This window comes from Panicum hallii, chromosome 9, assembly GCF_002211085.1.
Source record: "Panicum hallii strain FIL2 chromosome 9, PHallii_v3.1, whole genome shotgun sequence".
Classification (NCBI taxonomy): domain Eukaryota; kingdom Viridiplantae; phylum Streptophyta; class Magnoliopsida; order Poales; family Poaceae; genus Panicum; species Panicum hallii.
The window spans coordinates 9,639,526-9,699,648 of record NC_038050.1 but is presented as its reverse complement, the minus strand read 5'-3'; the positions used below and the strand labels follow the sequence as shown (position 1 = coordinate 9,699,648).

The 60,123-nt window shown below is 45.7% G+C and overlaps 5 protein-coding genes and 1 pseudogene across 5 annotated transcripts; 3 read left to right on the top strand and 3 right to left on the bottom strand.

The window, feature by feature from the left end:
- The first annotated feature begins 10,110 nt into the window (after positions 1-10,110).
- LOC112875817 (patatin-like protein 3) lies at positions 10,111-11,729 on the top strand. The gene has a single exon (XM_025939799.1). It carries the CDS (start codon positions 10,212-10,214, stop codon positions 11,550-11,552), a length of 1,341 nt encoding a protein of 446 aa, XP_025795584.1. The 5' UTR covers positions 10,111-10,211; the 3' UTR covers positions 11,553-11,729.
- Positions 11,730-13,403: 1,674 nt separating this feature from the next.
- Positions 13,404-17,575, bottom strand: LOC112873494 (26S proteasome regulatory subunit 6B homolog). The gene is made up of 6 exons (XM_025936452.1): positions 16,909-17,575; positions 15,758-15,988; positions 15,433-15,591; positions 14,964-15,116; positions 14,323-14,406; positions 13,404-13,867 (listed from the first exon to the last, which is right to left on the bottom strand). The coding sequence occupies exons 1-6, from the start codon at positions 17,401-17,403 to the stop codon at positions 13,733-13,735; spliced, it is 1,257 nt and encodes a 418-aa protein (XP_025792237.1). The 5' UTR covers positions 17,404-17,575; the 3' UTR covers positions 13,404-13,732.
- A 510-nt stretch (positions 17,576-18,085) lies between these two features.
- On the bottom strand, positions 18,086-19,426 carry LOC112878215 (patatin-like protein 3). Its single transcript, XM_025942647.1, has one exon. The coding sequence runs from the start codon at positions 19,424-19,426 to the stop codon at positions 18,086-18,088; it is 1,341 nt and encodes a 446-aa protein (XP_025798432.1).
- Positions 19,427-22,989: 3,563 nt separating this feature from the next.
- On the top strand, positions 22,990-26,888 carry LOC112877629. Its single transcript, XM_025941976.1, has 2 exons — positions 22,990-23,322; positions 26,314-26,888. Exons 1-2 carry the CDS (start codon positions 23,043-23,045, stop codon positions 26,535-26,537), a joined length of 504 nt encoding a protein of 167 aa, XP_025797761.1. The 5' UTR covers positions 22,990-23,042; the 3' UTR covers positions 26,538-26,888.
- A 1,944-nt stretch (positions 26,889-28,832) lies between these two features.
- Positions 28,833-38,936, top strand: LOC112872732 (annotated as a pseudogene).
- Positions 38,937-44,792: 5,856 nt separating this feature from the next.
- On the bottom strand, positions 44,793-51,263 carry LOC112877201 (histone-binding protein MSI1 homolog). The gene is made up of 6 exons (XM_025941422.1): positions 50,774-51,263; positions 47,159-47,485; positions 46,604-46,756; positions 45,782-45,906; positions 45,544-45,639; positions 44,793-45,267 (listed from the first exon to the last, which is right to left on the bottom strand). The coding sequence occupies exons 1-6, from the start codon at positions 51,131-51,133 to the stop codon at positions 45,036-45,038; spliced, it is 1,293 nt and encodes a 430-aa protein (XP_025797207.1). The 5' UTR covers positions 51,134-51,263; the 3' UTR covers positions 44,793-45,035.
- Positions 51,264-60,123: the final 8,860 nt, after the last annotated feature.

Genomic DNA, 60,123 nt, shown 5'->3' with positions numbered 1-60,123 from the left:
TTTATAACTTCTCATGTGACCTCCACAATAACGCGATATGTTTTAATATAACCACTACTTTCTTAAAAAATATCACGTCTATTATTTGCCTCATGCAAATACATTAAGTATTCGAGTAATTGTGCTCCACCCTCCCTATTAAATTATTTTACCCCTTCTTTCACCATAATAAATGCAACAACAAATGCCATACCTCCATTTCGATACCCAAAATAATATACTACTTAAATAATAGCATCATGACAATAGAATGCTCAAAATATATACCAAATGCAACAGCGGGCAGACCATGACACCTATGCGAAAATAACAAAACTATGGATTTATCTTAACTACGTTGCTTGATTTTTTTTTATATTTACCTATATACAACTACTATTACATGAATGAACTAAAGTCTGCATCAACTACAATACTACGACGCGAGATACGGGCTCCACGCAGCGTAGCTTTCGCTGCTGGCCTTTGTAGTTTGTTTCTTTTCTTATATTATTATCTAAGATGATGCACTGATAACGGATGATGCCTCTAGCGTTTTCTTCACAATTCAACTTGACCTTTTTATATTTTTAGCTTAAAATTATATAAGATTAGAACTTGACCCTTTTAGCATCCAGCTATACTAAAATTTAAGATCTTTTACCACCTCTATAGTACTCATTGACAACTGAACTTCAATTGTTGCCCATCTGTAATCGTACCATCTCCCTGCCATGTGCAGTTCTGCATTACCGATTCTCCGTCCATTGCAAATAGGATCGAGTATGTATGTCGATCCCTGTTGTCTAAAAGATATTACTTCCTCTATTTTTATTTACATGTTGTATTATGTTTGTTCTAAGTCAAACTAGTCCAACTTTGATCAAATTTATAGAAATAATAATAATATTTACAATACCAAATTTATTTCATTGAATCTACCATGAAGTATACATTAATAATGCATATGTTGGATAGTATAGTTGTTGCTATTTTGCTCTTCATCCATCTAGCTTATTCCGCTTTGCAAGCGTACACATTCCCCGACAAGATTAGGCACCTTTGGATAATATAGGGATTTAGGATAGGGTTACTCCCATAGAGGGATCGGAGTCATACTAGATAGGTCTAGTTAGGTATGCATGCCATTAAAATATTAAACTAGTATCTACTCTCTTTTTTAGTTAATTCCTTTAGTGTCAAAAAAACTCTAGCCTATACCTATACCTTCACTGCCATTAAATATTAGGAATTCCTCTCAGTCCCATCGAAATTTTTAATTTATACCTTCAATGCCATTCCGTTCATTTTTTCATCCATATGCTGTTAGCTGAGGTGCGGAGAGATGGATTTGCCCCTGGCCCCACATGTCAATGCCTCCCTTCCTCTCTCTTTTTTCTTCTATTCTTTCTTCGTCTGGCCCGCCGCGACGCTGACGTTCCGCCCCGGTTGGTAGCAGCGAGTGAGCGAAAAGGGAGGCGAGCCAGGGTCTCGGGGCTCGGCCTCCGCCAAGAGCTTCGCCCGGGCCTTGGCGCTGGCGCAGGACCTCGGGGTACGTGCGGCCGCAGCGGGAGGTGGAGCGGGTGCGTGGCGAATGCGGTGACGGCGGGGGCGGAAGGGTGGGGAGAAGAAGGACGTGGCGGCTGCGGACCAGTGCGGCGTCGGAACAGCGTGACGAATGCGGCAGAGGTGGGGGCGAAAGGGCGGGGAGAAGAAGGACGCGGCGGCGGCGGCGGCAGACCAGCATGGTGAATATGGCAGCGGCGGGGGCGGAAGGACTGCGAGAAGAAGGATGCGGTGGCGGCGAACCAGTGCGATGGTGGACCAACACGGCGCAGCGGCGTGGACAAAAGGGCGGGGAGAAGAAGGACGCGACGGCGACGAACCAGTGCGGCGGCGGCGGACCAGTGCGGAAACGGCGTCGAAGCACCGGCTCGGTCCGTCGGGGCGGGGAACGGCAATGCGCGGCGCTAGAAGAGCGGAGCGCGGCCACGGGGGAGGGGGCACGATGGCGCACGGTGCGGGGGCAGAGTCCACACGAGCGGGGGAGAGAGGCACTGACGTGTGGGGCTAGGGGCAAATCCGTCTTTCCACACCTTAGTTAACAGCACATGGATGGAAAAAAGTGATAGAATAGAACTCACGTATAAACCAAAATTTCTATGGCACTGAGGGAAATTTCTAAAATTTTATGGCAGTGAAAGAATAGTCTAGATTTTTTGTAGCACTGAAGGAATTAACATTTTTTCAGTGACTCTTTCACTGCAGCATCCTCTTGGTTTCTTCGATCTGCTGTTGGGTGCACGACTTGAGATACTAGGAAGGAAGGCGCGCTAACGGCGCGCTAGGAGAACAGAGCGTCTAAGATGGTGCGACACTATGCGCATCTAATTTGTTGATCTTTTCAGTGGCCAGTTCCTGTTTCATTCTAATCATGCAGTTTATTAGATACCACCGAAAATTATGCCTCAACCTTTTTGGTTGTGAGACTAACAATTTAAAGCAAAGGATCATATATATTTGTTATAATGATGTTGTACTAATGTAGTATATTAGCACATAGGAAAAGATCCAAAATGATGATGTACTGTCCTCGTTACACACAGAAAAAGAGAAAACAGATCGAAAAGAGAAGAAAAATAACATAAAAAGTTGTGACAATAGCAGTCCCCGACTAAAAATACTTGGCAGACTTCGAATGTAATTATAGAAGTAATACAATAAATTTTGATGGACACCTTTGTTTGTATGACCGCTACTTTTAACTGTATAGAGCACACACAAAAAATCTTGTATATCAAATACATCTAGAATAGCTAGTATGAGTAGCTGCTAGTCATGTTATACAACACATCAATCGATTTATAAATACATCTGCAAGAGCTTACCTTTTAACTTTGCCCTTACTCAAGTTCGAATCTATCAACAACGATCATGTCTGCATGCCCAATTACCCATATCAATCGATCTAAGCTAAATGCCTTGAAACTTGTAAGAGAAATGAGGTAGAAACCTGTCTACAATAGATCATATTCATAATTTTGAAATCGAATCCTATCACATATCCATATTTCATTACTTTACAGCCTATGTGTTGCCATATAACCGCAGACCTAAGTTCTCAGGAAAATTTATGAATGCCACATCTTACTGCTACTCTGAGAATATTTTTATTTGGTAGCTTGTGTACCATAACTATCAGGCAAGCATATAAATGACAATACAGTTATATGATTATTAACAATATAAAAATGACTGCAGTGGAAACCAATTTAGAACAAACCCATCAATCACGTGGTATGACACATTTGCCAATCTGATCCACTAATCAAAAATCATGTAACCATGGATATCATAGAACATGGGTCATGTATTTCAAGGGAGGGTAAAAAATGCACCAACATGTTATACTTTGCGCTATGAATAAGCTGGTAAGCCTAATCATATATACTTTCAATTTGGAAATAAAGTTTTCTCTACTAGTTTACTGATACCTTCAGAAATACAGATGTGCACTTCGTACTTCTATTTGTTATGCAGAAGTATAGGCACCTATTTGTAATAGCAATTAGAGGTCATGTCAGAAGGGAAATAAAATGCCCAAGTACTCTCCAGTTTGTAGTTGAAATAATTTGTAATGGCAGATCTGATCCTGCAAATAAAAGAAAAAAGGTATATTAAAATAGGAGCAGAAGTAATGGATAAAATAAGATAGCAACAAAAGTCGCTATTTGAAATTACTGTCGGTGAATTTGATAGAATTTGATAAAAGGTGGCTACTGCAGCCACACTCCGCCGGCAGCTATGAATATTAACTGCTGATTATAGCAATAATATCATGAGAACAAAGGCTCAAACATTACTCGGCAAAAGAGGTATAATAAGCAAATTATTTCTCACGAAGACACAATAGAAAACTCAAGCAGTAGCTCAATGCTTTACCACTTAATTGGCAAGCTACAGATTGTAATCATAATAGACACCAATGCTCAGCATGTCTCTGATACATGTACAGAGAGGTTCATTCATGTTCTTAGATTTGTTGAATATAGAGGCTTATACAGAATGCATATCATGTATTAATCAGCACAGACCTTATCAGCTCGCTACTTAAGTTCTCAGATGCACTGTAGAGCAAAGTTTATAAAAAAAATTGATAGTATAGTAAATATTAATCAGTAAGGACCTTAAGCTGCTTGTTTGGTATGATTGCTACATCTAAATGAAAGAACACATCTCAAGAAGTCAAGATAGTAGATGCTTGCAAATGGGCAAGATCTATGCCTTTATAGGAAATCTGCCCAAACTAATTTGTATAATAAAAACAGAGAGAGTATAAGAAAGGTATGTCTTAGCCTGCTGGAGAGAGAGAGATGTGCGTAGGCCAGCATCCCAACCGTCATCCAGCTTCCCTTGAATACGCCGACGCCGCATAAAAAAAACTGGATTTGATGTCGACATATGCGGCAGGGCAGAATAGGAGGAGGACGACAACGTGGGACTTAAGGTCAACGAAGACGACGGCTAAGGGGATGTTTTGTCGGAGTGGAGAGGTGAAAGGTGAGGGGGAGCATGCGTAGGAAGGACTGGATCTGAAGATGGGGTGTGCTGCTCAGCGGGGGCAGGAAGAAGCGCGGGCTCGCATCCAAGCGAGCGTGACTCCAATCATGCTCTAGCATCTTTTAACCTTCGCTCGTTGTTGCCGTCGTGTTCCCCTTGGTGACTCGTCGCCCCCTATTGTACAACTGCCGGCTCGACGAAGGCCAGCGGCAGCGCAGAGAGAGTGAGAGACGATGGTGCAGGAGGCGAGGCGAGCCAGGCGATGGCGATTTCTTTGACAAGTAACGACGACGCGTTGGCCTTTATCGTGACTCCTGAGTGGATTTTCCTTCGGCAGTGCTTAGCACGGACGCAATCTACCGATGGGCGCCATCGCGAACCACGTGCTCAGCAAGCATGCACCGAACGCTGGATGGTCACCCTTTCTTCAAGCGATATGGCGTCTGCCAGGCACTGCACTTTATTAATTTGATGGGATAGCGGATGGTAAAGATCAGTTGGTGTAGGGGTGAGCTACCTTAGGTAGTTAGGTGGCATGACGAAAGGCCGCGGAAAGTGCAGACGGCAACGGCCTAGGCACCGCACAGGCCGTACCAGGGCAGGGACACGATCCAAATTCAAAGCACGTGCAACTGATTTAGCAGAAGATTTTAGCCATCAATAGTTCAGATTTTATATAGAGTGACAATACGCGAGACCAACATGCATCAGAAGATTTGTTTTAAAAACTTGCTTCATTTAAGATAATATATATTTATAGACATGATTGGTCAAAACTATAAAAGATGAACTGATTCAGCACAAATCTTGATGAGCTTGTATCTGTTACAGAGAAATCACGCTTGAAGGCAGTTGTAGTAGGCAACGTAGGTACCGTGCTCATATGCACATTTAAAATCTCACCCAACCATCTCAGATCCAAGGGCACCCTGTCTTTTTTCCCTTCCCCCCTCCCACCTCCCCTCTGGCAGTGCAAATTCATTTGTACAAAACACCCCTCCCAATCGGACCCGACCCGGTAGCACATGGTTCGATCGTTTTTTCCTGGGATTGTGATTCCTCCGATCGTGACTTCCTCCGATCGGCAAAAGCCCTAGCACACCCCGACTCCCTCTGCTCGTCCTGCCGACAGCGCCCCTCCGCTCTTCCATGTGGACCGATGATGGGCAGGAGTTACAGGCCGGCGAGCTTGCTGCTCCTCCTGCCGCCGGCCATGATGTGCAGACTGATATCCCTGCCCTTCCTGCCGCCAACGATGGAGTACAGGCTGGCGATGTCCCTCATCTTCCTGCCGTCATCCCTGTAGTACAGGCCAGACAGGCCGATGAGGTCCCTAGCACACCCCGACTCCCTCTGCTCCTCCTGCCGCCAGCCACGACGGACACACAGCCAAGCTTACAGATCACCCTGCCGTCATCCATGGAGTATAGGCTGCGCGTCGCCTCTCGTTCAAGTCATGGTTGGATGATTCTACTACACCGGTTGGATCATCTTCCCATTGTTTCAGGACACCATCAAAAAATCCTTTCGTGCCTACAATGGTGATCTTTTCTTGGCTTTTACTTTTCTTAAGTACTTTGTACATAGAGTCAGCCCTTGTTCATATTTAATCGTACGTGCAATATTATATTGCAGTATTCATCATTCGTGCCTGCCTGCGTGGATGGAATGAAGCCTATTGCCGGAATGTCCTTTGATACTATAAGGACGTGGAAGAGTTTTACAAGGAATATGCACATGAAGGAGGGTTTTTAGTTCGTATTGGATCTTAGAATGTACTATTTGGTGAGATTGTGAATAAGAGGTTTCTGTGTTCAAGGAACGGTTTCAAGAAGAGGAAGGAGGAGACAGGTGATCCATCTAAAAAAGGAAAGAGTCAAGTGGAGACAACATGTGGTTGTGATGCGCATATATACGTGAAGCTGGGTACGGATAAGGAGTACCACATCTCTTCAATGGTTGAGCAACATAATCATGTACTATGCTCACCTAACAAGGCTCCCTTCCTCCGATCAAACCGTTCAGTCAGTCAGAGGGCCAAGAATACATTATTTACATGTCACAAAGCAAGTGTAGGTACCTCACAAGCTTATAGAATTCTACAAGGGATTCAACCATATAGGATACACGAAGCGGGACCTTCAGAACTACTATCGGGGGCTTAGAGAGAAAAAATAAAGAATGCAAATGCACATTTATTTGTTGCACAGCTAGAACGGAAGAAAGAGGTAAATTCTGTATTTTTTATGATTTTGTTGTGGATGAGAATGGAAAATTAGTCTCCATATTCTGGGCTGATGCTACAAGTAGAAAAAACTACAGTTATTTCGGTGATCTAGTATCTTTTGATGGAACATATAGCACAAATCAGTATAACATAAAATTTACACCATTCATCAGTGTCAACCATCATATGCAAAGTGTCTTTTTCGGGGCTGGATTTCTATTGAATGAGAAGATTGAGTCATATGAATGGTTGCTAAAGACATTCCTTGTGGCAATGGGAGGAAAAGCCCCGAGTCTTATTACGACTGATGAAGATGGAAGCATGAGATCTGCAATTGCCTCTGTTTTCCCAGATACAGTTCACAGGTTATGCATGTGGCATATAATGGAGAAAGTTCCAGAAAAGGTTGGTCCAGAAACAAGAACTGACAAATTATTTTGGGCTAGTTTGAATGCTTGTGTGTGGGGTTCAGAAACTGGAGATGAGTTTGAAACACAGTGGAATGCTCTCATAATTAAGTGCGGTCTCGAGGGGAATGCATGGCTGGCTAATAGGTATGATATTCGTGAATCATGGATTCCAGCATATTTTCAGAATATACCGCTTGCCGGGCTCCTTAGGACAACTTCAAGGTCTGAAAGTGCAAACTCGTTCTTTAATCGCTTTATCCACCGTAAATTATCTTTTGTTGAGTTTTGGCTTAGACTTGATACAACATTGGAATGCCAGCGGCAAGAGGAGTTAAAGGAAGACCATATGACTGTACATGCCACGCTGCAGCCAGGATGGTCCGTGGAAAAACAAGGTAGCATGCTATACACACGTAACGTGTTCAAAAAATTCCAAACAGAAGTGCAAGCTGCTAGAGACCACTGCAGAGTTGTTAGCATTACAGAGTTTGAGAGTGTAAAAATGGTGGTCATTAATGACGGGTCCATGAAGGACAGGGTGGTTTGATGGTGCACATCAGATATATTTGGGTGCTGCTCGTGCATGTTATTTGAGACAGTGGGGATTCCATGTCGCCATATCATTTTGGCAGCAAAAGGTGAAGAGCTTGAAGAACTACCTTTAGCTTACATTTTAAAAAGGTTCAAAATTCGATGCAAGAGGTAAAAGCCACCACAAGTATATTTTTCTAACATACTATATCATTTTTCTAAACATAATTTACTCTTTTTATACTTGTTTCCATAGAGAGCGAGTGTACGATGAAGAAGGAAACTTATTGGACGAGAAGCCCATAGATGCAAATGAAGTGGAAAACTGGAAAAAGATATCAACGGTGAGAAACAAGGTAGAAGATTTGATTCAACAAGCGAAGGGTTCAAAAGAAGGTATGGATTTTTTAGTTTCAAGTGTTATGAACATAGAAGCTTCTCTTGGTCACATTTTACCTACCGCAGTGCAAACTAGACGAGACGAGTATGAGGGTTTCATTGGTTGCCAAATTCCGGATCAAATTAATATACATGCACCAACTGATGTTCTATCGAAGGGAAAGAGTAAAGAATCAAGAAGTCTAAGGAGCTTCCTAAACCACGGAAGAGAAAGAATGCCAATCACGAGGCACCATCTCGGTAGTGTAGCTTTTGTGTCTTTTTGCTTTACGGACTGTTAGCATTTCAATTACATTCATTGATACTTTTTGTATGGAACTAGAGGCTATGTTTACTGAATATTTATCACCATCCAACAGCACAAGCAGACTGCTTCCGTCGGCCAGTACAACAGCATGCTGTTGTTGTGATTACGCTACAGACTTGCTTCACAATTGGCAACACCGACAGAAGCACTAGGGGCTCTGTCTACTGAATATTCATCACCATCCAACAACACAAGCAGACTTGCTTCACAGTTGGCAACACTGAATTTCATTTCACTGAATTGGCAACACTGAATTTTATTTCACTTAATTGGCAACACAATCACCAAGTGTACAACCTGAGTTGATAAAGAACAGACAAAATTACAACAAAATGACCGCTTCCACACTCTGTTTTGAAAAAAAAATGAGAACGTGGCTTGGGCGCGGCCACTCCTTTAGCACAGGGGCGCGGCATGTCCATCATGTCGGCGCGTCCTGACCTAAGGAGGAGGGGACGGCCACGGCTTGGAGGAGAAGCCGGCGCCGGCATGGAAGGTGGCGGCCGGTGGCTGCGCGTCCAACCCTAACAGGAGGCGCCGGCGCTTCGTCGCGTACGAGGCAGCGATGAAGTGCCTGGAGGAGGCCGCGGCGCAAGGTCCGTGAGGAGGCGGCGGCGCAAGCTCCGGTAGAAGGCGGCGGCGGAGTGCCTGATCTCGGCGGCGGAGCTTGCCTTATGGATCGGAGAAAGCCAGGAGAAGGAGAAAAACGATTCGGTGTTTGCTAGTGGGTCGGTCAGCTACCGGGTCGGGTCTGGGCGAGGGGGCAAAACGCAAGAAATCCAGAGCTACAGGAGGGGAGGTGGGAGAGGGGAAACGTAAAATTATCTGGTGCCTTTGGATCTGAGATGGTTGGGTGGGATTTTAAATGTGCATATAAGCACGGTACCTCCTTGAGCATACGTTGCCGTTGTAGTAAGCACGTAGGGGGTGGCGTTAGTGCGTGAGATCGAGAGTCCAAACCTGTAAGCACGTTTACAGAGCAGCTAAGCGTGTAAAATCCGTGGTGTTAGTATTACGCTAAGCCTCACGGACGCCAGCTACCAGGCTTTGCTGCCAAGTGGAGTGATGGACTGAAAATCCCAGCACACGAGCAGATGATTATCTTCTACCAACTCTACTCCCACTTGTACTGCGATCGGGTGCCTGTACAGTGAAGCACACGGACACGGAAGGGTCCGAGGTCGTACGCCATTACCTGCGGCGGACGACACCGCCGCCTCCGGCCGGCAGTGCCAGCGCACGCGATCGCCGCAGGTCCGCCGCTGTCCCGCCATCCCGATCGCGTCGGTGATCCGGCCCACCGGGCGTCTGATTCCGCCGATGACTGGTGGATGGCCGCTGGCCATATCAAGGTCGGTCGGGCCCATACGCCAGCGTCGCACTGCAGTCTGCAGGCCGCGCGGCTCGATCGGGCAGGAAGCTTCCTACTTCCCCGTCGGGTGCGCGTGCGCGCGGCGGCCCATCCGTCCAGCAAAGAGGAGTGGACGACGCTTCCTGCCACCTTCGCCTTCGGATGGCCCGCGATCGCGCCGTCGATCCCAAATCAGATGGCCACCGCGCGTCCGTACGCTAGCTGTCCGGCAAGGCTAGCGGGAGAGAGCGCGCGCCGCGGCCACGTCTGCACCCGGTGCTCAGCCCGCGCCGGCGGCCTCTATAAAAGACCCGGGGCTAGAGTGGACTAGGACGCGTCCACCATCGCGGTCTCACTCGGCATTCACGAGCTCCAGTTACTCCTGTGTCTCGCATTCTCGCTACACCACTTCTCGTGCGGTTTGCCTGCTAGCGTGCCACACAGCGAATGGAAGCCTACGCGGCAGCGGCGTCGCCACGGACGACGGCCATGGGCGTGGAGAAGCTCAGCTACCAGCTCTTCTCCCTGCTCGAGAGCAAGTTCCTCTTCGGCGCCGGCGCCGGGTGCCTGTCCTCCGGCCCCGGGACGCCGGCACGGGCGTTCCTCGACGGCGGGCGCGTGCGGGTGCTGGCCATCGACGGGTGCGGCGCGGGCGCCGAGGACGCGCTCCTGGCCGCCGCGGCGCTCGCGAGGCTCGAGACCAAGCTGCGGGAGCAAGCCGAGGACCCCGACGCGCGCGTGGCCGACTTCTTCGACGTGGCCGCGGGCGCAGGCGCGGGAGGCGTGCTGGCCACGATGCTGTTCCTGAGGGGCCCCGACGGGCGGCCGAGGTACTCAGCGCAGGACGCGCTCGCGTTCGTGGCCGGCAACGCCGGGAGGAAGGACTGGGGCGGCCGGCGCGGGCGGTGGGCGAAGATATTCCGCGGTTCCCGGAGCGGCGACCGCGTGTTCCAGCGCGTGTTCGGCGACGCGACGCTCCGGGACACCGTGGCCCCGCTGCTGGTGCCGTGCTACGACCTCGCCACGGCCGCGCCCTTCGTGTTCTCGCGCGCCGACGCCGTCGAGAGCGACACCTTCGACTTCCGCCTCCGCGACGTCTGCGCCGCCACCTGCGCCGTTGGCCGTGAGCCCGTCGCCATGAGGTCCGTCGACGGTCTCACGGCCATAGCCGCGGCGTCCGCGGGAGTGGCGGCCATGGGCAACCCGGCCGCCGCCGCCATCACGCACGTGCTCCACAACAAGCAGGAGTTCCCTCTCGCCACCAGCGTCGAGGACATCCTCGTCCTCTCCATCGGCGCCGGCGCCTCCGCTACAATTTACGACGGGTCGAGCACGCCGATGCCCACACGCTCGCCATCGCCGCGCGAGCTGGCGCGCGTCACGGCCCAGGGCGTCGCAGACATGGTCGACGAATCAGTGGCCATGGCGTTCGGGCACACGTGCGGAAGCAACTACGTACGCATTCAGGCCGGCAAGGCGCCGACCCCGCTCCACGCGGAGACGGCGGCCGCAGCCGCCGGAGCGATGCTGGCGCAGAGGAACGTTGAGTCGGTGCTGTTCCGCGGGCGGAGGCTGTCGGAGCATACCAACGCCGAGAAGGTCGACGCGCTGGCGGCGGAGCTGGTGAAGGAGCAGGAGCGGAGGCGGCGCAGCCCGCTCCCGAACGTGGCCATCAAGCAGGTCGGCACCCCGCGGCTGTCGTCGGCGACCACTTCGTCGTCGGGCACCGCGACGGCGAGGACAGCGTCGACGATGCCGTCGCCGGCGTCGTGGGATTCTCGCCGGTAGGCGTTGGGTTAATGAAATTTGTCACTGATGACGAGGATCCTGTGTAATGTGTACACTGCATGTCACTGACTAGGCTAGGCGTGACGTGTGTTCCTTTTTTCTTTGCAAGAATTAGGCACTAGCGTGCGGGTTGCAAAAGTTTGGGAATGAAATTTCTTTACCAGAATTCACCGAGCACGACTATTGTTCTCCAAAATGGTATCTTCTCCATCTTCAGTGGGTCAGAGATGATCAATGAGGCTAGCTAGACTAGACCTACCATTGTGAGACGTCCGGAGAGGCGGCACCCAAGCATGGCATGGACCATGGCTGTGGAGAGACCCACAGTGGTTAGTTCGAGACAGAGAGCGTTTAATCCGCGGCCTAACTAGATTAGCAAAGCAGCAATGGCGGAGCTTGTGCCTAAATGCATCCACGGGCTCCTACATGTATCTAGAGCAAGGGCTAATCTTTGATTGTTATCTCCAACACTAAAGAGCAGCAAAGGAAGGTCTCGGCTCCAATGGTGCGCACGAAAATGAGTCCCTCGCTATGCAAGGGATATTTTTTTTTTCATCCTTACAAGTGCATATTCTCTTATTGCAATCTTTACAAATGTCCCTACATATTTATCGCAGCAGAAAAAAAATCCTAATCTCTTACTGTCAGTACATCGACTGTCAGCGTGGAGGAAAGATGCGAAAATGATAAATTTTGTCAATCTCTTACGTTTTAGTGTGACACATATTTTGCTGACGTGGTTGTGATTTTCTCATGGCACCCGGCAAATTTCCTTATAGTTATGATCTCATTTCCTTACAGCGATTGTTGTTGAAGTTATGATCTCATTGCCACAAATAAGTAGATACACGTGGCAATGGAGGGAGTGCGCTGCAGCTGGTCCCTAGCATTCTAGCATTCAGATTCCGCCCAGCTGGAGCCCGTCGCCTAGCGACGACCCTCTGGTTTGACCAGCACGCGCGCACGGGTGCCCCGGTGGCGGCGGTGGGTGGGTGGGCTTGCGGGTGCGGCGGGCACCTCGCCTTGGCCCGTGATTTGCGCCGCGAGGGGAGGGCGAGGCGTGCATCGCCCGCCGCTGCCGGCGCCAAGGCGGCTGGCTACCGGCGGCGACCACCACACCACTTCGTCCGCACTTGTACGTGCCACATGGCAGGACGCGGCGCTTGTACGAGTACGACCACCACTCAAGTATACACTTGTACACGCGCCCAACCCACGGGCGTCGGTTGGGCTCGCGTACCGTCCGTCGCCTTTGCGTCCGCACGACCGCATGTTCCCCGGTTCCGATCCAATGATCGCCGCGCGCGGATGTGTCGGGGCATCCTTGTCGCTGCTGGGCTGAGCTCCAAATCTCCAATGATTCCCAGTCGGTGGCGGCCATGATTTCCCACTCATGGCTGCCTGCCACGGCTCTGGCCCGGCATTGTCGGGGCATCCTTTCGGCTTGATTGGTGCCCTGATGATTGGCAAGTTGATCATTATCTTATCTGGTCCTTCAACCATGTGTCCACAGACCACGATAGCCATTTTCTTAAGGGGAAAAAACTGATGACATATAACGGGATTGTCGAGATTTTCTTTTCTTGAGGGTTAAATTGCTGGGATTAGTACTGGCGTATTGCTACAATGTTCATGTTTATATACGTTTGACAAATTGATACTAGAAATAGGTACATTATGTAATCTTCAAGCTTGTTTCTCTCAACAACTGTAATCATTACAAAAAAAAGGCTCGAAAGAGCAAACTATCAAACTACACCCGAACAATCATTTGCTTCGTACCATACCACCAGCTAGCACTGAATTGCACGTACGTACACGCCAAAGGTTCGTGTCAAATGGACAGATTAATGCGAGCATAAAAAAAAAAGGGTGGCCACTTCAACTTTAGAGAGGGAGGACAAGTGCCAGACTCGATTATCAGAAAACTGCTGGTAGTACAAAATCCACACGACTGACCTATATATCATCTATGTAATCTAAGGTTCGGTGGATTTGTCACACCAGCAGGCGGCAGAAGGCATCAGGGCATCACGCCCGTTTGAATTGAAGTCATTGTCGCTTACTACTACCTAGTATGAGTCCGACATGGCATGTCCAAGCTTGTCAGTACAAATGGCAGAAGTCGTGTACTATGGAGCAATTAGTCAACGACTGCATTTCTAACATTCATGCTTTTTTCACTTATAAAAGTCAAAGTCCGTCTCAGGCTTCTTCACGTTGGTCCGGTAGCCCTTCTCAAGGTCCTTTTGGAGGATGACATACCGGTTCTTGCGGACAGCATGCATCCCAGCTTCTTGACATATAGCAGCGATCTAAAAAGGTATTGATAAAGCGTTAAAAAACATGTTAAATACCAAAGGTATGTCCAAATTACATTATTAGATGTATAACTTTCCAGCAGAACATTTCATATCTATGTGCATGGTATAAGGAGGAAAGTAGTATAGCATTGCATATCAAGAGTAAAAATTGAGAAGGTATTTGCATTAATTCAGCCATCAGCAGAAGTTTTCCACTCGTACTAAAAGATGAAAAGAGACATGCATAATTTGCAAATGGAAGTGCATGATAACTATAATTAATATGAGCAATAAATTAAAAAAAAATCAACATGCAAATTGCTGCATCTCGTCACACATAAGTATCCATTTGAAACATAGTTTTGCTCATGTAAGTGTAGTTCTCCAAAATTTACCGATTTAAAATTAAAAACACAACCATAGTACTTAATGATTAAATTGAGAAGTCCAAATGAAAGAAGCCTCACATCTGCAGCACTGATCTTATCCGGTCTGGAAATAAAATCTTCCAAATCAACCTCATCACTCAAGTTCATCTTGGCAGTACAGACCTGAAGTGAAAGAACAGTCAGTTACGACAGGGGGAAACAATCTAGCAATGGAGAAATTCCACACTGAATACTCTGGGGATGACAGATGGATATGAAAAGGAAAATTGCAACAAAGAAAAAAACTTTAACTGAAACCAATATGCAAACTATACCACAAACACATGACCTGTATATATTAACAGTTACTTTACGCGGTAAGGAATGAAGACAGCCTAAAGATGAGCATCTGCATCTGTGCAGCACAAGTTGGCAGTTGGCATGACATGATTCTAAAGGCTCATTGATCCCAAACGAAGAAAACCATGTGCGGTTTAATAGCTATCTGCACAAGTCTCTTAATTGAAATGCTCAGAATTGGTAGATATGTGTTGTGCTTTGCTCTGCTGAAGCAATCCATTTGAAGAGTGATAATGGCACCAAGTGAAAGAACAAGAATTGATATAATGGCACCAAGTGAAAGAACAAGAATTGATACAGCACTCGCTATAACATCCTTCAAACTAACATGCAAGCTGTGGCACTTCACATACTACAAGCTTTCAGAAAACAAAACTTACTTGGAACACAAGCCTCTTCTGCCGTCGGTCAGGAACAGGGAACTCAATTTTTCTGTCAAGTCTACCTGGACGCAGCAGAGCAGGATCTAGAGTATCTGCCCGGTTAGTTGCCATTATAACCTTCACATTTACTGTTTGATCAAATCCATCCATCTGAAACATGCACGGCCAGATTATTAGAAAAGAATTTGGAATTTGTATCTTAGCATTTTCCCAAGTTGGCTCTTAAAGATGACAAATAATTTCTGACATTATAGTTTTTCATTTTTCCTCTTTTATCAGACCATAGAAGAACTTCACAAATTAGAATGAAGATAACTGAGATTTTCAAATTTAACTTGATGCAACTTTCATAGATTTCTCAGTTGGAAAAGGTTTGCTTGTTGACCAATACGAGGTTTTCAAGATAACTGGACAAATCTACTCCAAATTTCTAAGATCACAATGATATCGTAACCGGAACATTTACCTGATTGAGTAGCTCCATAAGAATACGCTGAACTTCTCGATCAGCACCAGTCTGAGCATCAAAACGTGCAGTGGCTATTGCATCAACCTCATCAATGAATATGATAGCAGGGGCATTCTCCTTAGCCAAACGGAATACATCTCGAACCATCCTAGGGCCCTAAAAAAGAGTTAGAAGGAGAATACATCAGAACAGAAACGATAAATCTGGAACCATAAGAATATCTATGATCATCAAACATACACATACAACTTGAAAGAAGTTGCTACCAGTTATTTGGCAACAAATTGGAAGGGTAGTTCATATTATAATTGCCCCAACTTACCTCACCCAAGTACTTCTGTACAAATTCCGAACCAACTACTCTGATAAAAGCAGCAGTTGTGTGATGTGCCACAGCTTTGGCAAGCATGGTCTTGCCAGTACCGGGAGGACCAAACAATAGCACACCTCTTGGAGGATCAATACCAATTTGGTTGTACAATTCATGGTGTGTCAAGGGTAGCTCAACAGCTTCCCTGATCTCTTGCTTCTGGATATCACATCCTCCAATATCCTGAACAGAGTAAGAGAGCAGTGAGTTGTAAATATTCCATTTATAATAAGTGACAACACTACAGGTTCAAGAATATGTCATGTTTTACAACACCCAGCATGCAGGTCTCAGTCTCAAGATAAATTGAAATAAACAAGCAAAAATTAAGCTCTTAACTAATTTTAAGATGTGTCGTGTCTAATTTTTAATATTTTATCAAATACTCTTTTAGTAAGTTCTGACATGATGTAAATAGCTCGCTGTTAATCAATTGGTACAAGATAGAGAAAAAAAAAGTAGCAGCTCATTGAGAGTTTGTTCATATTAAAAGCATATAATATAAAAATTCAGCCCATCTTATCCAGTATTTTGATTATTTTTCGAATCATACGATTATGTGATTAATATCACTCTATTGGTGGTGCATCAAGTGGAAAAAAAGTAATACTATGTTTGGGGTAGCACTTTATGAACTAGAAAAGAATTGCTTCAGTAAGTACTCACTATTACAAATCTTAATTATTAGTTCTATCAGCAATAGAGTTCGAAGATTTATTCCAGCATCATAGACACACTACACACTATGCAGCAAGACAGTAAATAATTATCTATCTATCTGAAGCATCCAAAATATCGATGTTAAGTTGGTGTTTGGTTCATGTGCTTTTTCAAATACTCAAATCATGTTAGGAAAATTTGAGTAGTCCTGTGGCCACAAATAGGCTTGTCACACTTTGCAACAACTAGCCGATAAAAGTTGGCACTGAAACTACTACGAATTTTACCGCTATCAATGGCATCAACAAAGCCAGAGTCAAAACAGACTAATAATAATAGCAGGGCATGTCTAGGATTCCAAACAAACAGCAAAGCAGCCATAAATTCAACAAGGGTTTGAGGCAATCAGGCAGATGAGAGAAATTCCAGCAGCAGGAACTCACATTGTAGGTAACGTTGGGCTTCTCCGACGAGCCGAGCAGCGAAATGCTGGAATCAGCCTCGGGCGGCAGCACGTCGATGAGCGCGTGGGAGTGGCGGTCCAGCGCGACGGACGCCGAGGGCTTGAGCTCCTCGCGGTCGATGGTGCTGAGGACCCGCACGTAGTAGGTGCCGCTGCTGGTGGGCCCCACGATGCCGTGGTCGGCGTCGACCATCTCCATGAACTGGCCGATCTCGAGCGGCGTCGCGCGGCACCGCTTGACCTCCTCCTTCGCGTGCAGCTCCTCGCGCCGGAGGTTCCTGAGCTCGTCCTTGACGCAGTCCTCCTGGATCTCGATAAACTCCAGGGCGCGCTGGAGCGACTTGAGGCGGCCGTACAGGTCGTCGTCGTGGCCCTCGGCGGTCGCGGCGGCGGCGGGGGCGGCCGGGTACGACGGCGGGGGCGCCACCTGGAAGGCCGCGGCGGCAGGGGTCGGGGCGACGGCGGCGGCCGACATCGCGGGCGGGGGAGGCGAGGGTTAGGGTTTTCGTGTATCCCGACGCCGCCGGTGAGATCGCCCACGGTGGGAGCGACGGATTTCGTAACGCGAGTGGTGAGTCCAAAGAGGGGAACGCGGAGAGAATTTTATGGGGGAGATTTCGGAGTTCTAGTCCGTCACCAACTTGTGATGCAAGAACGTTGCAGCGCATCTAGGACCTAAACCCCCTCGAAGCCACATATGGGCCACGAAATCACCTAGTCAGGACTCAGGCGTCGTTACAAGGCCCTTTCAGCCCATAGAGGCACCAAGCCCAACCCAGTTGTTTTGATTCATCCTCTTTACCTTGGCGCCGCCGGAATCCTAACCATCTCCGAAACATACCATTGTTCTTTTTTTTTGCGAAGATGTTCATTAAAATCCTTTCAAAAAAGAAGAAGATGTTCATTAAATTTATGTGATTTTCCCCCAAAAAAAAGGTGTGTGACTTTTTTTAAAAAAAGGATTTGTGTCATTGTGTGGCTGAACCGAACAGTGTCTACACAGACCCATTCGTGTCCCAACTCCCAAACGAGTTCATTTCAAAACATGCGGCCCACGCGTCGGTGGCTCATTATCCAAAAGAACACACGTCACTGCTCTCTACCATGCCATGCATGTACACGAAGATCCTCATCGCATCACGACCTAATTAACTCAACTACCGGCGAGAATCCCACGATGCCGGCGACGGCATCGTCGACGCGGTCCTTGCCGTCGCGGTGCCCGACGATGCGGTGGTCGCCGACGACAGCCGCGCCGCGGCAACCTCCTTGATGGCAACGTTCGGGAGCGGGCTGCACCTCCGCCGCTCCTGCTCCTTCACCGGCTCCGTCGCCAGCGCGTCCACCTTCTCGGCGTTCGTCCGCTCCGACAGCCTCCGCCCGCGGAAAAGGACCGACTCCACGTTCCGCTGCGCCAGCATCGCTCCCGCGGCTGCGGCGACCGTGTCCACGTGGAGGGGTGTCGGCGCCTTACCGGCCTGGATGCGCACGTAGTTGCTTCCGCACGCGTGCCCGAACGCCATGGCCACTGATTCGTCCACCATGTCGGCAACGCCCTCGGCGGTGACGCAGGCCACCTCCCGCGGCGACGGCGAGCGTGTCGGCATCGGCGTTCTCGCCCCGTCGGAGGCGGTGGCAGAGGTGCCGGAGCCGATGGAGAGGACAAGGAGGTCCTCGGCGCCGGTGGCCAGGGGAAACTCCTGCTTGTTGTGGAGCACGTGCGTGATGGCCGACGCCGCCGGGTTGCTCATGGCCGCCACTCCCGCGAACGCCGCGGCGATGGCCGTGCGGCCGTCTACGGACCTCACGGCGACGGGCTCGCCGCCCGCGGCGCACGTGGCGGCGCAGACGTCGCGGAGGCGGAAGTCGAAGGTGTCGCTCTCGACGGCGTCGGCGCGCGAGAACACGAAGGGCGCGGCCGTGGCGAGGTCGTAGCACGGCACGAGCAGCGGCGCCACGGTGTCCCTGAGCGTCGCGTCGCCGAACACGCGCCGGAGCGTCCGCTCGCCGCTGCGGGAGCCGCGGAACAGCTTCGCCCACCGCCCGCGCCGGCTGCCCCAGCCCTTCCCCCCGACGCTGCCGGCGACGAACGCGAGCGCCTCCTGGGCCGAGTACCGCGGCCGCCCGTCGGGGCCCCTCAGGAACAGCATCGCGGCCAGCACGCCCCCAGCGCCGGCGCCCGCGGCCAAGTCGAAGAAGTCGGCAACGCGCGCGTCGGGGTCCCCGGCTTGCTCCCGCAGCCCGGCCTCGAGCCTCGCGAGCGCGGCGGCGGCCAGGAGCGCGTCCTCGGCGCCCGCGCCGCAGCCGTCGATGGCCAGCACCCGCACGCGCCCGCCGTCGAGGAACGCCCGCGCCGGAGTCCCGGGGCCGGAGAACAGGCACCCATTGGCGGGGCCGAAGAGGAACTTGCTCTCGAGCAGGGAGAAGATCTCGTAGCTGAGCTTGTCCACGGTCATGGCTTTGGTGGGCCGCGACGCCATCGCCGCGTACGCTTCCATCCCCGTGGCTCCCTCGGATGGAACAGGTACAAGCAGCAAGATGAGGGATAGAATGGCAGGGTCAGCTGGCGGATTATAAGACCGCCTTGTTCATGATGGCCGGCCACCGGCTCTGGCTTGCCCGATGGCTTGGTCCGTGCGACCGCGCCGGTGCCATCACAGCACCCCGTGTCGGCAGCCTCCTTTTGCAGTGTTGCCACCGGCTGCGCTTATACATGGCAGTGGTGCCGCCGGTGAGGCGAGCGCGACGGCCGCACCGAGCTTGGCGAGGACGCTGAGGAGTCCAGCGGCACCTAGGCCAGGTCAGAGGTCAGCTCAACCGTCAGACCCGGAAGGAACCGTCGCGATTTAGAGGTGGTTGGTTCCCGGCGTTTATTTTAAATCCCATCACATCGGATATTTGATGCTAATTAGAAGTATTAAATATAAACTAATGATAAAATAAATTTTAAAACCCTAGGCTCAATCACCAGACAAATCTATTAGGCTTAATTAATTCATGATTTGACAATTATTAGATTAATTATGCTTAATAGATTTATCTCGTGAATAAACCTAGACTTATACAGTTAGTTTTATTATTGAATTACATTTAATCTTCTAATTAGTATCGAAACATTTGATGCGACATAGCTTAAAATAAATTGCAGGAAACCAAATACCCACCTGACTCGGCCTTTCTTTTGCGGAGGCCTGTAGGCCGTAGCCATGGCCGGTGGCGCTGGACTCTGGATTACACTCTGCAAGCGCTCATGGCGCCATGGTGGCGGTGTTAAGCTCACTCAGTCGGACCGCATGCGGTTCAACACTTCAGCTGGTTCAGCGCCGGCTGCAGGATGTTATAGAGCACCCACCCGATAGCCGGCGCCACCACAAACAGTAGCAACTGGCTCTGGTTGTTGCTCTCGGCTTCCGATGCCAGCGCCAAGAAGGAGGCGCCCGCCATCGCCGCCGCCGTAGGGGACGATGACAATCGACAGGGCCAGTCCAGTTGCTGGCTATGGATCTAGCAGAGGTCTGCGGCGACGGCGGCTGCGAGACTCGCCGACTGCTCCGGCGCGCACCGCCGCTCTGAATCTAAATAGTGGTCGCTTGTAAAATGTCTGATTGTATATTTTCATGAGATCCCCTAGTTCGGATCGCGATTAATGAATCTAAATAGTGGTCGCTTGTAAAATGTGTGATTGTATATTTTCATGAGATCCCCTAGTTCAGATCACGATTAATGACCCCGATCCAAATCAGGGGCCCCATTGTAAAATTGGTTGTTGGATATTTTCAGTATATCCCTGATTTGGATCGTGATTAGTAATTGCGATCCAAATTAGGGGTCTATTTGTAAAGTTGTAGAACTCATACTTTCAATAAAACCCCTCAGATGGCTCCCCATCTCCATCTCCAGCCTGCCCAACGTCGCCCGCCACTGCCGTCCTCCCCCCATTTTTTTCCATTACAGGAGGAAGCTTCGCTCAGGCTCTTCCCAATCACGAGATCTCTACTTCGCTCCAGCACATCCATTGGTGCGCGCGACGGGTCTTGGCGGAGCGGCTGTTCACTTCACGACATCCAGGGCGCGTCGCCACGGAGGCGGCATGCATGAATTGGCCGAAGGGCACGCCGGCGGAGGATCTGTCCCGGCAGGGACATGGCGTGCAACGGCGCAAAGCTCAGGCAGTGCCGCTGGCAAACGCCAAACGGGGTGGAGTGGTGGACATTAGGGAGGCCGCCGAAGCCGCCCCGGAACGCGGCCACGTCGTCCATCGGTGGACGCCGCCGCGGGGATGAGCGCCCGTGAACGATCGGCTCTTCCTCGCGACGGCGCGGCCCTCCGCGACGCCGGCGGTGTTGCCTCCAGGGCTCCTTTTACAAAAGGGTCCTGCCGCACCCTGAGCACCATGATCGGCGCGTCCACCTTGGCCTGGTTCACCGCAACCTGCTGCGCCTTCTGGTCGAGATACGAGAAGTATTCCTGGCCAGGCACGTCGCCGCGCTGCTTGACGTTGGCCCGAACTGGTTGAGTTCCAGTTGCACGCTGTGAAGATGGTCTGCTTGAACGACTTGGTGTCCTGGAATATCTCCTGATCGGAGGCCGTGAGCGCGGGCGCGAGTGCACGAGGAACTTTGTGCGTAGAGCAGTAGCAGGCCAGCAGCGATGCCTTGTTGCTGTCGTCCTTGCTGATCTCGGAGTCGATGATGAAGACGCCGGGGAGGATGAAGGGGAGCTTCTCGGAGCTCATCCTGTGAACCTCGAACTCATTTTTTGACTAAAATTTTCCTCCTTTTTTCAGTTGATTTTTAAATATTTCCGGAGTGTTTGCCTTTGAAGTCCAATAGACCTATTAACTCAGCTAGTGAAGCACTGAAGCCTCGCCAATCACTCGCCCCGGACATGCTTAATATTATTTTTAAACTCGATTCAACAATTTATCAAACCTATATCAACATTTTGAATAGACTAAGCGAACATTTTCATTGGAATTAAAACTCCCATGGTCATGTTTGAACATCATTCATCCACGAGCCCCCCACCTGATACACACTTCATTATTTTTTTCAATAAACCTGGCCCAATGTTTGGATGGACTAATTCAAAATTTTGTATATGATTCGATTTCATCACTCCATCATCCCTAATAATGTAGGTTGGTTGGCTAGTTTTCGAACCTAAACAAATACATCTACTATAGCATAAATCTCAGACACTAGAAAAAAAATCGCGCAATTTGTATAGGATTTCATGTGCTTGAGAGCTAAGTTTTTTTCTTTTTGAGAGAGTAGGGTGCTCAAGTTTGTTACATTTTTTTTTGAGATACTCAAGTTTGTTACATAAAGTTGATAAATGCAACGCAGCCCGTTCGTGGCCCATAATGTAGGCCCATCTTCATCCAACATTACTCCCTAGTGGACCGTTGATCCATCAACATTCCTGATCCGCGAACATTTAGGGTTGATTACAGTTACAGTTAGAATTTTTTCCGCATAGACCAGTCAAACTGGTTTTATCTTCACCATAGTCCCTTTCATCCTGGATCAAACCCCGCCCAGTCCGTCGGCCGTATAGCTGTACTTTTGGACCAGGCCTAATGGGCCGGCCCACGGCCCGTAATTTTTGGAGCGGCCCAGGCACGGCACGGCCCCATTGTGGGCCGTGCTTGGGCTGCACTTCAAGCCCACAGGCCGGCCTGGCACGGCCCACATATCAAAGGCCCCCTAAAGCAAAAAAAAAGGCCCATTAAAGCCCACTAATCCTACCTCCTTATATATACACAGACTTCCAATCCCCTGACCCAAACCCTAACGTTCCATTCCCACCCCACCCGACCGCCCAGCCGCCAGCCCCCAATCCCCCACCCTGGCACCCCGCCCCCGGCCGCCGCCCGGCCCCCGCCCCCCCCACCCCCGGCCGCCGCACGCCGGCCCCACGCGGCTACGCCCCTGCCGCCGCCCGCCCCCCACCCGGCCGGCCTGCCCCCGGCCGCCGTCGTCGCCCGGCCCCCGCTCCCCCACCCCCGGCCGCCGCACGCCCGCCCCACGCGGCTACGCCCCTGCCGCCGCCGCCCCCCGCCCCCCCCCCCCCACCCCCAGCCGCCGCCCACCCCGTCACCACCCCTTGCCGATGGCCCAAGGACAAGGAGACGGCGACATGACGACTCCGCCTCCGCCTCAGAGGTCGCGGGGGACCCCGCCTCTCCCTGGCCGGCGCCCTGCCGCTGCTGCTGCCGCGCGGCCAGATACGGCCTACATCGACCACGACGACAACATGGACGACCGTGACGCGCTGTTCGGCTTCGGCAACGACGACACTGCCGGCGGAAGTCAGCCCCAAGCTTCTCCAGCCACGCCGACAGATAGTGCGAGTCCGAGTACAGCCAGTACTACTTCCGTCAGCAAGCGAGGTAGGAAACCCACCTCTGATGTGTGGAATGACTTAGAGCAACTCTACAAGGTCACCCGAGGTAAAAGAGTGAGGTATGCTGCTGCTAAATGTCACTATTGCAAAGCTCAGTTAAGTGCTAGTGGCGGTACTGGCCATTTGCGTCGCCATCGTGACTCTTGTGCTGCCAAAGCTGAACGTGCTTCTAGGCCACAATCTTTACTTCAGTTCCATGGTGATAACTCTGTGCGCCAATGGGATTACAAGATAATAATAATAATGATTTTAAAAAACATTTGTATCCATTACACTTCGTTCAGCAAGGCCTTTACTCTAGTCAGCAAACATTTTTATATCACCAGACACCGTTGGTAACAGACGCATGCTATACTACGATTAAGATACTTTAGCATGCATGATGTATCTTGCAATGCTTAACTTGGTCAGTATGTTGTTTAACTGCTTGCCCTGCAGTCCTGCTTGTGCAGCTGCTCGGAATTGACCAAGCTGCTCGGAACTCGCATATTTGTGAAGAGTTCATATGAATTGGCTACTTGAAAACGATGAGAAACATCCATACACGCGCAGCAATTTCTACAGATCGGTTATTTGTGCTCGTAATTCAAAGACGCCTTTGGTCAGCTTGGGTGTCTTTTCAAATTCCTAAAAACAAGGAAGCCTAGAGCCCTAGACATTTGATTTGGAATCTCACACAACATCTGGATGTTTAAATTCAGTTTTCGATGGGTTCATTGCCAATCCATACCCTTGATGCCTAAACTACAGCCGACGGAAGAACTTAGGCCCTGTTTGTTTCCGCTTTTCTTAGACATGCTTAGATTATAAGCTAAGCGAAGATTTTCTCACTTCTCGTAGTTCGAATCTCTGAAGCGGATTACCACAGAAGCGAAAATAAGCAGAGCGTTTGGTGGGATTATCGTTTATTTCCATCGATAAATCGATTATAATCGGAAACAAACAGGGCCTTAATCCCCCAGCAGAATCCTGAAGACAAAATCGAAACCCTTCTACTCTCCCGTACGCAAACCAACCCCTAACAACGTGAATAGCGTACCAAATCTACAAGCACTCTCAATCACAGAGGTGCTTGTACTCGCAAGTCGCAATGAACTGGAGTGAGGAGTTAGGGATTACCGAATAGGAGTTCCTGGAGCCTAAGAGCGTGGGCGCAAGCTCGAATTCGCGGTTTTGATCTGACTCCAGAACAATCTCACAAAGCCGGAGGGAGAATGGGAAAAGCAATCGCGCGCCGCCGCACGCGGAGACGAGAGGGTTCTTTTTTTTTGAGGTTAGACGAGAGGGTTGTAGAAGGCAGTGCGGCGTGGAACCGAATATAAACGAGCCGCCTCCGCCGTCACGGCTCCTAGCCTCTAGGGCCCCCGTTTCAATAATCCAACCAATCCCTGAAACCAATGTCTCTAGGAGCTGTGACGGCGGAGGCGGCTCGTTTATATTCGGTTCCACGCCGCACTGCCTTCTAGAACCCTCTCGTCTAACCTAAAAAAAAAACCCTCTCGTCTCCGCGTGTGGCGGCGCGCGATTGCTTCTCCCATTCTCCCTCCGGCTTTGTGAGATTGTTCTGGAGTCAGATCAACACCGTGAATTCGAGCTTGCGCCCGCGCTCTTAGGCTCCAGGAACTCCTATTCGGTAATCCCTAACTCCTCACTCCAGTTCATTGCGACTTGCGAGTACAAGCACCTTTGTGATTGAGAGTGCTTGTAGATTTGGTACGCTATTCACGTTGTTAGGGGTTGGTTTGCGTACGGGAGAGTAGAAGGGTTTCGATTTTGTCTTCAGGATTCTGCTGGGGGATTAAGGCCTTGTTTGTTTCCGATTATAATCGATTTATCGGTGGAAATAAATGATAATCCCACCAAACGCCCTGCTTATTTTCGCTTCTGTGGTAATCCGCTTCAGAGATTCGAACTACGAGAAGTGAGAAAAAAACTTCGCTTAGCTTATAATTTAAGCATGTCTGAGAAAAGAGGAAACAAACAGGGCTTAAGTTCTTCCGTCGGCTGTAGTTTAGGCATCAAGGGTATGGATTGGCAATGAACCCATAGAAAACTGAATTTTAACATCCAGATGCTGTGTGAGATTCCAAATCAAATGTCTAGGGCTCTAGGCTTCCTTGTTTTTAGGAATTTGGAAAGACACCCAAGCTGACCAAAGGCGTCTTTGAATTACGAGCACAAATAACCGATCTGTAGGAATTGCTTCGCGTGTATGGATGTTTCTCATCGTTTTCAAGCAGCCAATTCATATGAACTCTTCACAAATATGCGAGGGACAAGGTCTGCTGAACCCCATCCAAACCTAGTCTTGCTCAATTCCGAGCAGCTGCACAAGCAGGACTGCAGGGCAAGCAGTTAAACAACATACTGACCAAGTTAAGCATTGCAAGATACATCATGCATGCTAAAGTATCTTGATCGTAGTATAGCATGCGTCTGTTACCAACGGTGTCTGGTGATAAATGTTTGCTGACTAGAGTAAAGGCCTTGCTGAACGAAGTGTAATGGATACAAATATTTTTTAAAATCATTATTATTATCTTGTATTCTTTGCCTGGTTAGTATAAATTCTCATCAGTTTTCTTAGTAAGTACGTTTTAGTTCTGTTGACCATAACTCTTCTAGTTCATAACATCAACAGCTTGAGTTTTGAGGATGCTGTTGAGGTGCCTAGCCAATTTAGATCTGTTTTCCCAGTGTCCCTGTTTTAGTGACCATTTGTGTGTGCTTGTGAAAAGCCTTTTATTGCTGAAAGGAGCTATGTTACCATATTAGGTTGGTTCTGATATATGAATGGTTGAATACTGTATGCACCGAGAGTATTCATATAAAATTCTCTAGATATTTCAATTCTGTAAAACATGTATGGCGTGAAGGAGAAGTAGACAGTTCATTAAAATCTTATGTTGTAGATAATCCAACCATTGGTCGTCCTGTCCTATTCGACACTGATCAGTGCTGTTTCATTTCATTTCAGAGATGGGGAACGCTGCATCTGTGAAAACTGAGGCTTCAGCTTCCGCGGAGCCACCTGCCACAACAGCTCCTGCACCCGAGACCAAGCTGAAAAAGATCTGCTGCGCTTGCCCAGATACGAAGAAGCTGAGAGACGACTGCATCGTGCAGAATGGCGAGGATGCCTGCGGAAAGTTCATAGAAGCCCATCTGCAATGCCTGAGAGCTGAAGGGTTCAATGTCTGACACCTAGCTCTGTCATGGGAACTCCATATCTGTTTCTGCGATAGTCTGATTTTGATCATAAAGAGCATGATGAATAAGAACTTCTGGTAGAGTGATAGTAAACTCACTGTTTTATTTATAGGCTGCAAAAAAAAAAACGTCACTGAACATGGCAGGTTGGAAGAGGGTATGTGCCTCTTTACATGATGCTGCACTATGCATATGATGACACTCTGTGGGGTATCGTATACAGAAATTGCTTGTTTTGGTCTGCTGGTTTGATATTCAGCACGAAACTGTATGGAACAATGGTTTTTAGTTTGCTACTAGCTAGAATTTTCAATCACGTTTGCTACTAGCTAGAATTTTCAATCACGTGTTCCACTTATGTGTATCAGTGAAGAAGATGTTACACTACTACACCGTTGCAATTTTGTTGCCAGTAGCTGGTACCTACTTACGTCCATTGCTCCCTGTTACCGCTTACCAGCACCACATGGTTTTCTGGTGACTCTGCCATACACAGTGCAGTGGCGGCTGGTGCCGGTGTTCTTATCGAGTGGATGCCGTTGCTTGTGCACGCAAATGCCTTCCTTTTTTGTCTCAGGTTGCGTGGAATGTAAGCAACTAAGCACAAACTTTAGCGTGAATCTGCAGCCTGCAGCTCTCTTTTTCTCTTCCCCTCCTATTTTCCAAATATTTTGTGGTAGCGGTAGCGGACAGCTTATTTGTTCTTTTACGATGGTACATATTCATCAAACGATCATTGATGGTCATCCCTATCAGAAGAAAAGAATACAATGATCCGTCCATTCTGTCTATTTATCGATGATTTCTCAGTTCTTGTGTCCTCTTTCGTTATCTAGTTTGAAGGCAAGCACGATCCAAAATGCTTTGAAGGAATTGAGCCTAATTTGGTTGCAGTATGTGTGGATGTACGCCAAGACCACATGAGTTCAAATCACTGTCAAAGGAATTTGGGTGCCTATTTTATTCTTAACTGTAATACATTAAAATCATTTTATTCGTCCTAGTTGGAATTTTTTTTCATAAAACTTTGTATTGTGTTCGATTCCCCATAAATGATCGTCGTCAGAGTCCTTCCACGAGAAGCCTTCAAATATATATGCAACTAATATCAAATTCTATACTTTGATTATAGGCGAGCCAACACCTAGGTTATTGAACTCCTGCCATGCTATTGTAATGATGAAGTCCTATCCGTAACGGGGCGGATTTAGGCACCGTGCTGGGCGGGCTGCAGCACGGGTCAAGCATAGTTTACCTCGATTAATTTTGTGCATATTCTATATCTCAATTACTAGGATTTGACTCAAATTCAAGTAATCCAGCACATGCCCACACCCCCAGCCTGGGGTGAAAGCCATTTCTGGCTCCGCCCCTGATCCGTAACACGTATATACAGGGGCGGATTTAGGAGGTGTGCAGGGGGGCTTCAACAACTCCATTGGAGGTAAAGGGGAAGGAGGAGAAGGAGAGAGGGGAAAAGAAGAAGAAAAGAGAAACAAGGAGAGATGGAGGAAGGAGGGGGCCCTTAAGCTCAAAATCTGCCTCCGCCACTGCGTATATAGCAGTTCTAGCAAAAAAATAAAAAATTTTATTTCAGCCAAAACAAACATAATGTCATATATATATATATGGCCAATGCATCTAATGTACATATTACCTATGTTCACTATAGGATTAGAACTTACATTTTCTCCAATTATATTTTATATTTAGTAGTATATATTAGTAGAATTGCCAAATTATAAACTATGAAATAAACCATATTATGTTACGACTTAATAAAAGCTGCTCACTTAACGGATCTAGAAATATCCTTTCCCTCCACCTAATGGAGAGCCATCGCTCCGGTGGCTTGTTGGAAACTTGGAACCTATAAGAACATCAGCAAAAGACTACCCTCCCTCCTCTTCATCTACCTCCTCTATCTCCTCCTAGATTTGGATCTTGGAGCAGGCAGTGATATGACCGCAAAGAAATTTAACATTGATGTCCTTTGAAGTTTGTACGGGCGATATTCAAACTTTATTTTTATAGGTGTTTTGTATAATTTACGTTTCGCATTATTTGAAGTTTGAGGCAGCGGGCGCCGCGGCCGAATTTTGTTATCTTGTATATTCTACTGATGACCGATAATACTGCACGTAAACTTGGATAAGGATGTAAGTCTGCAACCAACCACATAACTAATATACTACCTGGATAGCATTCAACAAGCCAAACTCAGCCATTCATGACTTAAATTGAGGTACACCTGTTACTTCTTCAAATAGAAATATACCTATGTAGATGGGGGAAAACTTTGTAAGCCTGTTAGTATTTGTGCCTTGCGTTTAGCTTATAAGAAAATATATATCATTTCATTCAAACAAATTGGTAAATGCTTGCTATTCAGTTCATTTTTTCCCCTTGTTCCTCTAGTGTAAATGCCAATTTTTTTGTAGCCCTCTTCAAAAGGAGAGAAAACTGGCCAGGATCCTGCCAAGGATGAAGTCATTTCGGTTGGTATGTCGTACTGCCACAAATTTTCAGAATTATTTCCATCTCTAAAATGTTTCACCAGCCCGATCATCAGATTTTTTATGTTATTTGCCACTTTATGTATTAGAAGCAATACAGCTGTACTGCTGGAAATTTACTTCTGAATGTTTGTCCCATTGGGATTTTAGATGAAAGCCCTCAGAAAAAGCAAAGGAAAGGCAGAAAGCAAGTTGCGGCATTGAAAGTGCCTAATGCTAATAGAAAGCGCTGCAAGGCATTGGAGTCACCTGATGGTTAGTTTTTTACCCCCTATTTTCTTTAGATGGTACCGGTGGCTATTTAGAACTCTCTTTCCTACACTTGCACCTACTAAAGATCCCAACCTGTTATTTTGCACTATAGAAAGGTAATAAAAGTGTCGTAAGATCCGTTGTTTGAAATGCTAAACTTTGAATGATAGTGCTCTGTGAAAACTCTGTTCAAAGATTGAGAATTTTTATATTTAATTGCAAAGTACTTTCAGTCTATCCGTGGTCACATACCTGCTACATAGAATGTAGTTTCAGTACACTGTGAAATGCTTTCTGTAGTTGTTCTCTTACGATGCATAATGTGATGTTGATAAGCATTCCAAATCGCATTTCTGGTCAGTTGCGCACTTATATCCTCCGTAGACTATACAATTTGATTTAATGTTATATATGGAGTTGTGTTTTAATGCCTTCACTGGTTATTATCCACTTCGGCAGAAGTATAAATATGTGTGTTTTTATTTTGGCTATGAAGGTCCTGGTAGCTGTCAGCAATTACATATTAGCCAGATTGAAGCCGGTTCGCCTGAGGCAGCACAAGTATTGATTGACGTTGATTTGATGAGTACGCCATCTAAAGCAGGACATGTTAATGATAATGTGGATGTGCTAGCCAGTCAAGATAAATCACCATTGGTAGTTGACCTAAGATCAGAGGCTAAGATGGCTGCAGAGGTAAGGTCCATCAGCACTGGTGAGATATGCTGTGTTCTATTGTGCTGATGCTTTTATTTTTCTTCGCGCTGTATTGCTTGCCTTCCTTTGGCTTGTTTGTGAGTTTGTCCTTAGTTTTTTTCTGGATTATTGATAGAATTAATGGTGGCGTGCCTACTTCCTCCTACTGCCATACTCAATGCAAGTCTATGTTTACATCTGTTTAAAACTTCAAATGCCACCTTACGAATAAAGTATGAGCAGAAAAAAACTATGATCCTATGTTATATCTCCTTTTTTCATTGTCCTCTCCTTGATCTTTAAATGCTCAGTAGCATCTTGTTATCTTAACTGCATTTCAATCTCCATATGTGCTGTAGTTGCAACTCTAGTTGTTTTTAGAAAAAAAACACACACTTGCGATTGCAATCACACCTCGTTTTTAGTTGATTTCTATGTCTACAGTGTTATTGCATATTTTTTTTAAAAGTATATTTTTATTTCATTGCCAGGAAAATCGAAGGTTATCTTCTGGAAAGAAAATGCACCCTTTCTTTGCTTCTCGGAAAATGAACAAAGGTGCTAGCCAAGATCATGATGTTATCAATATTGAAGATGTGCATGGACTTTGTGATTTTGAGAGGGATCCACCATTTTATCCTATTCATGTTGTATATCAATTGGAGGTATGCCAAGCATATGCATGTTTTGTATAGCTTTTCAGAAGGTATATCATGATTTGTGGTCAAGTGAAGTGCAATACTTTTTTGTAGGCCAGTATGCTAATTCACTGGAGTAATTGGATAATCACTGATCTGTCTTCCCTTGACACTGATGCTGTGGCTCCTCAAAAATCTGTGTCATTCTTTGAGGGCTTGGTTAAACCACTAACAATAGAAACTACTTGCAAGAGGCATTCCAATCAGTTGGCAGAGCCGATTCTTTCTGAGTGTTCAACTTCTGGAATGGCTTTCCCTAGTTTCTCTGACAAGCAAAGTGAACACAGCTGTCCTTTGGATGTGGTAAAATTTCTTGTTCATCTCGAATTTTCTGCAGAATTTGAGAGCTTGGTTTGTTCTCTCATAGTTTATTGTTCAAATCATGCAATGACTAAACTTATGCTTAACTATTTGAACTGTCCAGATCAATGTGGACAACTACTTGGTGTCCAATGCCAGTTGCCAAGCTTCTCTTCTTGATCTGCATGGATGGCCAGAAGTTCCTCAGAATGGGTAATCAACATTATGCATATTTTCTCCTAGATGTATTGCGGCTTCCTGCTAGCTGGTTCAATAATATTTGCACATCAAAACTGGAACATTATTAATTCTCAGAAGCTTATTAGCCAATGAACTGCCAAACAAGTTTGTTAAACCCAACATTGGTCAAAATAACCATGCCGCAATCGGCCTTCCATGTTAATACTTGCTCAAATGGTGTCAAGCCTTAAGATAGTTTCTTTTCTATAGAAGTATGAACTACGGAGACTGAAGGCAACATACAACCAATAAGGGGTTTGCATATCCGCTGAGATATGAGATTGGCATCAAACTATGCAGGAATCCTTTTTTTTTGCTTTTTATTTGTTGCAGTCAAATGAAGTTGCAAGTTTGTTTTATTTTTTGAAGTTGCAATTTACAAGGATTTTCTTTCCTCACGCTTGTTCCGACCCTTAGCCCTCGTCACCTTTTCTTGTCACAATCGACATAACTATTTATCAGAAACTTCAGGCCAGCCAAATTTAATTCAAATAGAAGTAATTGGCAAATAGCTACCTGTACCATTTTTATCTTCAAAACTTTAACTACACATAACATTTTATTTCTAGTGCAGTTGTGAGCCTGCCTGTTACCTATGGACCGACAAGTACCGACCTGAAACTGCAGCCCAGGTGAACATGACTATTTGTGTTTGTATTGCCCTTCATTTTTTTAGATAATGTTGTACTGCCCTTCCTGCATGATATCTTATGATAGATACAATTGTGCAGCCTGATTTCCAATTATTGCCTCTATTTCATCAGCCTTCTCAGCCAACATGCTTCATTCAGGAAAATACAAATCGATGTCTGTAGTATGCTTATATTTTCTCTTAGGTTACTGCTATCTTGGTTAAACAGGTATGCGGAAATAGTGAACATGTAAAGTTTCTCGCTGAATGGCTCAGAGGTTGGGATGAAAGAGGCCACAAGATTGGAGCTGCTAATGGGGACACAAATGATAGCTCGTATCAAGATGAATCTGATGCAGATTCTTCAGGAATACTTGCCATTTGAATCACATGCTTCATTTAAATGTCTTTTAGCTTGTTATTTTTCCTTTTGTATTTTCTTATGCTAGTAGGCTTTTGGTTTTTGGTGAATGTGTGTCTGTCTGTGGCAAATCTCATCCACCCAGAAAGGAAAATGAGTCACGGACCAATGAGCCTTTTCCTGGAAACCAATCCATGATATGGTAATGCTTCCCATTTTGTAATTCAGGAAATACATCACTTTTGTTGTTTTTAAATGTTAAATAGCTAGTATGTTTACTGGACAAAAGATTTACTGTATGACTGGCTGTTATGTGAACTCGAAACAAGGAGTTGTGCACCTCCTATAATTTGTTCAAAAGTTGTTCTTTTATATTTGCAAGTACTTAGCTGTGTCTCAGTGTAATCCGCTTGTTATACCTATGAATGGACATATAGCCTGGATATGCTCGTTCATTTATGCTACTGTGATATCTTTGTTCTTATCCAGTGTGGAAAATCAGCTGCAGTTTTTGCGTGTGCCAGAGAACAAGGATTCAATGTAATAGAGGTATTTCCACCAGCATTTCTTTCTGAGAAGTTCAGTCTACTTCGTATACTTGATTTTACTGATTAAAGCTTGGCATTATTCCAGGTAAATACATCTGACATGAGAAATGGGGCTTATGTAAGGCAGAAGTTCGAGGAAGCAACTAAATCACATGGGCTTGAAAAATGGTTCGGACAGTTCTTTCTATTTTTGTGATCCTTCTACCATGTTTTGCTGCAACCTGCAGCTGCTTTTCTTTTAGTTAATTTGTTATGATCTCTTGCTTTTATCAGGATGCTTAGCAAAAATAGCATTTGTCATTTATCTTTCATTGTCATGGGTACCAAATGATATTTTTGGGTGATACTGCATCCTTTATAAAGTTTATCTTTCGGAAATTAAGTAGTTCCAGCAACAAGCAGACATTATTTTTCTAACCTGTAAAATTCTAGCACAGTAATTCAGGAATTGTATATGTTCTACAGATGCACTTCCATCAATTGTGCAGGTTTTAAAATCATCCTTGTTCATTTGCATTTTTGGAATGCTCATCTCTTTATTATATAAAACTGTATTGTACCAATCTTCAAATCAAATCTTTCGTGAAATATTTATATGCTGAGTTGCTGACTATATTGTTCTTACGAGCATTGAAGCAATAGTAACAGTAGTATGCATGAAAAACGCTTGCGGAAATGATGCTATAAGGAATTTGGGGCACATGAAAATAGCAATGATGATATGAATAATGTTGTAGCTTGGTTACAGTTCCGTAAAGTTCTTTTCTGACAAGTATATACATACTGAACTGTAGCTTAAGTTCTAATAATATGTGCATTTGTCTAACACTTCACAAGGTTGCCTTGTTGAAGCAAGTATACCTTTGAATCCATCTTTTTTCTTAATCTCCTGTACAGGTCACAGGAGGAGGTCATAGATCCACTGAGGGATGAAGATTCCTTGGATCCAGATTCAGGAACTCCTGATAGGACTGAATATCAAAATTCAGTGTCCCGTGCTACAAGAGTAGTGATCGACTGTGATCAACAGAAATCATTTGTAGGATACTGCTCAGGCTCCAAGGTCAATGATGAAGCTCCTAAACAAGTCGTCAACAAGACACTCATCCTATTTGAGGATGTGGATACTGTCTTTGATGAGGATCGTGGGTTTATTTCAACCATACTTAAGATGGCAGAGACGACAAAATGGCCGATCATACTGACTAGCAACAGTGAGCACTTTATCCTTTCCTCTTAGGCTTCTGCAGATGGCCTTGATAATTTCAGCCAATGTAGTATACTAAAACTCTTGTTATTTTGTTCCATTATCCTTAACTCGTGAAGGGAAGGATCCATCTTTGCCTAATCTCTTGGATCAGCTTGCTTTGGATTTCAAATACCCATCTAACTCAGAGCTACTTTCACATGTTGCCATGGTAACCAGTTTTTTCTTTTACAGGCTGAAATTACAGAAAATGTTTTTGCTTGCCAGATTTATTGAAGTTGACTGTCCTAACTTGATGCAGATCTGTAAATCTGAGGGAGTGGATGTCACCGTTCCTCAGTTAAAGCATGTAATTGATATTTGTTTAGGTGACATTAGGAGGACGGTTATGCTTCTGCAGTTTTGGCACCAAGGAAAGCAGCAATCCATAGGTTTGATTCTTTGCCAGGAAAACATTTTAATAATATTTTTTATGGTTATGTGTGTACTGGCCCATTTTTTTACATTTTTGAAACCTTTTAGTGATGTAAAACTTACAATGCTTCTGAAATAGATTCATTGATTTGCTTGTGCAATTGGTTTGATGAAATGACCCTTCAATAAGGCTAACCTAAGTGTCCAATAAGCTATGATACATGAAGTTGAAGATGCTGGGTTTGTTTATTGCATCGGGCTCAATTATAGATTGACAGGGTTTGTAATAGAGCACCCAGTAGCCCCGCAACAGCTTTAAGGCATATATAGTAGATATATTAGCCGTTTCAGTTCATGCGCTATATGCAAATTAATCAGCTTATAAGTCTAAGCTAGGAATAGGATGATCTTAATTTACTATGGCTTGTTTCTGGCTCAAAATCAACTTCATTTATACACAGTTCCATCTATATGTTCTGTTAAACAAAGGTTTCATCTAGTTGCAGAAATTACCTTCCTTTTCCATTCTTCCAGTAAAAGATGTGGTGTTAGATCTTTCTGAGTGATCTGTTAGCACTTAGCACTAAGTAACTAACGATTACGCGAACCTGTGCTGCCAGAATTGCTGCTCTATTTTTTTTGCATGTAATTCCTAACTAATTGGTAGTTTAGCTTGAAGGTTCTTTTTTCCCTCATTGGATGACTCTAGGAGTGCTGAGCATGTCACTGTGGTTATCCTGATTCATTTTCTACTTTCAGAAAGGCCAAATGAATGTTTATGTGGTCCTTTCTCACTTGATTTGGACGCAGTACATTCTACTGTACCAAAAATGCTGCCATGGGAGTTCCCTTGTAAATTATCAGAAACAGTATATATGGAGGTAGACAAAACTATCCTTGTGGCTGAAGAAAAGAAAAAACAGATGGAAGTATCGTATCTTGAAGGTCTGCAGTTACAAGTAACAGCGCCTTTGATCAAAGGAAGAAGCACAGCTAAAACAAGAAAGGCTAAGAAATCCAAGTTGAAGTGTGGCCACTCGGCTGAGCATAATGATATTTCACCTTGTAAGAATGACCTTGATGATTTCCATGATCTTCCAGATATCCCTCTTCCATCTGATCAACAACGAAAAAGAAATAGGTGTGGCTCTCTGCTACTATCAGAGTCTGACGATGATCCAGCTGATGTACATACTGAAAAACATGACATATTTACTGTTACTGAAGTTGGTTTCTTCCCACAACCTTCAGAGGCGCCTCATATGCATAGTCAAGGTTCCCAATCAATTCATTTTTCCCATTGAATCAAGGGAGACCTTTGGAATGGCCGATTCTTTCAAAAACCCACCTGAAAGCAACATGTCTGGGTCCATTTCACAAGTTTGTGATACATTTATGTCACAGGGTGTGTCATGTGTGCCTGAGTCATCCTTCATTGTGGAGGGCACATCTGCATCCATAAGTGATGATGATTTTTTGTCAAGGGCAGTGTCCAATGATTTGTCTACCTTTCATGATAGTGGTACATACACTGCATTCCGAACTGTACTAGAAGACAATGATAATGCAAAGAATGCAATGGCTGAACGACAGAAAGATGTGGAAGATGTAGTTGGTGAGACAAGTGAGGCTTATGTGGAATCGTTTGGCAGAAATGAACAGGCAAGCTGTTCAACTGCTGGGTTTCAATTGATGGATGAATGTAGTCGTGCTGAAAGTATCTGGCTGCTCTCCGGCAAAAAATCTAATGACTCCTGCAAGGTTGAACAAGTCCAGGATACTTGGAACAGGCTACGAAGTTGCTGTCCTGAACTTTCCTGTGAGGCTAATCATAATAAAGCAGCTTCTGGAGCTTTGAAGCTTGCTTCTGGAATGTCTGATTTAATACCAGAATTGGATCTTATGCTTTCTCGTTGCTACCCTCTTACTAAGGTCAGGCATATTATGTTTTGCTTGCTTAAAGACTCATGTCTCTGAAATACAATATTTGACTCGACATTTATAAATCTGTGCAGGATATGTTGGATCCACCTTCAACTCCTTGTGCTGAGCCAGATGACTTTTCCTGTTACAGCAATCAGGTTGAGATGGGATCTATTTATGCACAGCATGCTCTTTGCATTTTCTCAAGGAAGTCCCAAGATATAGATGGTGGTTCTCTTGATTTGTCACAAGAGTTGTTGCTTGCCAGTACAGCTGCTGTATCTCTTGGGAAAATTATTAGTTCAGGACTTAGGAAGAATTGTGGATCTGCTAACGTTTCTCATATAAAAAATCCGACTAATTGTATTTCTAAAAGAAGGTAAGTGACGTGATTCCCTTCCAGTAGGTTAGTTGCTTGTATACACTGCTATCGTATTGTTGGCTATCTTTGTATACAGCTCTATATATTACCTCATGATCTAGTTTGTCTTGTGAATATGAAATTAAAAATTAGCGGCTTATTTTAGTGGTCAAAATAGTAATATTAGTGGATATAGAGGGTCACATTAACAACACTGCTGGCAATTTTGCAAATTTAGAATAGGCTATTAGTTATTATCTGCAGTGCATAAATTAATTGGAAACGAAAACTGATCTGGTACCTGGCATATCTTCAAAAGCTATTAGCACTCAATCATTGCGCCACTTTATTGTTGACCTTACATTGTTAGGTATAGTGCTACATTTGATATACTATAGTGATAGATTGTGGTTTTGCCTACAATTCTATCGCAACGACGACCTTCTTTGTATTTTTCAGTTTCACTAGACAGGTTTTCTGACTAGATGGTCACTTGTCAGTCATATGAAACTTTGTCATGGTTAAAAAAGATCCTGTAAGCATCGTATTATGTGTAAATTGTACTTCACTAAATAGATATGTGAGGTATATTTTGTGGTTAATTAACCAATACTGATTAAATAAACTTGCTTGCTCTATGCATATAGCACTGTAAGATCCATTTGTTGAAGCGCTTAAGCATGCATGCTTCTTGTTCTTAGCTTCTTCTGAATCTTCATGAACTTTGCTGGATCCACTGATTGAATCGTTGATGATTTCTGACTCACCTTTGGTTTGTTGTGTAATCTTCACATGGACAATTTGCATGATTAGCTATTGTCAATGCTTTGTGTAGGGAACGGCAGGTTCTTCTTTGTGGAACCCTGTTTCCAGTTATTCCTCCAAAGCTGTTGCAGTCGCTGAGAGGCCCTGCTTTTGTTTATTATGTGTCTTCAATCGGTCAGATTTCCCGATTAGAAAATTTGCGACTTTCTGAAAATAAAGGCATAAACAAGCAAAGAAGGTAATCCCTGCTTCGCCTCAGTAAAAATTTTAGTGATAGTAGTAGGCTACCATATGTAATTATGTATCATGCTCTAAATGGTTTTAATACAAATTCATGGTAGTACCTGACATCCTTGTTTTCGATTCATCAATAATATGTTACAGTACATTGATGCACCTTGGTTAAACCCCTTAACTGTGACTCACTGCTGTTTATCTCGTCCCAGGGCTCGTCAGTCAAGACATTACTTGAGCTCCGGCACACTTCTGTTGTCACCTGAGGATGTTGTATTATTAGCAGAAAGCGGCTGTTTCGGTTGCAGGCGCGAGAAGGTTATAGAGCAAGCACCATACATAGGTTAATAAATTTGTGCTGATGATTATCGGCAGCATTTTCTTTCTCTCAGCTTGGTTAGTGGCGATAGGATGATGGTTTGGCCGACCCATATTTAATAGTAGCAGTCCGTCCCAGAGGTCCAGTTGGTACCGGAGTGGGTGCTGTTGATTGTTCCATTGTATTAGCCTTGCATAATGTAAATGCATGGTGTCTGTTGTCATCCTAATTTATCCCATGGCACCATTCAGCTGATGATTTAAACTGGGCACAGAACCCGCATGTCAAGATATGAAAAGGAAGAACACATTCCTGAGTGGTGGACACTTGTCAAAGACTGATGTTTGGAAAGACCGGAAGAGGCAGGCCAGCTGTGGCCTGGGGGGGCAAAAAGGACACGAAGGCTGGTGAATGAAACTACACACATCGTTAACATGGAATTGATGGGGGCATCAGAAATGAGGTCATGAAGAACTTGATCTGCAGGCTTGGTATGTGCAAAGGATCGTTTCAAATTTTTTTCCCTCTTGCACAGTCGAGGTATATGAATTCAACTAAATTCTCCACGGAGAAGAGGTCTCTCAACAGTTTGACAGAGGCCCGTGATGCAGACTGAAGTCCAAGTGGATGGGGGCGGCTGCTTCAGGTTCAGTGCTTCACCAGGTCGGGTCGTCGTCTCGTCGTGGCGGTCGGTTACGTGGCGCAGAGATACGAGAAAAGCCGCGAGGGACACAGCGACCCGCTGGAGCCGCGTGAAGCCCCCGTCCGTTTGCGTCCACACCTCTCCTCCTATTTAGGCCTCTTTTTCGAGCCAACTGGTAGCTCATCGAGCCAACTGCTAGCTTATAGCAACTAAAAAAATACTCTCTCCATTTTCTTTTAATATTCTTTTTTCATTTTAATACAATGATAAAAAATATTTTGCTTACCATCTCATTAATTATGACTTCTCGATTTTGATGTTATCTATACATACACCAATCTTTTTAGAAAAGTTAATCTACACGGAATCGAAAAGCCATCTCCAAGAGGTCAAGGATATTAAAAAAAGAATAATTTAATTCTAAAAATAGGACTATCAAAAGAGAATGGAGAAAGTAGCATAAAAGATTGCATTTTTAATAGTTTAACTCTTAGGGTAGTCCCAATGCAGTGATTAGGATGATTTTCATAGCATTTAATACGATGCTATGTAGGATGTTTTGCTGATTTAGCAATGCAATTAAAGAGGAGAGAGAGGAAAAGACCAAGAAACTAGGTCTCGTGCAAGAAATGGTTTCTTGCAAAAAATTGAAGTCTAAAAAACTACATAATACCTATTGGGATGGTTATCACATGTACCAAGATAAAATTAAAGAGTGGGAAAAAATAGGATTGGTAGAGAGAGGAGAAAGGTCATTGAATGAATTTATTGTATAACCAAAACTACTAGTTACGTATTGGATCGGGACTGTAGTTTATAGTTTCTTAAGTGGTGTCTATATGACATGGCATGTCATAGACATCACTGCATAGTTTTTTGGCTGGGAGTGAATTAGTACATAATTTAAGATATAGATAGACCTACGTATCAGCCTTTGATCCAGATCTCTTCTCTTCTCTCTTTTTTATTCCATCTAGATAAAATATTGTATTTTACTCTTATAAATTAGCTAGCTTGGCACCATTGGAGGAGGTTTTAGGCCAGTTCCAACCCTCCACGTCAGATGGTGTCCATAAAATTAATTAAACTACCACTAAGCAAAATTCCGATGTGGCATAGGAATTAAAGAGGAGAGAGATAAAAAAAATGTAAACACCGGGTCGCATGCAAAACCACGTCGGCGCACGCTCCGAGACACAGGAAACGATCGAACTTTGCGTTGGGCCCGGTCTTCGTTTCTTTCCCACGCGCTTTCTCCGCCGTCCCGATCCGCTGCGGCCGTGCTCCAATCGGTTGGAGGTGATTTAGAGGGGATCCGCCGCAGGTCCGGACGGTGGAGGTGCTCCGGACGCCGGTGGCGAGGTGCTCCGAGCGGCGATGGCCTTCCTGCTGTCGTCGGCGCTGCTACATTGCCCAGCTATGCTCCAGGCACCTGTCTTCCAGCCGTCGGTGGCCCAGCTCGAATTCGTCTCCTGCCTGCTGCTTGCTCTTGGTAGATTGCGCCATGCAGGGATCCAATTGAAGTCTGATTCAGATGGATGTAGCCGTCTGCTTTACCGTGTGTTTGGTTGGTGGAATGAGGAGAAATGGAATGGAGCGGTTCTATTTTTACGTGTGTTTGGTTGAAGAATGGTGGAGCGGAGCGGCTCCCGCAGGTGAATATACCCCGAAGATACGGAACGAGACCGCTTGGTAAAAACGAACGGACGCGAGCGCTCGCCTCCCACGCGCGCGCGAGCCTAGGTGCCCATCACCGCCCGCCCCTCTCCCCTCTGCAGGCGAGTGACCGGCCCTCTCCCTTCCCTTTGCCGTGCGGCGCCGCTCCCCCGCCCCCGGCCGGCGACCGGCGGGCGCGCGCCAGCCCCTCCCCCCGCGCCGCCCCCCCCGGTGGATCTGCCGCCCACACCAACCCCCACCCCACCCCCCCCCCCCCCCGCGGCGGCTGGAGCCTCCCGCCCCCCACCCGCGAAGACCTGGAGCCCGCCCCCCGCGCGGCGGCTGGCGGCGGCTTGCCCCCCCGCCCCCCCCCCGCGGCGGTTGGAGCCCCCCCTGTGGCAGCTGGCGGCGGCCTGCCCCCCCCACGCCGCGACGGATTGCCCCCCGGCCAGCCCCCCGCCCCCGCTCGCCCGCCGGCGGCGGCTCCAGGCGAGCTCGCGCCAGCCCCGGCTCCCAGGCGCCCCCCCTCCCTCCCCCCCCCCCCCCCCCGCAGCGGCTTCAATGATCCTCAACGTTAATCCAGTAATGTCAAAAGATATGGCTGACAATGATGAGCTTTATTGCCCTCTTATACCTGCATACTTCAGCTTGTGATTTTCTCTTATCTTTGTATTAGATGGAAATGGTCACGTTATTGTCCTTCTAGTTTATGTTAAACCATGCTTGCATACCTCAGCCTGTAATTGTTGCTTACTTGACACTGTTCTCCATAAATCTTTTATGTTAAAGCAGTAATGAATGTCCAAACATATTGCTGATGATGCAGAGATTTACTGCTCTCGTGCCTGCAAACCCCAGCTTTGTTTTCACACTTGTAGCAAAGTTTGGCTAGCAACCAAACCTTGTCATGAACATACCGGTAATAATTCAATTTCAAGGAATCGTGAGATTTCGACTACAAAGAGAAGTTGGATTATACCGGAGGTTGTACCTCTGTGTGGGATATAGGAAAGGGATATGGGAAAGTAAAATGTACCATAAAAGATGTCTGTACAAACTTTTTTAATTTAATTAATATTAATCCAGTCTCAGAATTATGTTGCATTTTAACTGGTGGTAAGCTCACCCCAACAAAGGAGGAGGTAACCACACCCACCTGGCTCTCCAACCAAACATAGAATGGAACGGTTTTATTCTAACGCACTCTCCAACCAAATAGAAAATGGAACAGCTCCGTTTTCTTTACCAAACGTAGAACGAAACGATTCCATTCTCAAAAATTGGAATGAAATTGTTCCATTCAAGTTAGCTCCCGAGCCAAACGGACCCTTTTATAGAGGCCGGGGCGCGACGACGTGGCCGCGGCGCGCACGCTCTGCCCGTCTGCCGTGACGGGCTGCGTCTGCGGCGGTAGCAGCGCCGGGCAGCTAGCGTACGGACGTGCCCTGGGCGTGGGAGCCTGGATCGGCGGGTGGGACGGCGCCAAGCGAAGGTGGCAGGAAGCGACGAACGCGCTGAGCTGCCCCGCTGGATCGGATTCGGGTGGGCATGAGTCGCCTGTCGCCTCGCCTCTCTCGCCGCGCGCGCGTGGCGTGCCCCGGCGCCACGCTGTCGCGCCGGGCTCCGCTCCCGGCTCCAGTGCCTCGGGACCACCTGCCATGGAGCACCAGCGTGCCAGCGCGCGATGGGGCCGACCGGCCTGGTCACCGACGGGCTCCGGCAGGGATGGCGAGGCAGCGGCGGACCTGCCGCAATCGCGTGAGTGGCCAGTGGCCGATCGCGCCGCGTCGCGACGTGCCCGCCCCCCGGCATTGGAGGCTTTTTTTTCTTTTCTCTGGGCGCAGTGGGCGTCCGTACAGGTCCCGCGGTTAATGGCTCCCGTCCTTGCTGTCGGCCGGGCGCGGCGCGCACGTCGCCGGCCCCGCGCGGCCCCCGCCGTGCGCTGTCCCGCGGAGGAGGAGAAGGCCGTCGCCCGTCGGCGCCGGATCTGGGAGGGGGCGCACTGTGCACGTGGTTTCGACACGCGAGGAAACCGAGCGGTATGCTGCAAGTGCAGCTGGACTTGTACTCCATGTGGTCGTGCTCGTAAAGAGCACAGTGTACAAGCAGAGATCGAGAAGCACTTGGGGCTCCGTACGTCGGCGGCGTACGAATATTCGTACAGGTTTTGCTAGGGTTTTCGAGCGTAACTGCTGGGCCCGAGCTGGTACAGGATGCCCACGTGCAGATGTGTTCACAGTAGGGCAGTCACAGTACACGAGCAAACAGAGCATGGGATTTACTGCCGGCGAGCCGCCGACGAGAGGCTAGTCCGACTTTGGTATGAGCACGCGGGTCTCCTCATCAGTTTATAAAGATGGCAATGACGACTGATGGTATCTTGCTTTCGGAGAGGAGAAACCGTTTGTTGACGGAGGCCGGGAGTTGGAATATCCATTGCATTAAAAGGTTGGAAAAAGGTACTAAGAGATCAAGGCCAAAGGAAATGGAGTACGGCCCATCTCACTGATAAAACCGTGTTGAAACTGCAGTAGTGCTGAAACGCTGCAGGTTTTGCAGCTGGCTCGAGGTCGAACCAAGAACAGCTGAAAATTCGGTCCAATGCTTTGGGTCTCTCTCCGTCACCGGCTCTGCAGGTTGTTGCGATCTTCCTTCCCCGGGCTCTCTCGCCAACAGAAAATACAGACGGCGCACACGTGCGCGCATGCATTGTATATTTGGCGCCGTTTAGATTCCAAGTTTTTATAACTTTTGGCACTTTTTCGTACTGTAGCACTTTCGTTTGTATTTGACAAATTTTATCTAATTATGGACTAACTAGGGTTAAAAGATTCGTCTCGTGATGTACAATTAAACTGTGCAATTAGTTATTTTTTTACATATATTTACTGCTCCATGCATGTGTTCCAAAATTGATGTGATGGAGAGAGAGTGTAAAAAATTGAAATTTTGAATGTATCTACTGTACACATGTGAAAATGATACGCCGAGCTGAGCTGCCAACTGGCCTGCTTTGCTTGCCATCGTCGATTCCACTCGACTAAAAGTGCCGGGTAGCTAGGTGGCCGGTCCGTTCTCTCGAGTCTCCAGTAACAACAGGGGTATCGTCAAAGGCAGTTAGCGTGCTGGCGCCGAGCCTAACGAACAAGCTTTTGGACGCGTGCGTGTATGTTTGTTTATTCAAGCTCATAATGCTAATTAACTTCTCCTCGCCATTATGCATGCTTAATCTTGTCGGGGCTGTCCAGGCATTTGGCAGACACATGTATCGTGAGATCATGGCATATACGTGGGCAATTAGACTATGCTAGTACACACTCCTACATGATATATTTCATATGCTTTGCTAGGTGAGTGGTCAATTACACACGGCTGGCTGCCCAAAAAGTCTTTCGTTAACGTGTGTTACATGCTCTGATTGCGCAGATGCTAGAATGATTTGATATGTATTGCTTAAAGTCCAAAGATAACTAACCAACAAAAATCTAGAACTCCACGTCCACGTTACGTCGATGGTCAAATCATCCTTTGTCTTTCTTTCTTTTCTTTTTTTTTTTGGGGGGGGGGGGGGGTTTGGACTCACGGACACCATGAAACGGTGCTTTTGTGGACAGCACACTCTATTCCTTGTTAAGGACTCGGCGGTAAGTTGACGACTCGCTAACCTGAGAAAGCTATGGGCAGTAAAAACTCCAATCGTGACGATCGACTGCTTCGCACTTCAGCTTAGGCGCGACAAGGATCTTGAAGGGATCTTGAGATTGTAGGATTGACAACATGATGTAATCACCAGTCTGTTCCTCTCAGAATGATTTTGTAGCACAAATGGATTATTATTCGCCTTGTCACCTAGAATCAGGCAATCAGCTACCGCTGAAATCCACGTGTGTGCCAACCGTTCGTGTCAGTTGGACAGAAATGGTTGGCATAAAAGAAGTATCCCCTTAATTTTAGAAGACTCGATTATCAGAAAATCGTAGGCAGAAATCAACACAGCTGACTCAACCAACCTCCTATTGTTGGGCGTGTCAGACTAGTAGCCGGCAGCAAGCATCAAGGCGCCACGCCCGTTCGAAACGAAGCCGTTGTCGCTCCCCAGTATGATTCCAACATGATATGTCCGGGATTGTCAATGCAAATGGCATTTGTTTTGTGATATTAGCACGGAGCACAATCGAAAAGCAGGAAAAAAAAGTTCAGCGCACGTCGCTGTGTTTGCGCAATGTCTGACGAACTAGATCGCAAAGTAAAGGCACGCAGCCACACGCGTCCAGGCACGAAGCAGCTGCATACCAGCAGCAATGTCCTACCTGTACGGCTGTACCCTCCTCTCCACCCCCATTTCAAATTATCGAAGGCATACCTTCAGAAACACCTGATGCTGCATGCCCACAAATACAACTCCCATGGCTTTGCCCAAGCCCGCTTCTAGACGTCTAGATTCCCAGCCCCCAGCGAATCAAACACCAACAGGCACGATTATGATATACGACTACAATGAGACCCAAGCGCAACGACAGCTCTAGTCAACTGGCATATGTATAACGCTAAGGTTCGACTAACATACAAACAGTCGAAGGAATGGCCAACCCGGCCAGCATGCAGTTCCACCGAAGCACCTATGATCAACAGTTAAAATCTTCTTGGCCAACACGGCCAGCAGGGTTCCGATCAAGAGAGCACCTACAGTCGACGGAGTCAAGATTCCATTTGCCTCATCAGGCTTCAAGATGTCTTCGGTGGCTCGTCGCTTATCGGCAGATCATCTTCATCATGGTAGATGTTCTCAGCCATCTGCCATATCTGGAGGATGTTGTCTTCAGCGACGCTAGCAATCACCCAGTCCTCACAGGGGTTCCAGGAGAAATCAGAGATCTTGCTGGTATGGCCTCCATGGATGAACATGAGCTCAGGAGGGCCATCTTCTGCATCCTCTGGTGTTTGTTCTTGATCAATCCTGTGATATAATAAAGCAAAGAACAACCTACAGTTAGTCTCAACCATCCTGCGTCAATTTAACAAAATGTAGGAAGCAAAAAGACAACACAGAAAAATCGCAAGATGTATATCATATTACAAATCAGCATCAATTTGACCATCGAATGCAACTAATGCTCAGCAGTACAAAACAAATGCCAGAATTATGTGACCTCCAAAAGAAGAAACAGCGCAGCAATTGAAAGGAAAACTAACAGTAACAATATGAGAGTTTCTTTAATGCTGTACTGCTAACCTGCTTAGGTCCCAGACCATGAGTCTTCTGCCCAGGCAACAGGATGCAAGTATAGTCTCATTCTTCGGGCTCCATCCAACTTGAAATACTTCCTCTCTGATCACACAAGGTGTTTGAAGATTTAAAAACACTAATATCAAACTAGGGACAACATTAATAAGAAACATTCGTTACAGAAAGTTGTTTAGCCAGTTAAACAACCAGCAGCTAGAACAGTACAATGACAGTGGAAACATACTTGTGACAGTCAAAGGTGTGCAGAGACTTATCAATCTTCCTAAGATCAAATAATTTGACAGTCTTGTCAGTAGAACCAGTTGCAACAACCCATTCATTGAACGGGTTGAAAGCCAGGCAGTTCACCTGTAAATAAAGAAGTAAGCATCAATAAACAATACTGCCCGCACCATTCTTTAAGGAATCATAACCTTAGAGCAAGGTCCAATAAACTCCCATCACCCCCTGGCTTTCAGAGACACTGGTGGGTTAGATCTCACTCCCCTAAAATTCAGAACATCTTACATACCATATTGCTTTTATTTACCTCTAGTTTGTATCCCTCAAGAAACCAGGACTGTATGGTTTCCTAAACCATGGCTTACAGCCATAGTGAAATTATATTATAAAGACAAATACAAGCCTAAACATTAGCGCTCACCAATACAAAATGCACAAATATGACATAAGATCTGGAAAACCACAGTAAAAGATCGGCATTGAGATCCGTGTTTTCCTCAGGCTGGGGTTTTCATGCCGAACATTTCTTTTAAAAGAATTGAGAGTGAAGTTTCATGCCTAACTGAAAAAAGAATGACTGAAGTCTATTATGCTCTTGGATCATTTTGTTTGCACAAGTAATCCATCTTGAAACAGCTAATTCTCATTGCATACAGAACTTTTCCTTCATTAATAAGGATCATTTGGTGCTCACTTCACATCTAAGAATCAATAAAGAAACCTTGAAAATTTGTAACCATGAAATAGAAAATAAATACCAGCAAATAGTATCAATATTTTTCCCTAAGAGAATGGCAATTCAAAACTCACAAAAGTTACTTACCTCGCCCTGGTGTGCCACCACTGACTGAACAGGCTTAGTAGGGGCGGGAGACCGCAGGTCCCAAATCAGAAGATGATGATCATCACCAACTGACCCAAATAAGTATTCATGCCTCAAATGCCAAGCAACATCTTCAACAACGCCATCATGATGCTAGCAAATATACAATCGAAGTATATTAAAATAACATAATATTTCAATGAATCTTAAATCAGTGTTGATAAGAAAACAAAACAGACAAGAAATTGAAATTCATAGTTTACAAAATAGAGCTTCCAGGTTTGAGTTAGAGATACAGTCAGTTTTTCTACTCATAGTTGTCAAACAATGAACATTTAGTTTTCCCATCTGCTATTTAGCACAAACACATTCTGCCGTAATTCTTAATCACAATGAAAACTCAAATCTATGCTTACTACTCCAAGTATCATGCAACTTCAAACAGAAGATTAAGAACTTTCAAATAAACATTAGAATGAAGAATGCTTTCAACAGTGTTCCATGTGAAGCTCCAAATATTAAAATGCTAAATAAAACCAGGCACATGAGCCATACCTTAAAAATCTGCAAGGCGTCAAGACTTTTGTTTTTACTATTTGCTTTAATGTCCCATAAGCAAATTTGAGCATCATCAGACCCACTCAACAAATGTCCCTCTTTAAAAATACTCCAGGATAAGCCATATCCTTCAGAGTTATGTCCCTTCAGCCGTAAATCAGGGTTACATGCACCATCTAGTGGAGGCTTTGATGGGTGCTTGCTATAATCGAAGACATATACTTCTGCACTAACTGTCTTGGTAGCAATTATAAATGAATTTTGGGGCATATACCGAGCTCGATTGACCTCTCCATCATGATTTATCTGCTGAACAATTTGCACCTACAAAAAGAAGGGAATACATGCTTTAAAATTTGTATATGTTTGTTCTAACAGTAGAATTTACAAGGGAAAAGAAATGCAAGAATGGGACATTCTCCTAATTAACAACCCCCCACCACACCACACCCCAACCGGCGGGTGTGTGCAAAAATCCCTGTTCCAAAATTCCCAGCACACATGAGGTTGACCCAAAGAACAATCTGTTCCACCTTGTATTAGTAGAATGTCACACATAACTCTAATACAGAGTGCAATCACAATAGCATAATCGTGCATTACTTTTAATAAGGTATATAGGAGTTAAATATTGATTGATTATTGTCCTTTTTCAGTAATGGCACGCAGTTCCCAAGCGTTTATACTAGCAAAGAAAGTAAAATGTAAGTACAACGACACGTGGAGTGCAGAATAAAAAATTAACTTCATGAATACTCATTGCATAAACTAAGCAACCAAGGATCCAACAGAATGGCTATTAGTATTCAAAGAAGGGACCATTAGATTGGTATGGCAATAAAATCAAGAGATTTATGAGAAATAAGAAAAATCAACATGAATATAAAACAGGATGATGAAACACTCAAAAAAATAAGTAATCGTTTCTTAATTAGCAAAAGCCATAAAACCCTTTGAAGTGCCACTTATGGAAAATCATGCACCAAGAACCACCCAAAAATGGCAACTTGGCAAGAAGACACAATCAAATGTTCCATAAAAAGGCTTTCTCAAAATGGCAGACAAACAATGGTAAGATGCCATCAAACATTTTAGAACAGGGAATTCCTTTGTGCAAAGGGCAATCCAAACCCATAGGAAGCACATATCAATCAAGTGCAAAAGTGTTCATGCAACTGTTCCCATCAAGTAAGCCATCTGCAACAACTACAAGCAGCTCATAATAAAATTTCCGTAAATGCAATTGAAAAAATCAATACAGAACTTATCCTGTGGTGCAGATTCAACCAAATATTAAGAACTAAGCTATTAAATTGGTATTGTGTAAGGATAAAAAAATATTCCTACAGAGTGTATAGAGAAAAAAAAACTGTGACAGGAGGCACAACTCTAACATGATGAGAACCTACAGTTATCCACTTCCCACTTTCTGTCAAATAAAAAACATCTAGTTTTGGATATTAGAGACAGGAAAGTTATACTGCAGTAGCACAATCAAGTAGTTTGGGAGCGACAAGAAAATTATAGCATCAAATGATAATAATCGTCTAATATTAACAAATATTTTGGAAGACTCAAATCCTAGCAGAAGTCCCAACAAAACCAAAGCCAGAGGGAAAAAAAACCAACACAAATACCATGTAAATCAGCAACAAAAAACACATACAGGCCACAGACACAGGGTACCTTCTTGGATTCATCACAATGCTCCACAAAGGAACCTTCACAGGGCACATGCACTTCTGCTATCATCAGAAAGTTAGGGTAGTCCTCACACGTATGCGTGCCAAGGACAACCTTCTGGACAGAATGATCCTGTCCAGGGGCCTCAGCTCGTCCAGGGAGCCATTCCACAGTCAAAGAAGGCCAATCCAGAGAATGACTAATAATAAGGTCATACAGGAATGGCGTGTTCTCCTTCCACATATGGTAGTCTTCCATCATCTGCGCATTCATGGCCACTTCTGTGTCTTCCATGATCTTCATGCCATCCAACCCCCCCTCAAAATTTTCCGGCAAATCCTCCGCCATCGCCTCCAGCGGAATCTTTCACCCTTCCCAAGTGAGGAATGAGGGGATTAAGGTTTCTAGGGATTGGATCTAGAGAGTTTGGTTGGGGAAAGGTGGGGGCGGCGGCGGCGGGTTATCCTTTGGACTAATCTGGCGGCGGACAAGGTTGAGAAGTAGGGTTGGAAAGGTTTATAGGTTCATTACATCGTTGGGCTTACACTCGGCTGTGATTGACATGGGTTATGCCGTAGAGGCCCAAGGCCCATATTTAAAGAGGTAGTCAAAAATCATTTATGCCAGCAGAGCACCAAATTGCACAATCTCCCAAGCACCATACATAGCAAAATCCAAATACTGGCACAAAATGGAATTTATTTTACAAGGGCCATACTCTATACAACAGGGTAGGTGGTCCAGAAAAAAGAGGTTGCAACTATAGGGAAAAAAATTAATCAGATCCCAACATGCACGACCAAACAGTAAAATGCAAAGAAAATAAGGATAAACCAGACAAGTCAGAAGCTCTACATAAGGAATATCGGATTCACCTAATAAAGACAGCCCTCTAGAAGGATAAACCTATTCGCACAGATAAATGCTTTCTGAAGTAGAGTTTTCCTCAAGAAAGGATAGCACGTTACTAGTTCACTGGTTCTTCTAAAGAACAGGAACATCATGATCCTTACCTGCAGATTTCACCACTCAAATGCCAAATTAAGGTGCTAAACCGTCTAAAGCCACTTTCTACCTTTTGCAGGGCACCATATTCATTATTACACCATCAGGGGCTGTATGGTTCAGACATGACATACTTCAGCACATTCATAACAAGGAAATACAAATAGATAAGCAACTACCTAACATAAATAACATTCTATTTATGCTTTGAGGAAATGCAATCATCACATAAATGAAAAATCCAAAATATCACTAGTTTCACACGTAACGACAAATTTCAACAAATGAATCAGACCACATCATCTCTAGCCACTAATATGGAAAACTAAACGGAGATAATCTGCTCCACCTGTACAACCAACACTAAGCACGCACGTATTTACAGAGCAAACTATGGAAAGTTCATCAGCGCACAACTCTTCCCTTCTCCAAAACAACTCACCCAATAAATGAACTGAGACCATAATGAAGGAACAGCACGGACCCGGCAACTGCAATTGAACGCTAGATCCCACCGAGTAGCATGCTCACAATACCTCTACCACTTTACCACCCCTTGGTACAAGAGTTCACAATACAACGGAAATCAGGCTACCTAGAATTATGTACTGTAGCATGCATCCCAGATGCCTAAGGGACACACTACGTACCAAATTCACACAAATCCCTCCTGTTTCCTCATAACATTGCAGCTGCCCGCCCACATAGCAGCCAAATCACACCCGATTACCAAACTAAGAACACAGAAACCCTAACCCCTGACCACAGGGGGATGAGAAGAAGCTAAATTCTGACACGGCATGGCACATCACTCAACAGTATAACAGCATCGACGATCACTTCGCATCGGAGACAGAGTAAAACGCAAAGGAGAGTTCAAGGGAAGGGGAAGGGGGCGCAAGCAAAGGAAAAAGGAAAATCCACCTTGCCGGATGCGGCGCCGAACCCTCCGATGTCGGCGTGGTCGTCGTCGTAGTGGCGCGCGTCGGCCTCGGCGTCGTCGAGGGGCAGCTGGACCTGCGCGAGCATGAGGTAGTTGGGCTCGTTGTCGGAGGTGTGCGTCCCCAGGATCATCTTCTGGACGGAGTGGTCCTTCCCCGGCGGCTCGGCGCGGTCGGGGAGCCACTGCACGGTGAGGGAGGGCCATTCGAGCGCGTGCGTGATGACGAGGTCGTAGAGGAATGGCGTGTTCTTCTTCCAGATCTTGTACTCCTCGTTGATGAGGCGCTCCTCCACCTCGGCGCGGAACTCCTCCTCGTCCGCGCCGCCGCCGGCCTTCGGCATCGTCGGTCCGACTGGGCGCCGGCTAGGGTTAGGGTTTGGGAGCGGAGGGGGGTTTGGGTCGGCGAGCGGGGAGTGAAATGGCGGGAGGGGGCGCGGGGTGGGGAGGACCGGGAGGGAGAGAAATTGAGCGAAGGGGAGAACCGAGGTGGGGGATAGCGGGCAGCGCCGCTATAAAAGAGGTGCCGAACCGCCGAAGAAGCGAAGGGGAAAGAGGGGTTTATCGGTCGGGTGGGCTGGATGCTAAAAAAGCAGGCCCATTTGAGGCCCACGCTCGGGCTTGCTGAGAGCCTGGGCACCTGTGCTTTATTATTCCTCAAAAAATAAAAACTGGGCTTTGTGCTCTTGCACGAGCACGAGCCTGCACGACACTTTATTTTAGCTTGCATACAGTTCGGTTGGGTTTGCTTATCTGAAACATCAACTAAAACTGTCAGAGCAGAGCTCGTCCTCTCCGCACAGCACACGGAACCGTTCGCCTAGCTAATTGAGCGAGTTCATTGGCTACCAACATGCACCGTACCGGCGCACTGGCCTCCTGATTATGGTCTAACTAATGCTGTAATGCAAGACAACAGGACGGCCTGATGGGCACCGTAGTGCCCACGTAGGACATTTCGCATGTTTTGGAGGATTTAGCAAATATCAATAGAATTCAATGGTCTGTTTTACTACAACAAGAAATGAGGTCAATTACAATCAAGAATGCAATGATGTGGGCAAGTTCGGTATGGTTTGTATGCCCCCCCCCCTACCAAAGTATTGAAACATGTCTCTCAAATGTATAATACGTATCCTCTCAAGTAGATAAATTCGCAAGTTTTTTGTATGGGGAGCGGAGCGGCATATCATGAATTAGTTTTTTCTGGAAATGGTAAAGATGGAAATACGAAGCGTTACTAGGAAAACCACTCCTCTCTATGTGGTGTTGACCTGAATTCGCGAAGATTTATTATGACCACTGCTCCATTTCAAGTTATAGGTTGTTTTGATTTTTAAAATTTATAGTTTTTGTCACTCATTTAAATTTACATTATGTCTAGATACATAGAAGAACTAGAAAATTTATAATTTTAATTTTTCTAAATTTATAGTTATGCCACGCACCTAGACTTGTTGTGCCATTGGTTGCTTTAATTGGCATGTTTCTGTGCTGTCCCTGCCTTTGGTAGAATGTGGTGAGTAAGACTCCCCTTCCGTCTCCTTTTGTTGGCAATTTGTATCCACACACCGTCTGCTCTCCACTCATTTCAATTTGCTTTGAAATGCGAGGCAAATTCTACAAGACTTTATAGGTCCTAATACAGCCGACAGGCCACCCTCCCCTTGGTCGGGCTTGTTCCTGGCACTTCTTTGCTGCTTAAATACGTCAGTTTTACTCGGCACTGACGACGAGACTCAAACCAGCTGATGAAATAAAAGAAACAAAAGGAGAAGAGAGAGGAAGAATCACTCAATGAGAAACATCAGTTACAAGCAACACCTTGAACGAGTCATGCACGAACCCTTATGGCACACTGAGATTACAGAGAGCTGGCGAGCGGGCTGCGGGCTCTCGGTGGAGCGGCAAGGGTCCACTGTCTCTGGCGTGTAGTAGAGTGAGTCCACTGTCTTCTTGTGCTCCTCAAGCTTCTTCATTCGCATCCTCTCGCTCTCGCTCACCAGCTGCACCAGTCTTAGCTTATGGAACCACTAATTCGTTCTTTCTTCACCTTTTATTACACCAAGCATTTCCAAGCACTACATATTTTCCCATCTATCCTAGCATCGGACGCCGTACGTGGACGGCGAATAGGAAGTTGTACTCGACTCGATCAACTGCCTAATGTCCAGTGTCAAGGACTTCCACATCCTCACCTACAGTGTCCGCATGACGGCAGCATGGTTGATCGACCTCCCAGAGGCGGCCTTGCCCCAGTGTAGCATTGATCGAAGGACAGGTTCTAGAAATTATGATAAATTTGAATTGATTTTTTTGTCGATCCAAGTGCAATAAATTTGATTAATTGAAAATAATCATATTGCATGCCATAGCGTAACAGCAAATATCTTCCATTTGACAGTAGTGATGGATTTCGCAGCACAGTTCACATGATGTGCAATCGGCTCACACTCAATCTAGGAGCTAAAATCACAGTTCTAACAATGGGTGCGTCCCCAACTGTTCATCTTTCACATAGGAGGTCCATCTTCTACCTTACAACTGAGGTCCATTGGGCAAGCTATGGGAGATGAATGACACTCTACATAATTAAGGTTGTTGAAAGTCAGCATATCCAAATAGTTAGCATCACCAAATTTCACAAAATTGATACATGAGGTTACGTACTCAACTACCCTCTTTGGAGTGTGATAAAATCGTAGTATTATGGACTTTCTAATTCAATTGACTACTGAACCGAGCAGAAGAGACCTTGATAGTGCAGGGACCAGCAATGCAACAGTTCGGATGGGGCAGCGCCAGTATGTGAAATTTGGGTGCTTGACTGACCAATCCAGAGTGGTTCTGGTCCATCACACCATCAGGGAAAACGTCCAGACAAGTGGCTGCTAGTCTCACCATATCCCTCTGCTGCTCTAAGAATGAAAACAGAAATATTGCTTAGCTGGAAATCTATTATAGATATGAATTTTGAATGCACGCTTGGTGATAAAAAGAAACACCCAGGACAAAACACTATGCTACTGGAAAACCAATGAGATGGAAAAAGCAGTTCATCCCTCGAGAGCAACGTTAGTAATACTTGTTTGGAAGTTGTGAAAAAATGCTTTGCTAAATTGCTATCGTGCCAACGCCCCAATCTGCACAGTAAAGGGGAAATATAACTTACATGAGCTACCAGAGGATGCAAAGGAAGACAACAATTTAAGCAACTTCCAAACAATTGACACGAATCATCCAGCAACTAGTATTACTACTTAAAAAAGAGTTTTTAGGGATAGGTAAAAATATATTTTTAGAGGCAGGTCACGCCGTGACCTGCCCTAAAAATCGATTTCCAGAAAATAAAAAAATCAAAAAATTGAAAATAGCAAAATAAAAAAATAAAAAAATATTGCAGCCAACCAGCCACCACCACAAGCGCCTGTACTATCTGGGGTTCAAACCGCATAGCTCAAGCCTCGTGCCTATCTTCCTCCCCATCACACTACACAGTCACCTGTGACTCTATAGGTTATGCTATTCTTTTATATTAACTCTAAAATTGATTTGCAGGGGTGGATGACGTCATCACCCACCTTCTAGAAATCCGTTTCTAGGGGCGGGTGACGCCACCACCTGCCCCTAAAAATATTTTTCAATTTTATTCTGAAAATTCATTTAAATCTTTACATATAGCAAAATAAATCAAAAAATAAAACTTTACACTATGGTTATTGTGAACTATAAATAAAAAATATGTCAAGCATATTTAAGTATATATAAAGGTTAAGATTGTTAAAATCTCAAAGTATGACTTGATATGTATGAGATATTGTATAGTCGTAACCATATGTAGATTCATAATAATTTTTTGGACTATTAAATAACTTTAAATAAAAATTTATCAACTATAAAGTTTTAGATCTCGTCATTCTCTATAATTTTGATATAATATTTGACTTCATCCGAGATCACGTGAAAAAGTTATGAATTTTTTATGTGTAACCACTTTAGGGACGGGTCATGCTATCACCCTTTTAGGGACGGATGATCCCATCACCCGCCTCTTAAAATGCCACCATTTTCAGAGGCGCCATTTCCAGAGGCAGATGGTGGCATCATCCGACTCTAGAAATGCCATTTTTAGAGGCTGAGATATCATCACCCGTCCTTAAAAATGATGCCCATTTGTAGGGGCGGGTGATGCTATCACCTGCCCCTAAAAATACTTTTCTACGGAGCGGGTCGGATGCTACAGTAACGCTCTATTTGTAGGAACATGTTACCTTTTAACCCGCCTTGATGCGTCCCTACGGATCATTTTTTAGTAGTGTGTTGCTAACATGTTTAACAAGATATGTACCATCTGACATGTTCCGCTAATAACTTGCCTTCAGAATAAGAATGGGAAGCATTTTCATCAATTTTGCTACCAAATGCATCATTTCCAAGAAATGCTGTGACAATCTAAATTGGAGTAACTCACGGGAAAATTTCACAAAAGTTTATGTCAAAGAGTAGACAATATTTGTTCTTTTGAAAATATCTCTAATATTCAGTACATAACATATAAATTTGTAAACACACATATTCTTCCCATTACAATAATTAGAAATATTATTATGTGGTAATATCTTGAGTTACTCCAGAAACCAATTCTGCTAGAAGGAATACAACAAAAGAATAATATACACATAAAAGCATCATCAAATGCTTCTGTAGCAGCTGCCGTATCGCGTAAATTTCAGACATGTGAAATATAGCCGGGTTACCCAGCTAACCAATATAACAATAAGTACAACTAAATAAAAAGAGTTAATATCAACACAAATCAGAAGAAGAATCATTTCATGGAAAAGGATGGATTCCCTAACACTTAAACACAGAACAGAAATGTGCACTCAAAACCTCTTCAAAAGCAGCAAGCCTCTCTATTCCTGCAGATTAGGACATACTTTTTTATTGAAAGATAAAAGGAGGACACAGCTAAAATCATTTAGTTATATCCATATCAGACTTTAGCACTTAAAGCACGGTTTTGAAAAAGCCAAACCCTATACCCGTTGGATTACCGGACTGTTCAAGCCAATAGGCTAATTAAATTAGTGAGCACTGACTACTGAGTAGCTGTGGTACATTATGGGAAAATCATTGGAAAACTAGTATTGTTATATGAACTAAAGAGGGCCAGATAGATCCTTTTAGGTTAATTAATTTGCACCCATAAACTTGAGGGCCATAGTCAGGGTTTTCTAGAAGGTTTGGCTGAGAAAATAGAAGATACATAGAATACATAAAGGAGATTTGGATAAACAGATCAAGAAGGATTATCATCGCCTAGATAGAGCATGTGTACAACCCCATCATCCACGCTTTAGGTCAGCCCTCGTAGATGCTGAGCGCTTGGATAATATCAATTTACACAGAAGAAAGTTCTTGGCACACATATGTGCAAGGATTGTCCCAACTATCAAATAATTCTAAAAGTTCGTGTACCCTGGTCCTGGTAGTCAAACAAGGTTTATTCCCCTCCATGACACTTACTAACATGATGTGATGTGCCTGTGGGCTAATCAAAACCAAAAGCAAACCCAACCCTGGTCCTTGAGCAAATGAGCCACAAACTAAAAACTTTGTTAGCCCATAGGTATATCATGTTATTAAGTATCATAGAGGTGATAAAGGGTTGTTGTATCCATAGCACTAGGGTACATAAACTTTTGAATTATAAAATAGCTCGAACAACCCTCATTTATCGGACGTATGTATGCAAGCACAATATTGTCGAAAAGTTGATCTTGTCCAAGGGCTCAACACGGTCAAGAGCCAGTCAATGAACACATGGCTGATTATACAAAAATAGCATGCTCATTCAAGCAATGTAATCCTCCTTGATCTGTTGATCCAAACTCTCCTCTATGTTCTCTATGCATCCAACATCTCCTAAACCAAACCTTCCAAAAAATACCCACCATCATCTCAACACAGGTGTCATAGATGAATCTAACGGTATATATCTACCAAGACAACAGATCCCTTTAATTAATACAATAATACTACGAGATGACCCACCATTTGGAAAGAAGAATTGTTGATTGAACTAAAGAGAGTGAATGGCTTCTATTACCTGTCTTTCCAAATACGACTTAAGGAAGACTTATAGATTTATTTACGAACTGGATGTGTTTGGGTATAAGTTTGGGTCCAATATGGGCTGCACAAAGGTAGGCACCTCCATTGATGGGCTACAGCCAAGTCAACCCAATGTGGAGCCTAAGCTCATACACTGACATTGGTCTAGCAGAGGGGCAATGTCAACGACCATAACCACAAAGGTTTTGAGATTACCTTCACTCTATCATTTGGGCATCCAACCTCTATATTGGAGGTTGCAATTATAGAAAAAATATCAATAAAAATACAAAACACACAACCCAACAGTAGAATGAAAAAAAAAGGATAATTTGGAAGGCCAAATTAAGGTGCCAAACTAACTAAAATCTTTCAATACATTTTCTATAGCATCATCTTCACTATTACAATTTTACTCCATCCAGTGCATTCAATAGCATGGGGAAAAAGAACAAAAGGCAACTACTTAACATAGATAACTTTCAACCGTGCTTCATAAAAATGCACCACATTACGAGCTTCACACATAATAAAAGATCTTTGAACCATCAAAATAAATGAATCAGATTGCATCATCTCTAAACATTACTATGGAAAACAGTAGAATCTAGTCCACCACCAGTACCAGACTACTATTCAAAAGGAAAATTATGGAAATTTCCTTAACACATCATATAATCTCCCTTCCCCAAAAGAACATGCCCTAATGAATGACACAACGACATAGTTAAGGCCGTGCATGAACACGCTAGCCCTTTTGAAACTCCAAATCCTGCCAAAAAGCATATTTTACTAGTACAGAAAGCCTCATTCGTCTTTCACATTTATCCCGAACAGTTGGATCTGGAACTAATCTAGACATTAGTGCCAGATCCAACGGCTAGAGGGCGGGAGTGCTCTTTAATCTCAGTTGGAGCCACAACAATCGGGACTAAAAGTCTATCTTTAGTTCTGGTTGGTGGCTCCAACCGGGACAAACCTATAGTCCCGGTTGGTACCACCAACCTGGACTAAAGGATCCTTTAGTAAAGTCCCGGTTGTTATTATCGGGGTTAGTTTAAAAGGATAGCATCCCAACTAGAGTCATATGTGCTGCGTAGGTGGAATGGCAAGGAAGTTATATACGAGGCAAGAGGTCTCGGGTTCGAATTAAACGTCACGTACACGGATTCATAGTCACTGGAACTAAAAGGGTTGCCAACCGAGATTAAATCCCGTTTCCGTACTAGTGTTCCTGCAACTCCAACACCCCTTATACTCATGAGACCACGTTTCAACATACAAATCAACCAACACTAAATGATATATTGTACCAAGCACTGCAACTTGAAACCTAACATAGAGATAACGTGAAAAAAAATCACACGATCCTCTAGCCGAATTACTCCCACTTACTGAGGTATGACACAGAAACACTAGGTCCCTAGTCGAGCGCGAACACACGAATCTATAGGAAACTAAACTCCACGACCCCCGCCACGACAAATAAAATCTCATCACAGAGTAGCATAGCAACACCGACACTTCATACGAAGGAGATAGCAACACCGACACTTCATACCAAGGAGATAAGGAGGAATACGAAAGAGGGCAAGCAAAGGAGCGCAAACTGGAGCCTTCCCCGGACGCGTCGCCGGGTCCCCCGAGGTCAGCGTGTTCGTCGTCGTAGTGGATCGCGTCAACCTACGCGTCGTCGAGGCGCGTAGTGTATCTGCACGGAGTGGTGGTGGCTCGACGCAACAGTCGGGGAGCCATCGCATGATGGGGGAAGGGCCGGCCACTCGAGCGCGTGGTGGGTGAGGACAAAGCCGTAGAGGAACGCCGTGTTCTTCTTCGATCTCCCAGATCTCGCGATCCTCGTCGATGAGGCGCTCCTCCAAGCCTACCTCGTCGCGGCACTCCGCTGCCGCCGCCGCCCTTCGGAATCTTCGTCAACTAGGGCTAGAGTTTCGGGGAGGGGGGCTGCGCTTGGGATGGGGACTGTGTGAAACGGCGGCGAAACGGCCGGCCGTCGGGGTGAGAACGGTGGGAGCAAACAAACGAGGATGGGGACTGGGGAGAGGCCGGCGCGGGAGAGGATAGATATAGAGGGAGCGACGCGAGGGGAAGAATTAGCGAGGAGAGGTCTGTTTCGGCCGTCAGTGCCGGTAGGCCGGGCCGGCTGCCGCTTGAGATAAGTGACTGCTAGACAAACCGTTCGTGAGCGATGCCGCGCGCAAGCGTCGCCGTATGTTCATGGCCGGGCGTCTCCGGAGGCCAGGCCGGCACGACCACTCCCGCCGGCCTTCGGGGAGGACGGTGATGTCTCGGCACCGGTACCCTGCCTCCCTGGCGCACGATCCATGGCTAGCACAAGTAGTACGTCCTTGCACGCTCTCGCCCGGATTATATTACACAGGTTCTGTCCTGACCGAAACCATGTCGCCGGACGCCGTGGACGGCAAAAGAGGGGGCCCCGTCTCGCCACCGCTATCCATCCTCGCCAGCAATTCTGTCTCGGAGCATGCACGCACGCTGCAACACCGGCCGTCTCTTCCCCGGCGGCATGATCCATCCAGTGATAAAACTGTGTCATGTCGTAACAGCAAGTAATTTCTGCAGCACTTCAGCGATTGCAAGCGTATTTCATCACATGATGTGGCAATTGGCTGCGGGTATACGTAACTCAATCTAGCGGCTAAAATTGCGGTTCCAACATTGGGTTACCAGCTGTTAACATTCCTCTGATCTGGTGCAGGCAGGGGCACAGCCGCACAGGTGAATTGATGTCCATTGCTTGGGCAACCCATGGGAGAATGGGGAGATGAATCGCATATTTTACATACGTTGTTGAAGTATCCACCCAGTTAATTTACATGATATGAACTCAACTACCCCTTTGGAGTGCAATGAAATCGCTAGTATATATTATGGCCTTCCTAATTCAATAGAGTACTGAACCCAACTTGATGCCGGCCACCAATACACGCGATCAAGACGGAATGCTTCTTCTCTTGAGCAGAAATGATGCCGGATAGTGCAGGGAACAGCCATCATGCGACACCGTCAGACGTGGCGGCACCACTATGCGAGATTTAGGTGCTAGACTGTCATCCAAGGAGGTCCGTCACTAGTACAGAATTCTAAGTAGTCCCGGTCCCAACTCTTTTTAGTCCCGGTCATGGAACCGGAACTACGAATCCAGGACTAAAGATCTAAATTTACTCCGTGTCTAGAC

Excerpts from the sequence above, each read along its gene's own strand:
- LOC112873494 (XM_025936452.1), bottom strand. The coding sequence starts at position 17,403 with ATGTCGGCCGCCGCCGTCGCCCCGACCCCTGCCGCCGCGGCCTTCCAG. Across the intron at positions 15,592-15,757 it reads TACAGAAGTACTTGGGTGAG|GGCCCTAGGATGGTTCGAGA; the intron begins GTAAGTTGGGGC and ends ACTCTTTTTTAG. Across the intron at positions 13,868-14,322 it reads ATAAGATCAGTGCTGCAGAT|ATCGCTGCTATATGTCAAGA; the intron begins GTGAGGCTTCTT and ends ATACCTTTTTAG.
- LOC112875817 (XM_025939799.1), top strand. The coding sequence starts at position 10,212 with ATGGAAGCCTACGCGGCAGCGGCGTCGCCACGGACGACGGCCATGGGC.
- LOC112878215 (XM_025942647.1), bottom strand. The coding sequence starts at position 19,426 with ATGGAAGCGTACGCGGCGATGGCGTCGCGGCCCACCAAAGCCATGACC.
- LOC112877629 (XM_025941976.1), top strand. The coding sequence starts at position 23,043 with ATGGCCCAAGGACAAGGAGACGGCGACATGACGACTCCGCCTCCGCCT. Across the intron at positions 23,323-26,313 it reads TACTTCCGTCAGCAAGCGAG|AGATGGGGAACGCTGCATCT; the intron begins GTAGGAAACCCA and ends ATTTCATTTCAG.
- LOC112877201 (XM_025941422.1), bottom strand. The coding sequence starts at position 51,133 with ATGCCGAAGGCCGGCGGCGGCGCGGACGAGGAGGAGTTCCGCGCCGAG. Across the intron at positions 47,486-50,773 it reads TCGGCGCCGCATCCGGCAAG|GTGCAAATTGTTCAGCAGAT; the intron begins GTGGATTTTCCT and ends TTCTTTTTGTAG. Across the intron at positions 45,640-45,781 it reads CACACCTTTGACTGTCACAA|AGAGGAAGTATTTCAAGTTG; the intron begins GTATGTTTCCAC and ends TTGTGTGATCAG.